Below are 72089 nucleotides of genomic sequence, written 5' to 3'. Positions count from 1 at the left end.
TTCAGTACCATTTTTCTAGATTCCATATATATGCATTAAAATACAATATTTCTTTTTCTCTTTCTGACTTAAATCACTCTGTATAATAGGTCCTAGGTTCACCCACCTCATTAGAACTGACTCAAATGCACTCCTTTTTATGGGTGAGTAATATTCCATTGTGTATATGTTCCTCAACTTCTTTATCCATTCATCTGTTGATGGATATCTAGGTTGCTTCCATGATCTTGCTATTGTAAATAGTGTTGCAATGAAAGATACGTCTTTTTCAATTTTGGTTTCCTCAAGGTATATGACTAGGATTGGGATTACTGGGTCATATGGTGGTTTTATACCTAGTGTTTAAAGGAATCTCCATACTGTCTTCCAGAGTGGCTGTATCAATTTACATTCCCACCAACAGTGCAAGAGCATTCCCTTTTCTCCACACCCTTTCCAGCATTTATTATTTGTAGACTTTAATCATGGCCATTCTGACCGGTGTGAGGTGACATCTCATTGTAGTTTTGATTTACATTTCTCTACTGGAGAAGGGAATGGTAAACCACTTCAGTATTCTTGCCTTGAGAACCCCATGAACAGTAGGAAAAAGCAAAATGATAGGGTGCTGAAAGAGAAACTCCTCAGGTCAGTAGGTGCCCAATATGCTACTGGAGATCAGTGGAGAAATAACTCCAGAAAGAATGAAGGAATGGAGCCAAAGCAAAAACAATACCCAGCTGTGCATGTGACTGGTGATAGAAGCAAGGTCCAATGCTGTAAAGAGCAATATTGCATAGGAACCTGGAATGTCAGGTCCATGAATCAAGGCAAATTGGAAGTGGTCAAACAAGAGATGGCAAGAGTGAATGTCGACATTCTAGGAATCAGTGAACTAAAATGGACTGGAATGGGTGAATTTAACTCAGATGACCATTATATCTACTACTGCGGGCAGGAATCCCTCAGATGAAATGGAGTAGCCATCATAGTCAACAAAAGAGTCCAAAATGGAGTACTTGGATGCAATCTCAAAAATGACAGAATGATCTCTGTTTGTTTCCAAGGCAAACCATTTAGTATCACAGTAATCCAAGTCTATGCCCCAACCAGTAATGCTGAAGAAGCTGAAGTTGAACGGTTCTATGAAGACCTACAAGACCTTGTAGAACTAACACCCACAAAAGATGTCCTTTTCATTATAGGGGACTGGAATGCAAAAGTAGGAAGTCAAGAAACACCTGGAGTAACAGGCAAATTTGGCCTTGGAATGCGGAATGAAGCAGGGCAAAGACTAATAGAGTTTTGCCAAAAAAATGCACTGGTCATAGCAAACACCCTCTTCCAACAACACAAGAGAAGACTCTACACATGGACATCACCAGATGGTCAACACCAAAATCAGATTGATTATATTCTTTGCAGCCAAAGATGGAGAAGCTCTATACAGTCAACAAAAACAAGACTGGGAGCTGACTGTGGCTCAGATCATGAACTCCTTATTGCCAAATTCAGACTCAAATTGAAGAAAGTAGGGAAAACTGCTGGACTATTCAGGTATGACCTAAATAAAATCCCTTATGATTATACAGTGGAAGTGAGAAATAGATTTAAGGGCCTAGATCTGATAGATAGAGTGCCTGATGAACTATGGAATGAGGTTCATGACATTGTACAGGAGACAGGGATCAAGACCATCCCCATGGAAAAGAAATGCAAAAAAGCAAAATGGCTGTCTGAGGAGGCCTTACAAATAGCTGTGAAAAGAAGAGAGGCGAAAAACAAAGGAGAGAAGGAAAGATATAAGCATCAGAATGCGGAGTTCCAAAGAATAGCAAGAAGAGATAAGAAAGCCTTCTTCAACCATCAATGCAAAGAAATAGAGGAAAACAACAGAATGGGAAAGACTAGATATCTCTTTAAGAAAATTAGAGATACCAAGGGAACATTTCATGCAAAGATGGGCTCAATAAAGGACAGAAATGGTATGGACCTAACAGAAGCAGATGATATTAAGAAGAGGTGGCAAGAATACACGGAAGAACTGTACAAAAAAGATCTTCATGACCCAGATAATCATGATGGTGTGATCACTCATCTAGAGCCAGACATCCTGGAATGTGAAGTCCTTAGAAAGCATCACTGGGAACAAAGCTAGTGGAGATGATGGGATTCCAGTTGAGCTATTTCAAATCCTGAAAGATGATGCTGTGAAAGTGCTGCACTCAATATGCCAGCAAATTTGGAAAACTCAGCAATGGCCACAGGAATGGAAAAGGTCGGTTTTCACTCCAATTCCAAAGAAAGGCAATGCCAAAGAATGCTCAAACTACCACACAATTGCACTCATCTCACATGCTAGTAAAATATTGCTCAAAATTCTCCAAGCCAGTCTTCAGCAATACATGAACCATGAACTTCTTGATGTTCAAGCTGGTTTTAGAAAAGGCAGAGGAACGAGAGACCAAATTGCCAACATCTGCTGGATCATCAAAAAAGCAAGAGAGTTCCAGAAAAACATCTATTTCTGCTTTATTGACTATGCTAAAGCCTTTGACTCTGTGGATCCCAATAAACTGTGGAAAAATTCTGAAAAAGATGGGAATACCAGACCACCTGACCTGCCTCTTGAGAAATCTGTATGCAGGTCAGGAAGCAACAGTTAGAACTGGACATGGAACAACAGACTGGTTCCAAATAGGAAAAGGAGTACGTCAAGGCTGTATATTGTCACCCTGCTTATTTAACTTCTATGCAGAGTATATCATGAGAAACGCTGGACTGGAAGAAACACAAGCTGGAATCAAGATTGCCGGGAGATATATCAATCACCTCAGATATGCAGATGATACCACCCTTATGGCAGAAAGTGAAGAGGAACTAAAAAGCCTCTTGAAGAAAGTGAAAGAGGAGAGTGAAAAAGTTGGCTTAAAGCTCAACATTCAGAAAATGAAGATCATGGCATCTGGTCCCATCACTTCATGGGAAATAGATGGGGAAACAGTAGAAACAGTGTCAGACTTTATTTTTGGGGGCTCCCAAATCTCTGCAGATGGTGACTGCAGCCATGAAATTAAGACACTTACTCCTTGGAAGAAAAGTTATGACCAACCTAGATAGCATATTCAAAAGCAGAGACATTACTTTGCCAACAAAGGTCCCTCTAGTCAAGGCTATGGTTTTTCCAGTAGTCATGTATGGATGTGAGAGTTGGACTGTGAAGAAGGCTGAGCACTGAAGAATTGATGCTTTTGAACTGTGGTGTTGGAGAAGACTCTTGAGAGTCCCTTGGACTGCAAGGAGATCCAACCAGTCCATTCTGAAGGAGATCAGCCCTGGGACTTCTTTGGAAGAAATGATGCTAAAGCTGAAACTCCAGTACTTTGGCCACCTCATGTGAAGAGTTGACTCATTGGAAAAGACTCTGATGCTGGGAGGGATTGGGGGCAGGAGGAGAAGGGGATGACAGAGGATGAGATGGCTGGATGGCATCACTGACTCGATGGACGTGAGTCTGAGTGAACTCCGGGAGTTGGTGATGGACAGGGAAGCCTGGCGTGCTGCGATTCATGGGGTCGCAAAGAGTCGGACACGACTGAGTGACTGAACTGAACTGAATAATGAGTGATGTTGAGCATCTTTTCATGTGTTTGATAGCCATCTGTATGTCTTCTTTGGAGAAATGTCTGTTTAGGTCTTTAACCCACTTTTTGATTGGGTTGTTTGTTTTTCTGGTATTGAGTTGTATGAGCTGCTTGTGTGTTTTGGAAATTTATCCTTTGTCAGTTGTTTCATTTACTACTATTTTCTCCCATTCTGAGGGTTGTCATTTCACCTTGCTTATAGTTTCCTTTGCTGTTCAAAAGCTTGCAAGTTTAATCAGGTCCCATTTGTTTACTTTTATTTTTATTTCCATTACTCTAGGAGGTGGGTCATAGAGGATCTTACTCTGATTTATGTCACTGAGTGTTCTGCCTATGTTTTCCTCTAAGAGTTTTATAGTTTCAGGTCTTACATTTCAGGTATTTAATTCATCTTGAGTTTATCTTTGTGTGGTGTTAGGAAGTGTTCTAATTTATACTTTTACATGTAGCTGTCCAGTTTTCCCAGCACCATTGTCAAAAATAAGATACCCATAGGTTCATGGGTTTATTTCTGGACTTTCTATCTTGTTCCATTGGTCTATATTTCTGTCTTTGTGCCAGTACCATACTGTCTTGATGCCTGTAGCTTGTGATATAGTCTGAAGTCAGGAAGGTTGATTCCTCCAACTCCATGGTTTCTCAAGACTGCTTTGGCCATTTGGGGTCTTTTGTGTTCCCATATGAATTGTGAAATTTTTTGTTTTAATTCAGTGAAAAATGCCATTACCAATTTGATAGAGATTGCATTGAATCTGTAGATTGCATTTGGTAGTATAGTCATTTTTACAAATTGATTCTTCCTACCCAGGAACATAGAATATCTCTCAATCTGTTTATGTCATCTTTGATTTCTTTCATTAGCATCTTATAATTTTCTATGTACAGTTCTTGTTTCTCCTTAGTTCAGTTCAGTTCAGTTGCTCAGTCGTGTCCGACTCTTTGCGACCCCATGAATCGCAGCACGCCAGGCCTCCCTGTCCATCACCAACTCCCAGAGTTCACTCAGACTCACGTCCATCGAGTCAGTGATGCCATCCAGCCATCTCATCCTCTGTCATCCCCTTCTCCTCCTGCCCCCAATCCCTCCCAGCATCAGAGTCTTTTCCAATGAGTCAACTCTTTGCACGAGGTGGCCAAAGTACTGGAGCTTCAGCTTTAGCATCATTTCTTCCAAAGAAATCCCAGGGCTGATCTCCTTCAGAATGGACTGGTTGCATCTCTTTGCAGACTTGCCAAGGGACTCTCAAAAGTCTTCTCCAACACCACAGTTCAAAAGCATCAATTCTTCAGCTCTCAGCCTTCTTCACAGTCCAACTCTCACATCCATACATGACCACTGGAGAAACCATAGCCTTGACTAGATGGACCTTTGTTGGCAAAGTAATGTCTCTGCTTTTGAATATACTATCTAGGTTGGTCATAACTTTTCTTCCAAGGAGTAAGTGTCTTTTAATTTCATGGCTGTGGTCACCATCTGCAGTGATTTTGGAGCCCCCCCCCCAAAATAAAGTCTGACACTGTTTCCACTGTTTCCCCATCTATTTGCCATGAAGTGATAGGACCAGATGCCATGATCTTAGTTTTCTGAATGCTGAGCTTTAAGCCAACTTTTTCACTCTCCTCTTTCACTTTCTTCAAGAGGCTTTTTAGTTCCTCTTCACTTTCTGTCATAAGAGTGGTGTCATCTGCATATCTGAGGTGATTGATATATCTCCTGGCAATCTTGATTCCAGCTTGTGTTTCTTCCAGTCCAGCGTTTCTCATGATGTACTCTGCATAGAAGTTAAATAAGCAGGGTGACAATATACAGCCTTGACGTACTCCGTTTCCTACTTGGAACCAGTCTGTTGTTCCATGTCCAGTTCTTTTTTTTAAATATAAATTTATTTATTTTAATTGGAGGATAATTACTTTACAATATTGTATTGGTTTTGCCATACATCAACATGAATCTGCCATGGGTGTACACATGTTCCCCATCCTGAAACCCCTCCCAACTCCCTCCCCATACCATCCTTCAGGGTCATCCCAGTGCGCCAGCCTAGAGCACCCTGTATCATGCATGGAACCTGGACTGGCAATTTATTTCACATATGATATTATACATGTTTCAATGCCATTATCCCAAATCACCCTACCCCCACCCTCTCCCACAGAGTCCAAAAGACTGTTCTACACATCTGTGTCTCTTTTGCTGTCTCACATACAGGGTTATCATTACCATCTTTCTAAATTCCATATATATGCGTTAGTATACTGTATTGGTGTTTTTCTTTCTGGCTTACTGCTCTGTATAATCGGCTCCAGTTTCATCCACCTCATTAGAACTGATTCAAATGTATTATTTTTAATGGCTGAATAATACTCCATTGTGTATATGTACCATGACTTTCTTATCCTTTCATCTGCTGATGGACATCTGGGTTGCTTCCATGTCCTGGCTATTATAAACAGTGCTGTGGTGAAGAATGGGGGTACACATGTCTCTTTCAATTCTGGTTTTCTCAGTGTGTATGCCCAGCAGTGGTGTTGCTGGATTGTATGGCAGTTCTATTTCCAGTTTTTTAAGGAATCTCCACACTGTTCTCCATAGTGGTTGTACTAGTTTGCATTCCCACCAACCGTGTAAGAGGGTTCCTTTTTCTCCACACCCTCTCCAGCATTTATTGCTTGTAGACTTTTGGATAGCAGCCATTCTGACAGGCATGAAATGGTACCTCATTGTGGTTTTGATTTGCATTTCTCTGATAATGAGTGTTATTGAGCATCTTTTCATGTGTTTGTTAGCCATCTGTATGTCTTCTTTGAAGAAATGTCTGTTTAGTTTTTTGGCCCATTTTTTGATTGGATCATTTATTTTTCTGGAATTGAGCTGTTGCTTGTATATTTTTGAGCTTAATTCTTTGTCAGTTTCTTCATTTGCTATTTTCTCCATTCTGAAGGCTGTCTTTTCACCTTGCTTAGAATTTCCTTTGTTGTGCAGAAGATTTTAATTTTAATTAGGTGCCATTTGATTATTTTTGCTTTTATTTCCAATATTCTGGGAGGTGGGTCATAGAGGATCCTGTTGTGATTTATGTCGGAGAGTGTTTTGCCTATGTTTTCCTCTAGGAGTTTTATAGTTTCTGGTCTTACGTTTAGATCTTTAATCCATTTTGAGTTTATTTTTGTGTATGGTGCTAGAAAGTGTTCTAGTTTCATTCTTTTAGTTGACCAGTTTCCCCAGCACCACTTGTTAAAGAGATTGTCTTTTCTCTATTGTATATTTTTGCCTCCTCTTTCAAAGATAAGGTATCCATAGGTGCGTGGGTTTATCTCTGGGCTTTCTATTTTGTTCCATTGATCTATATTTCTGTCTTTGTGCCAGTACCATACTGTCTTGATGACTGTGGCTTTGTAGTAGAGCCTGAAGTCAGGCAGGTTGATTCCTCCAGTTCCATTCTTCTTTCTCAAGATTGCTTTGGCTATTTGAGGTTTTTTGTATTTCTGTACAAATTGTGAAATTATTTGTTCTAGCTCTGTGAAAAACACCTTTAGTTGCTTGATATGGATTGGATTTAATCTATAGATTGCTTTGGGTAGTATACTCATTTTCACTATATTGATTCTTCTGACCCATGAACACGGGATATTTCTCCATCTCTCAGTGTCCTCTTTGATTTCTTTCACCAGTGTTTTATAGTTTTCTATATATAGTTCTTTAGTTCTTTAGGTAGATATATTCCTAAGTATTTTATTCTTTTCGTTGCAATGGTGAATGGAATTGTTTCCTTAATTTCTCTATTTTCTCATTATTAGTGTATAGGAATGCAAGGGATTTCTGAGTGTTGATTTTATATCCTGCAACTTTACTATATTCATTGATTAGCTCTAGTAATTTTCTGGGGGAGTCTTTAGGGTTTTCTATGTAGAGGATCATGTCATCTGCAAACAGTGAGAGTTTTACTTCTTCTTTTCCAATTTGGATTCCTTTTATTTCTTTTTCTGCTCTGATTGCTGTGGCCAAAACTTCCAAAACTATGTTGAATAGTAGTGGTGAGAGTGGGCACCCTTGTCTTGTTCCTGACTTTAGGGGAAATGCTTTCAGTTTTTCACCATTGAGGATAATGTTTGCTGTGGGCTTGTCATATATAGCTTTTATTATGTTGAGGTATGTTCCTTCTATTTCTGCTTTCTGGAGAGTTTTTATCATAAATGAATGTTGAATTTTGTCAAAGGCTTTCTCTGGATTTATTGAGATAATCATATGGCTTTTATTTTTCAATTTGTTAATGTGGCATATTACTTTGGTTGATTTGCAGATATTGAAGAATCCTTGCATCCCTGGGATAAAACCCACTTGGTCATTATGTATGATTTTTTTAATGTGTTGTTGGATTCTGATTGCTAGAATTTTGTTAAGGATTTTTGCATCTATGTTCATCAGTGATATTGGCCTACAGTTTTCTTTTTTTGTAGCATCTTTGTCAGGCCTTGGTATTAGGGTGATGGTGGCCTCTTAGAATGAGTTTGGAGTTTTACCTTCCTCTGCAATTTTCTGGAAGAGTTTGAGTAGGATAGGTGTTAGCTCTTCTTGAAATTTTTGGTAAAATTCAGCTGTGAAGCCGTCTGGACCTGGGCTTTTGTTTGCTCTGATTACAGTTTCAATTTCCTTGCTTGTGATGAATCTGTTAAGATTTTCTATTTCTTCCTGGTCAGTTTTGGAAAGTTGTACTTTTCTAAGAATGTGTCAATATCTTTCACATTGTCCATTTTATTGGCATATAATTGCTGATAGTAGTCTTTTATGATCCTTTGTATTTCTGTGTTGTCTGTTGAGATCTCTCCATTTTCATTTCTAATTTTATTGATTTGATTTTTCTCCCTTTGTTTCTTGATGAGTCTGGCTAATGGTTTGTCAATTTTATTTATCCTCTCAAAGAACCAGCTTTTGGCTTTGTTGATTTTTGCTATGGTCTCTTTTGTCTCTTTTGTATTTATTTCTGCCCTAATTTTTAAGATTTCTTTCCTTCTATTAACCCTGGGGTTCTTCATTTCTTCCTTTTCTAATTGCTTTAGATATAGAGTTAGGTTATTTATTTGACTTTTTTATTGTTTATTGAGGTATATCTGTATTGTTATGAACCTTCCCCTTAGCACTGCTTTTACAGTGTCCCATAGGTTTTGGGTTGTTGTGTTTTCATTTTCATTCATTTCTATGCATATTTTGATTTCTTTTTTGATTTCTTCTGTGATTTGTTGGTTATTCAACAGTGTGTTGCTCAGCGTCCATATGTTGGAATTTTTAACAGTTTTTCTACTGTAATTAAGATCAAATCTTACTGTATTGTGGTCAGAAAAGATGCTTGGAATGATCTCAATATTTTTTGAATTTACCAAGGCTAGATTTATGGCCCAGGATGTGATCTGTCCTGGAGAAGGTTCCATGTGCGCTTGAGAAAAACGTGAAATTCATTGTTTTAGGGTGAAATGTCCTATAGATATCAATTAGGTCTAACTGGCCTATTGCATCATTTAAAGTTTGTGTTTCCTTGTTAATTTTCTGTTTAGTTGATCTATCCATAGGTGTGAGTGGGGTATTAAAGTCTCCCACTATTATTGGGTTATTGTTAATCTCCCCTTTCATACTTGTTAGCATTTGTCTTACATATTGCAGAGCTCCTATTTTGGGTGCATATATTTATACTTTTTATATCTTCTTCTTGGATTGATCCTTTGATCATTATGTAGTATCCTTTGTCTCTTTTCACAGCCTTTGTTTTAAAGTCTATTTTATCTGATATGAGTATTGCTACTTCTGCTTTCTTTTGGTCTCTATTTGCATGGAATATCTTTTTACAGCCATTCACTTTTAGTCTGTATGTGTCCCTTGTTTTCAGGTGGGTCTCTTGTAGACAACATATATAGGGTTCTTGGTTTTGTATACATTCAGCCAGTCTTTGCCTTTTGGTTGGGGCATTCAACCCATTTACATTTAAGGTAATTATTGATAAGTATGATCCTGTTGCCATTTGCTTTATTGTTTTGGGTTCGAGTTTATACAACCTTTTTGTGTTTCCTGTCTAGAGAAGATCCTTTAGCATTTGTTGGAGAGCTGGTTTGGTGGTGCTGAATTCTCTCAGCTTTTGCTTGTCTGTAAAGCTTTTGATTTTTCCTTCATATTTGAATGAGATCCTTGCTGGGTACAGTAATCTGGGTTGTAGGTTATTTTCTTTCATCACTTTAAGTATGTCCTGCCATTCCCTCCTGGCCTGAAGAGTTTCTATTGAAAGATCAGCTGTTATCCTTATGGGAATCCCTTTGTGTGTTATTTGTTGTTTTTCCCTTGCTGCTTTTAATATTTGTTCTTTGTGTTTGATCTTTGTTAATTTGATTAATATGTGTCTTGGTGTATTTTGCCTTGGGTTTATCCTGTTTGGGACTCTCTGGGTTTCTTGGACTTGGGTGATTATTTTCTTCCCCATTTTAGGGAAGTTTTCAACTATTATCTCCTCAAGCATTTTCTCATGGTCTTTCTTTTTGTCTTCTTCTTCTGGGACTCCTATGATTCGAATGTTGGGGCGTTTAACATTGTCCCAGAGGTCTCTGAGATTGTCCTCATTTCTTTTAATTTGTTTTTCGTTTTTCCTCTCTGATTCATTTATTTCTACCATTCTATCTTCTACCTCACTTATCCTATCTTCTGCCTCCGTTATTCTACTGTTGATTCCCTCTAGAGTGTTTTTGATCTCATTTGTTGTATTATTCATTATATATTGACTCTTTTTTATTTCTTCTAGGTCCTTATTTTGCCTTTCTTGCATCTTCTCAATCCTTGTCTCCAGGCTATTTATCTATGATTCCATTTTGATTTCAAGATTTTGGATCATTTTCACTATCATTATTCGGAATTCTTTATCAGGTAGATTCTCTATCTCTTCCTCTTTTGTTTGGTTTGGTGGGCATTTATCCTGTTCCTTTACCTGCTGGGTATTCCTCTGTCTCTTCATCTTGTTTATATTGCTGTGTTTGGGGTGGCCTTTCTGTATTCTGGCAGTGTGTGGTGTTCTCTTTATTGTGGAGTTTCCTTGCTGAGGATGGGGTTGTACAGGTGGCTTGTCAAGGTTTCCTGGTTAGGGAAGCTTGTGTTGGTGTTCTGGTGGGTGGAGCTGGATTTCTTCTCTCTGGAGTGCAATGAAGTGTCCAGTAATGAGTTATGAGATGTCAGTGGGTTTGGAGTGACTTTTGTACATTGAAGCTTAGGGCTATGTTCCTGTGTTGCTGGAGAATTTGCGTGGTATGTCTTGCTCTGAAACTTGTTGGCCCTTGGATGGTGCTTGGTTTCAGTATAGGTTTGATGAGCTCCTGTCGATTAATGTTCCCTGGAGTCAGGAGTTCTCTGGTGTTCTCAGAATTTGGACTTAAGCCTCCTGCTTCTGGTTTTCAGTATTATTTTTACAGTACCCTCAAGACTTCTCCATCTATACAGCACCATTGATAAAACATCTAGGCTAAAGATGAAAAGTTTCTCCCAGAGAGGTTCACAGAGTTACATGGAGAAGAGAAGAGGGAGGAGGGAGATAGAGGTGACCAGGATGAGATGAGGTGGAATCATAAGAGAAGAGAGCAAGCTAGCCAGTAATCACTTCCTTATGGGCACTCCACAGTCTGGACCACTCAGAGATGTTCATGGGGTTATACAGAGAAGAGAAGAGGGAGGAAGGACAGAGATGGCCAGGAGGATAAAGGGGGGGAATCAAAAGGAGAGAGACAGATCCAGCCAGTAATCAGTTCCCTGTGTTCTTCACAGTCTGGAACACACAAAGAGATTCACAGAGTTGGGTAGAGAAGAGAAGGGGGAGGGAAGAGATAGAGGCGACCTGGTGGAGAAAAAGGAGAGTCCAAAGGGGGAGAAAGCAGGCAAGCCAGTAATCTCACTCCCAAATCAAAATGGCTACTGAAGATTGGGTTCTTAAAGGTACAAAATTGATAACAAATACCAAAAAGCAAAGATTAAAAATCTAGAGTAGAGGTCGAATTTTCAAAAATACAATATTAAAGAAAAAAAAAAAACAAAGTCACAAGAATTATAAAATATATATATATGAAGTTTGCTTTAAAAATAGGGTCTCTCTCTCTTTTTTTTTCAAAGTAATAGTAGGTTATAAAAATGAAAATTGAAGGAGTAATAGAGGACTTAAAATTTAAAAAATTAAAAATTAAAAAAATTAAAAATAGTAAAAATATATCTAAGACTTTCTCTGGTGTTATTGTGGGCAGTGTGGGGTCAGTTCATTTTTGGATAGTTCCTTGATCCAGCTTATATTTCTCAAGCTCTATAGCCCCCTTCTATGTATTCGGTACTAGCTACAGGGTTTTAATCTATTGCACCTGTCACTTCCAAAGAGGTTCCCTCTGTTTTAGCTTCTGTTTGCTGGTCTCTTCAGTGTCTAATTTTTGCCCTGACACAAGGGGGCGATGGTGGACACTTTTTTAGGCTTAATTGTTCAGTTGTGCTGTGGGGAGGGAGGGACGCTGCAAACAAATAACACTGGTGTGTGCTGGCAGTATCTCAGCCACACTGGGTTTTCCCCCACTCACGGCGTGTGTGCTTTCCCTGTCTACACTGCTTAGGCGCTAGGTTGTTCTGCCAGGAACTGTCTGAGGCCGGCCCTGGGTTGTATGCACTTCCCAAGTCTAAGCCGCTCAGGTTCAGGCACTCAGGTAGTCCTCAGAGGCGCAGATTCGGTTGGGCCTGCGTTTTGTGCCCTTCCCAGGTCTGAGCAGCTCAGGTGACCAGATGTTTGGCGAGCGTGGTCACTGCGACTTATTGGCTCCCCCGTCCCTGCTGCTTAGTTTCCTGGGTGTACAACTGGCGCACTTTCTCAGGAGGATGTTGACCGTCCAGAATCCCAAGAAGTCTTGGTTAGCAACAAAGCCTGCTTGTAGTTTGGTAGATAATGCCTCTCTGGGGCCGTGATTGCCCCCTTCCAGCTCTGGCTGCCCTTGCCTGCCTGTCATCAGGCAGGGGGATGGGCCTGGCTAGCTCTGCTCCATCCTTTGTTCTGTGAGCCGGTCTGACGGTGTCTTAGGTTAGGGCTTTTCGCATGGTAGCTATCCCACAGTCTGGTTTGCTATCCCAGGTTAGTTTCCTCAGATTGCCCTCGGGACATTCAGGCCCTGTCCTTACTCTAAGCAATGCAGCCCGTGCCTCCCTGCCCAGCCCCTGCTTGCTAGTGGCGGGTACAGGCGTCTGCACTGCTTCTCCACTGGGGGAGTTACCACTGGGCACGTAATCTGTAGGTTTTAATTATTTATTTACTTTTCCTCCCGGTTATGTTGCCCTCTGTGGTTCCAAGGCTCACCACAGACTCGGCAGTGAGAGTGTTTCCTGGTGTTTGGAAACCTCTCTTTTTTAAGACTCCCTTCCCTGGACGGAGCTCTGTCCCTATCTCTTTTGTCTCTCTTTTTATCTTTTACATTTTTTCCTACCTCCTTTTGAAGACAATGGGCTGCTTTTCTGGGTGCCCGATGTCCTCTGCTGGGATTCAGAAGTTGTTTTGTGGAATTTACTCAGCGTTCAAATGTTCTTTTAATGAATCTATCGGGGAGAAAGTGGTCTCCCCATCCTATTCCTCCGCCATCTTAGGACCACATCCCATGTCCAGTTCTAATTGTTGCTTCCTGACTGAAATTATCATATGGTTTTTATCTTTCAATTTGTTAATATGGTGCATCATATTGATTGACTTGCATATATTGAAGAATCCTTGCATCACTGGAATAAACCCAGCTTGATCATGGTGTATGAGCTTTTTGATGTGTTGCCAAATTCTGTTTGCTAAAATTTTGTTCAGGATTATTGCATTTATGTTCATCAGTGATATTGGTCTGTAGTTTACTTTTTTGTGCTCTTTTTTGTCTGGTTTTGGTATCAGGGTGATGGTGGCCTCATAGAATGAGTTTGGAAGTGTTCCTTCTTCTGCAAGTTTTTAGAAGGATTTATAGAAGGATGGGCATTAGCTCTTCTTTAAATGTTTGATAGAATTCTCCTGTGAAACCATCTGGTCCTGTTTTTGGGAGATTTTTGATCACAGCTTCAATTTTGGTGCTTCAAATTGGGTTGTTCATAATTTCTATTTCTTTCTGGTTCAATCTTGGAAAATTGAACTTTTCTAAGAATCTGTCCATTTCTTCCAGGTTATCCATTTTATTGCCATATGGTTGTTCATAATATTCTCTTATAATCCTTTGTATTTCTGCATTTTCTATTGTAACCTCTCCTTTTTCATTTCTAATTTTGTTGATTTGATTCCTATCTCATTTTTTCTTGATGAGTCTGGCTAAAGGTTTGTCAACATTGTTTATCTTCTCAAAGAACCAGTTTTCAGTTTTATTAATATTTGCTATTATTGCTTTCATTTCTTTTTCATTTATTTCTTCTCAGATCTTTATGATTTCTTTCCTTCTATTAATTTTGATTTTTAAAAAATTCTTTTTTTCCCCAGTTGTTTTAGGTGTAAAGTTAGGATGTCTATTTGATGTTTTTCTTGTTTATTGAGGTAGGATTGTATTGCTATAAGCTTCCCTCTTAGAACTGCTTTTGCTGCATCCATAGCTTTGAATTGTTGTGTTTTCATTGTCATTTATTTCTAGAAATTTTTTGATTTCCCTTTTGATTTCTTCAGTAGCCTGTTGGTTATTTAGAAACATGTTTAATCTCCAAGTGTTTGTGTTTCTTATAATTTTTTTTCTTGTAATTGATATCTAATCTCATAGCATAGTGGTCAGAGAAGATGCTTGATACAATTTCAGTTTTCTTAAATTTACTGAGGTTGATTTGTGCCCCAAGATGTGCTCTATCCTGGAGAATGTTCCATGTGCACTTGAAAAGAAGCTATATTCTTCTGCATTTGGATGGAATATCCTGAAGACATCAATGAGATCCATCTCATCTGATGTATCATTTAAGACTTGTGTTTCCTTATTAATTTTCTGTTTTGATGATCTGTCCATTGGTGTGAATGGGGTGTTAAAGTCTCCTACTATTATTGAGTTACTGTCAATTTCTCCTTTTATGTCTGTTAGTGTTTGTCTTATGTATTGAGGTGCTCCTATGCTGGGTGCCTAGATATTTACAATTGTTATGTCTTCCTCTTAGATTGATTCCTTGATCATTATGTAGTGTCCTTCCTTATCTCTTGTAATATTCTTTATTTTAAGGTCTATTTTGTCTGATATGAGGATTGGTACTCCAGCTTTCTTTTGCTTCCCATTTGCATGGAATATATTTTTCCATCCTCTTACTTTCAGTCTATATGTGTCTTGAGATCTGAAGTAGGTTTCTTGCAAACAGCAGTTTTGTTTTTGTATCCATTCAGCCAGTCTGTGTCTTTTGGTTGAAGCATTTAATCTATTTACATTTAAAGTAATTATTAATATATATGTTCCTATTGCCATTTTCTTAATTGTTTGGAGTTGATTTGGTAGATCTTTCTTCTTCTCTTGTATTTCTTGACTATATAAATTCCTTTAACATTTGTTGTAAAGCTGGTTTGGTGGTACTGAATTCTCTTAACTTTTGCTTGTCTGAAAAGCTTTTTATTTCTCCATCAATTTTGAATGAGATTCTTGCCAAGTACAATAATCTTGGTCGTAGATTTTCCCTTTTCAGTACTTTAAGTATATCCTGCCATTCTCTTCTGTCCCACAGAATTTCTGCTGAAAGATCAGCTGTTAAGTGTATGAGATTTCCCTTGTATGTTACTTGTTGCTTCTCCCTTGCTGCTTTTAATATTCTTTCTTTGTGTTTAGTCTTTGTTAGTTTGATTAGAATGTGTCTTGGTATGCATCTCCTTGGGGTTTATCCTGTATGGGACTCTTTGTGCCTCTTGGACTTGATTGACTATTTCCTTTTCCATGTTGAGTAAATTTTCAACTATATCTCTTCAAAATTTTTTTCATACCCTTTCTTTTTCTCTTTTTCTTTTGGGACCTCTATAATTTGAATGTTGGTGCATGTATATGGAGAAGGTAATGGCACCCCACTCCAGTACTCTTGCCTGGAAGATCCCATGGATGGAGGAGCCTGGTAGGCTGCAGTCCATGGGGTCGCTGAGGGTCAGACATGACTGAGCAACTTCACTTTGACTTTTTACTTTCATGCATTGGAGAAGGAAATGGCAACCCACTCCAGTGTTCTTGCCTGGAGAATCCCAGGGATGGGGGAGCCTGGTGGGCTGATGTCTATGGGGTCGCAGAGTTGGACACGACTAAAGTGACTTAGCAGCAGCAGCAGCAGCATTTGATATGGTCCCAGAGGTCTCTGAGACTATCCTCAGTTCTTTTCATTCTTTTTACTTTATTCTGCTCTTCAGAAGTTTTCTACCATTTTATCTTCCAACTCATTGATTTGTTCTTCTGCTTCAGATATTCTACTATAGATTCCTTCTAGAGAATTTTTAATGTCAATAATTGTGTTGTTTGTCTCTGTGTGTTTATCCTTTAACTCTTCTAGGTCTTTGTTAATTGATTCTTGCATTTTGTCCATTTTGTTTTCAAGGTTTTTGATCATCTTTATTATCATTATTCTGAATTCTTTTTCAGGTAGTTTGCCTATTTCCTCTTTATTTATTTGGACTTCTGTGTTTCTAGTTTATTCCTTCATTTGTGTAATATTTCCCTGTCTTTTCATTATTTTCTTTTTAACTTACTGTGTTTGAGGTCTCCTTTTCCCAGGCTTCAAGGAAAATTGAATTCTTTCCTTGAATAAGGTTGAATTCTTTCTTCGTTTTGGTTTTTGCCCTCTTAAGGTTGGTCCAGTGATTTGTGTAAGCTTTGTATAGGGTGAGATTTGTGCTGAGTTTTTGTTTGTTTGTTTGTTTTCCTCTGATGGGCAAAGTGAGGTGGTATTCCTGTCTGCTGATGACTGGGTTTGTATTTTTGTTTTGTTTGTTGTTTAGATGAGGCATTCTGCACAGGGTGCTACTGGTGGTTGGGTGATGCCGGGTCTTGTATTCAAGTGGTTTCCTTTGTGTGAGTTCTCACTATTTGATACTCCCTAGGGTTAGTTCAGATGGTGACTGCAGCCATGAAATTAAAAGACGCTACTCTTTGGAAGAAAAGTTATGACCAACCTAGATAGCATATTGAAAAGCAGAGACATTACTTTGCCAACAAAGGTCCCTCTAGTCAAGGCTGTGGTTTTTCCAGTGGTCATATATGGATGTGAGAGTTGGACTGTGAAGAAAGCTGAGCGCTGAAGAATTGATGCTTTTGAACTGTGGTGTTGGAGAAGATTCTTGAGAGTCCCTTGGACTGCAAGGAGATCCGACCAGTCCATTCTGAAGGAGATCAGCCCTGGGATTTCTTTGGAAGAAATGATGCTAAAGCTGAAACTCCAATACTTTGGCCACCTCATGAGAAGAGTTGATTCATTGGAAAAGACTCTGATGCTGGGAGGGATTGGGGGCAGGAGGAGAAGGGGATGACAGAGGATGAGATGGCTGGATGGCATCACTGACACAATGGACGTGAGTCTGAGTGAACTCTGGGAGTTGGTGATGGACAGGGAGGCCTGGCGTGCTGTGATTCATGGGGTCTCAAAGAGTTGGACACGACTGAGCGACTGAACTGAACTGAGGGTTAGTTCTGAACTGAGGGTCTTGGAATCAGTGCTGCCAGTCCAAAGGCTCAGGGCTTGATCTCTGGTCAGGTACAGAAATTCCACAGGTGGTTTGTTATGGCATCAAGTGAGATTAAAACAAATATCGAAGAACGAGAAACCAAAGATGAACCCCAGACAAATGGCAGTTACAAAATCAGTGAAATAATAATTAAAATAATGGAATATACACATATTCATATACACCCATGAGCAAAGTCAAAACAGCCCAACAAAAGCAAAGTACAGTAGATTGACCCTGTGAACAAAGGAAATAAAAAAGTTTAATTTACCAGTTAAGAACAAAATTAACTAAAGCACAAACTGGAAAATAAAACCAAAGCAATGTGTCAAGTGGGGAATAAAGCAATGAACACAAAACTAACAAATATGTTGAGAGGAAAAGAAAGAAAGAAAAGAAAGAAAGAATTGATATATGAAATTAATTAGAGGTGGTTGAAGATTTATATACCTTAAAGATTAACTGCAAGGGGAAAAAAGCAATAGGAAAGGCAAACAAAGGAATAAATGTAGAAAAAATATAATAGGTTTAAAAAATTAAAAATCAAAATTATAAGAAAGAGAAAAGAAAAAGTGGAATAAGAAAGAAAAAAGCAGGGAAAAAAGGAAAACTCCACAGAACTGCAAAAACCCAACATAGAGGCAGAGGTTCATAACAACAATAAAAAGTATGACTGAATATACACATATACATATATACCCATAAGCAAGATCAAAAAAGTCCAACAAAAATAAAGTACAGTAGACTGACCTGGTGAACAAAGGAAACCAAAAATTGTATCTACCAGAACAAAACTAACTAAAGCACAAACTGGAAAACAAAACTAAAAAAAGGTGCCAATTGGGGAATAAAGCAATGAAAATAAGACTAACAAATATGTTGAGAGGAAAGTAGAGAAGGAAAAGAAAGAAAGAATAGGTATGCAAAGTTAAATAGAGGTAGATAAAGAAGATTTATACCGTTAAAGATTAACTGCAAGGGGAAAAGAACAGTAGGAAAAGCAAATGAAGGAATAAATATAGAAAAAATAATAATAGGTTTAAAAAGTTAAAAAGTAAAACTAAAAAAACAGAGAGAGGAAAAAAAAGGAAAACTCCATAGAACCGCAAAAGCCCTACATTGAGGCAGATATTTATAACAACAATAAAAAATGTGACTGAGAAAAAAACAAGCTCAAAAGCTTAATTGGATTTCTAGTGCCAATAAAATTGACTACAACAGAGGGGGTAAAAACAGGAAAAAAAAATCCAAACGATTCTACAGAACAAGTCAAAAAATAAGAAGAATAAATGTTTTTCTTGAGTCACTGCTGTCAGGATCCTTTCCCTCGCTGGGAGTCACAATCCACCTCACCTCCCTAGGGTGCCCTCCAACACTGTGCTGATCTCTGGACCTACTTCGGGGGCAGCTCAGATTCTAATCTAGTACTATTCCTGTGTGTTCTTGCCTCCATTGTCCACAGCTATCAAAACTAGTGTGCTTTCTTTTCTGGGAACTCTCAATGAACTTTTATATATTTCATAGACACAGAGTCTGCCTAGTTGATCATGTGGATTTAATCTGCAGCTTGTACAGCTAGTGGAAAGGTTTTGGGTCCTCTTCCTTAGCCATACTGCCCCTGGGTTTCAACTGTGGTTTTATTTCCACCTCTACATGTGGGTCGTCCACTGGGGTTTGCTCCTGAGGCTGCCCTGGAGGACTTGGGTTTGCCCCTGTGAGGGCCAGGTGTGGAGGTAGTACAGCTGCTTGGGTCGCAGGGGTTCTGGCAGCAGCAGGTACAAAGGGGAGTTGGCAGCTGGGGCAGCAGGAAATATAGTGCTCTAGAAGGGTATGGCAACCAGTATTGGCCAATCTGCTCCAGTGTTCTTGCCTGGAGAACCCCCCTCCCTGACAGAGGAGATTTATTTTGATCCTGACAATTCACAACACATGAGTTGGGTACCCCTTTCCTGAGGTATACTCTCCTTTCACTCATATTGGTTAGGACATCTCAGTTGGTCCTAATTCACTCTCAGGCAGGACTAATAAAAACTTTTGTTCTTTCAGGGATAAGTGCTGGTAAGAGCCATATTTTACAAGTTTTAATCCTGCTTGTGCCAAGCTTTAATCTTCTTGGAATAAGAGGTACAGTAGGCAGGTCAGATTTGGGATTTTGAAATCCAGCTAAGCATGAGTACCCAAGAATAGAATTTACTGGGACAGAAGTCTTAATGCACTAATTAAGAGGGATTCTGTAAAAGAGGTGAGGGTTGGTTTCTGTCTTGGCATAGATGCCAAGGGTTCTTTCCAACCTGAAGATGCTTGTATGACTCTCAAATTTTAGAATCATTCAGTTTCTCTAAAGAGTGGAGATTAGGTGATTTCTTCTAAAGATTTTATGAGATAATGGTTAATAATTTGCTATTATTTCTAATAGGGAAACCAGGATCAGAATTGTTCTCTGACTAAAGTCTTAAAAGGTATTCTAATGAGCAAATATTTTTCAAACTGTTGTTTGAAGGATTCAGTGACAGGGTTACAGAGGGTCTACAGAGATGTGGAAAGTCTGATCCATATTTGGGTGAGGTTAAGGAATATGTGATCAATTTTCTGGTGTTTAATTGTTTAGGGTGAATAAATAAATGAAGGAATGCAAACAGATCCTAGCTTCAGAGAGCTCTCCCCAACCAGGGATGTAAATTTGCATTATGAACTTAGAGAGGGAGAATTTTGCTACTAGAGAGAAATGCATTTTAGGGATCTCAACATCATGACATGCCAATGATAGCACACCTTTTTTCTCAATGGATTAAGACAGTAAAGGTGTTTGTGTGTGTGTGTCTCCCTTGAGTTTTACAAGAGAAATCTTAGACCCTAGGAAACTTTTGGCCCAGAACGCCTTGACTCTTTGACTCATCTATGGGCGTAGATGAACTATGCAATCACTGTGTTTCACTTTGAAGGAATTATCTGCTCCACAATGGAGGGTTTTTTTTTTTTTTTCCTTTTGGACTTTTTATTTTGTACTGGGGTATAGCCGATTGATCTTCCCAGGTGGCACGGTGGTAAGAATCTGCCTGATGATGCAGGAGACGCAAGAGATGCAGGTTCAGTCTCTTGATCAGGAAGATCCCCTGGAGAAGGAAATGGCAACCCACTCCAGTATCCTTGCCTGACAAGTTCCATGGACAGAGGAGCCTGGCAGGCTAGAGTCCATAGAGTTACAAAGAGTGGGACACGACTGAGATATTGAGCACACATAGCCAATTAACAATTTTGTGGTAGTTTCAGATGAACAGTGAAGGGACTCAGCCATATATATACATGTATTCATTCTCCCCTAAACCCCTCTCCCACCCAGACTGCCACATAGCCTTGAGCAGTGTTTCATGAGTTATGCAATAGGTCCTTGCTGGTTATCCATTTAAAATATAGCAGTGTGTACATGATCATCCCAAACTCCCCCACCACCTGCTATAATGGGAAATTTTGTTTTATAAGTCTGAGTCTCCTTTTGTTTTGTAAGTTCATTGAAATTTTTTCCCCAAACTTATTTATTTTCAGTCAAAGGAAAATTGCTTCACAATATTGTGTTGGTCTCTGCTCTATATCAACGCAAGTCAACCATAGGTATACATGCGTCCCATCCCTCTTTAACCTCCCTCCCACCTCCTACATAATGGAGATTTTGTAACTAAAAAGAACCCAAAGCACACACAACCCAATGGTTCCTTTTCAGCATTTTATCACCTTCAGAAATAATGATGCTCCCAGTACAACTAGTGTTTCCATTGAAAGGACATGTTACTTGGGATGAGACCCTCTAAATCAGGGCTTTGCAAATTATGGCCTGTGGACCAAATCTGGTCAGCCCCTGCTTTGTACTGCTCTCAAGTTTAGAATGGATTTTACATTTTTAAATGATGACATTTTAAATTGTTAGACAAGTTAGTTTACATAATATCCTTAATTTTGCCTCTTGACCCATAAAACCTAAAATATTTACTGTCTGGCCCCTTACAGGAAAAGATGACCAACGACCCTTTCTCTGAAACGCTTGACTTTATTATTATTTTATTTTTAGTTTTTGCTGTCTATGATCATTTATATTCCATATGAATTTAAGACAGATTTATTTAGCTCACAGTTCTGCCAAATCCAATAGGAACAAACTTGTAGTTTTTATATTATATAATCATTTTTGGATGATTGACAATTTATCCTATTCTATCTTCCCATTCAGGAACATGGGCTTCCCTGGTGGCTTCCCTGGTAAAGAAGCTGCCTGCAATGTGGGAGACCTGGGTTCGATCCCTGGGTGGGGAAATCCCCTGGAGAAGGGAAAGGCTACCCACTCCAGTATTCTGGCCTGGAGAATTCCATGGACTATACACTCCATGAGGTCACAAATTGTCAGACATGACTGAGTGACTTTCACTTTCATTTTTCAGGAACATGATAGATTTTCCCTTTTATTCAGACCTTGTTTTATGGCCTTTAGATAAAATCGTATGGTTTTCTTCACATTGCCTGAACAATATTTCTTTTTTTAAACTTATTTTTTAATTGGAGGAAAATTGGTTTACAGTATTGTGTTGGTTTCTGCTGTACAACAATGTGAATCAGCCATAATTATACATATATCCCCTATCTCTTGAGCCTCCCTCCCCTACTCTATCCCACACCTCTAGATCATCACAGAGCACCAGGCGGGGCTCCCTGTGTTGTATAGCAGCTTCCTACCAGCTATCTACTTTACACATGGTAGTATATATATGTCAATGCTACTTCCTCCATTCACCACACTTTCTCCTTCCCCCACTCTGTGTCCTTAAGTTCCTTCTCTACATCTGCATCTCCATTCCTTCCCTGCAAATAGATTCGTCAGTACCATTTTTCTAGACTTCATATATATGAGTTAATATATGATACTGGTTTTTCTTTTTCTGGTTTCATTCTGTATAACAGGCTCTAGATTCATCTACCTCACTAGAACTGACTCAGACTCATTCTTTTTATGGCTGAGTAATTTTGCCATCTATATGTCTTCTTTGGAGAATGTCTGTTTCTGCCTATTTTTTGATTGGGCTGTTTGCTTTTCTGATATTGAGCTGTATGAGCTGCTTATATATAATTTGGAAATTAATTCTTTGTCAGTTGTTTCATTTGCAATTATTTTCTCCCATTTTGAGGGTTGTCTTTTAATCTTGTTTATTATTTCCTTTGCTGTGAAAAAGCTTTTAAGTTTAGTTATGAACAATATTTCTGATGGGATGTTTTCCTATTTTATAGACATCCCTATTATGAATTAAACATTTCCCCAATATCCATTTTTAGCTATTTAATACCAGTATATAAAAATAATTTTGGATTTTTTGTGTTTATTTTGTATATAGGCTCTTTACCAAATTCTTTGACTAAACGCTAATGATTTCTTCTCTTTTTCTGAAAGTGTCCTGAATTTTATACATGTGAATCACATCACCAGCAAGGAAAGAAAGTGTACCTTTACTCTTCTAACATTTATATGGATTCTAAAACTCCTGATTTTGATGGTTGTATCTGAAATAGGGATTAACAATAATGGCACACAAACATATATCTGTAATGGACATAAATGCTGTTAACTGTTTGTTTTAGATCATAGTTTACAAGGCAGAAGCCACAGTGGTTGTGTGTCTTTTGCCTTGAGAAGGTGTAGTGCAATTAGGCAGAGTAAGCCCCTCAAGGTAATCAGACAGTGCCAGGATGGCATGGTGAGAGCTCAGCTAGGGAAGCAGAAGCCCTGGGCTCTCATCTTCCTGCTCTGCTGCATGACATAGTAAGCCCCTTTACCCCTCTGAGCCTTGGACTGCTCACATTTTACACTTTGCCATTTTATTTGAAAAGATGATACTCTTCATATCCCAACCCCAACCCTCTCAATAAATATTGAGAGGCTTCCTTTCTTGCTCCACATCCTGCCCCAGGCCCTTAGTCCTGAAGATAAAAATTTGGGGATGTCCTCTTGGGATACACTTGATTAAATTTGAAAAAGAGATCATATCAGAGCAATATGCTATTTCACATCATTTTTCGTCATTTCTTGGAGCAGCTTCTGGGTTAAGGTTCCTGCCTCTTTTTCAGGCTAATGCATTATGGATGAGGTACAGCTGTGACCAATAAAGATCCTTCTTTCAGAGTGAAAACAGGTCCCCTTCGTGTGGCCTAAAGGCCTGGGTGAGACCGAGAAGGGGGCTGACACCTTCTGGCACATCTTTCTGATGAGCCTTCCAAAAATGTGCTCCTTTTTGTTTGCTTCTTGCTTTACTTTTTCTTGCATTCTGTTAGCCCTTAAATCCACCTTGAATACTGACACATTTAAAAGCAACATAAAAACATAAAACAATATCAATGTTTATTCCCACAAATGAATAGCCAGGAGGCACTGCAATACCCATCTACTGGCAGACTTTCTTCTGTATTCTAAAAGTTTAAAGTCATTGTACATGTGAAAGGGCTGAAGCTCTGAGGAAAGCTGCATTGCATGACTTCAGGCAATGATTTACTTTGTGGGCAAATAAAAGGTGCCCCAGGAATTGTGCAGTGCAGCTGGCCCCAAGTCCTGTATTGTTTGAGTTGATTGTAATTTTGCTCATTTGTGACAGAAAATTAAGAGGATGCATGCCATTTACTCAATCAATATGTATATGGAATTCCTACTATGAGGTGCTACAAGGGATGAGTAAGACAGTTCCTGACTCCAGGACATTTCAGGTGAAGGAGGAGATAAAATGTACAACAGAGTGTGCGGAAGCATGTGCCCAGCATAGGGGAGAGGACAAAGGAAAGACTCTTGGAGCTAAGGGTGTAAAGGCATTGGTTTTAGCAAGGAAGGCATGGTGATTTCACAGAGAAGATGGAGTTTGAGCTGAGCCCTGGGAGGTAGTGAGTGGAAGTTAGGAGAAGGGCAAGAGACAAGGCTTAGTAAGCAATGGGGAAATGCAGAGTGTTGGGGTGAGTAGCTCAATTTGTTTGAGGTGTGGCTTCCTATAGGAAATGATGGTTTAGTTGCTCAGTTGTATCCAGCTCATGACCTCATGGACTGTAGCCCTCCAGGCTCCTCTGTCCATTGGATTATCCAGGCCAAAGTACTGGAATGGGTTGCCATTCCCTTCTCTAGGGGATCTGTCCAACCCAGGGATCAAACTTGGGTCTCCTGCCCTACAGACAGTCTCCTTCATTTCAGGTGAATTCTTTACTGACTGAGCCAGCACAGAAGCCCACTATGAAAAGCACACCATATTTGGTTGAGGAAACTGCTTAAAGCACCATATTTGACCTTACCTGCATGGCCTTTAGCTCCAGAGTTATACTTTCTTTCTGATCATTAAAAAAAAAAAAAAAAAAAGGGAAAGGAAGCCTAGGTGATTGTCCCTGACACTTCATTTCAGAATGAAGGGCTGCAATCATCCAAGGAGTTGTCTCAGAAATGATAGATTTTCCATCCTCATTTGAATAGCACTAGTATCTCATTTTTGGATACAAAATAATCACACATATCCAGCAATCTCCTTTGCCATATTCCCATCCCAGCAGAAAACAATACACTCTACCCCGTCTTCCATCTAGAAATATCCACATGGTTAGTATTCTTCTAGTGCAATGCTATCGCCTGTCTGATTGTCACTTCACTTGAGATAACCCAGAAATTTCTTTTTCTCTCAGTAAGCAAAGACCTGATCAATTTAATCTGGCCAACATCAACCTGAAAAACATATGCTGCTTTATAGGAAAAACACATGTGTATGAAACTGCCTGATCCCTCACCTTCTTCATCATTCACAGCTCTCTTCCTGTAGGTGAGGCAGAGATTTTGCATGCCTCAGAAGTAGATTGAATATGTTATTCTACCCAGGGAAATTACTGCTCATCCAGAAAAAGGGCCTATTTATACTGATTGGGGTGGGGGGAAGCAAACACTGAGGCCATTTATTTGCTAACTGTGAACCCCTCGGGCAGAATGAACTTGAAGATTTAAAATTCTGTGTGGACTGCCTAGTCAACTTTCAAACTTGCACGATCAATTTCTACACTGATCTCTTATTGCTAATGCATAGCTTTCTTTAATGTTCTGCATCAAAATGCCATAGACCTACTCAGTGCTCCCTTGCAGAGTATAGGGTGCCATCAGATTGTTACCATGTTGTATTAATAAGCTTGGGCTGCCATAACAAAATACCAGAGACTGGGTGGCTTAAACAACACAAGTTTGTTTCTCACAGTTCTGGAAGCTTGTAAGTCCAGGGTCAGTAAGCTCACCAGTTCAGTTCTTCATGAAGCTTCCTTCCAGGCCTGTAGACAGCTGACTTCTTACTCTGTCCTCACATGGCATTTCCTTTTGCATGTGTCCAGGGAGAGAGTAAGAAAGATCTCTTTCTCTTCTTTTAAGGTCACTACTCCCATTGTGAGGGTCCCACTCTCATGACATAACCTAACCTAATTTATCTCCCAAAGACCCCATCTCCAAAGACCACTACAGTGGAGGTTAAGGCTTCAGCATGTGAATTATAGTTCAATTTAGTTCAGTTCAGTTGCTCGGTCGTGTCTGACTCTTTGCAACCCCATGGACTGCAACATGCCAGGCTTCCCTGTTCTTCACTAACTCCTGGAGCTTACTCAATCTCATGTCCATTGAGTTGGTGATGCCATCTGACCATCTCATCCTCTGGCAGCCCCTTTTTCTCCCACCTTCAATCATTCCCAGCATCAGGGTCTTGTCAAATGAGTCAGTTCTTTGCATCAGGTGGCCAAAGTATTGGAGTCTCAGCTTCAGCATCAGTCCTTCCAATAAATATTCAGGACTTATTTCCTTTAGGATGGACTGGTTGGATCTCCTTGCTGTCCAAGGGACTCTCAAGAGTCTTCTCCAACACCACAGTTCAAAAGCATCAATTCTTTGGTGCTCAGGTTTCTTTATAGTCCAACTCTCACATTCGTACATGAATACTGGAAAAACCAAAGCTTTGACTAGATGGACCTTTGTTGGCAAAACAATGTCTCTGCTTTTTAATATGCTTTCTAGGTTGGTCATAACTTTTCTTCCAAGGAGCAAGCAAAATGTGAATTTGGGGGGATCCAAACACTGAGTCCATAACACTTGCTATAGAGACAGTGACTTACTAAGAGGTAAGATGGGAGATGATATCAGGCAAGTCTTAGAATGCCTCATTAGGTCCTATGTCTTGTCATTAATGAGCACTATCATGAGTTGAAAAAATGAGGAAAGCATGTAAAAACTCAGTACCACAACAATGTGTTGACCCTTGCTCTAAATGATGATAAAAATAAAAATCATAAAGTTAATGCACGCTGAGCAGAGATTATGCCAACTACTGTGCTAAGCTTTTCCATATATGTCATTTTGATCCTTACAAGAAGATGGAAAAGTAATTTTTATCTCTTCTATCTTAAATAAGAAGGAACAGAGGTTTTGAGAGGTTAAGAAAATGGCCCAAGTTTACATATCTAAGAAGATGTGTTTGACATGAAATCTCATGCTCTTTTTTCTGTAGCCCTTAAACTAAGAGGAAAAATAGCATCCTCTCTGAAATCTACTTGTGAAATTTAATTGATAGACAAACATGGCTTTTGGGGGGAATATTGAATGAAAATTAATAGTTTTAGGTCAATAAAAACATCCAGAGTTTCCTTCTTATAACAAAAGTAGTTAAAAACTTAAATGCTGTAAAGGATTTTGAAAGCGGAATAAGGACAGTTGCAGAGTGTTTGCCAGAGAATCAGACTAAAGTAACACCAGTGTGACCCAGTGGAAGAAAGGCAGCACTAACACCAGACTGCCAGTACAGCGGGGCTGCTGGTGCACTGCCCAGTGCCAAGGGTTGCCACTGAGTGCTGTGTTCTCCACAAACGGTGCACAGTGGAGACGAGCAGTCCACAACCTGTGGGGATGTCTTCAGTGGTCCTGGCAAAGTCCTTCCTGAACTCTAGCTGAGGGTTGCCACTATAGTGGAATTAAGCTGGGCAACTCATTTCCCCTCCAATCTCAGTATTTCCATTGTAAAATAACTGAATATTGACCTTTAAAACTCTATTTTTAAACTTGTATTAGACAATAGTTTGGGGGTGGTGGTGGAGAAAAACATGGCCATTATTATCTTTTGTGGATTTATAGAACAATAGAAGACTAGATATTGCTTTTGAATTGGGAGATTTTTCATTTATAAATATAAAAGTATCTTTGTGTTGCATCTTTTTAAGCATTATCCATCTATGGCTTCCCAGGTGGTACTAATGGTAAAGGACCCACCTGCCAGTGCAGGAGATGCAAGAGATGTAGGTTTGATCCTTGGGTTAGGAAGATCCCCTGGAGGAGGAAATGGCAACCGACTCCAGTATTCTTGCCTGGAGAATTCCACAGACAGAGGAGCCTGGTGAGTTACAGTCTGTGGGGTCACGAAAGACTCGGATGCAACTGAGCACAAATCTATAATACAAAATAATATTTTTTCATGTTTGGTTGTTAGTATTTGACTTTTATTTTAGATATATAATAGAGCTGAAATGATTTCTTATGTTACATAAGGAGAATTTTCCTTGAATTAAGTTAGCAGCCATGGAGAAGCAGGATATGTGTAATTTATTCTTTGTTGCAGTACTGGGAACCACATATTTATTTTTAAAGGGTGAAATGATGGTGGTGGGAAAATTATTTTAGTCTCTAGGATAATTGTGTGATTAAAAAAATAAGACTTTTAAAAATCTAAAATGATGAGAATAGTTAGAGCCATTTCTTTTTTATTATATTTTTAGATAATATGAAGTAAGTATAGTAATGCAATTTAAAAACAGGTCTTAAAATATCTTTAAAGGTGTAAATAAACTATTCAGGCTATAAATTAAATGATCAATAATAACCATGAGGCAAGCTGCAATAAATATTTCTGTTTTCATAAATTATTTCTCTATCAGTAGAATAGCTTTCATGAAAAATAAAAAGGCATACAGCAAAACTAATTATGATATTTACATCTTAGTTTTGAAATTGACTCGATGGTTTTTTTTTTTATTATTTCTGTACAGCCTTTTTAAAGGGAGAAAAGATTTAATAATAATGTACTTTAGCATTATTTATGATCATCGATTAAATCCAGCACATTTGAGGTGGCTTTATTTTATAAAGTTCATGGCTGGAAGACAGGTTTTCACAGTTTTTCTGTAAATATTCCATTATTCTGAATCTTTTGACTTGGGGATTTTTGTCCTTGGAATTCTAGGTTATTAATTTAATTGATGTAATCCTTGGGGATACATTTATCTTATCTTTGTAATCAAATAACTGGGTTTTAAGCAGATGCTAAGCAGAAATCCAAAAGAGGGGGTCTAGCTCAGGAGGAGAACCCTTTGTCCTTGGTGACTATTCTCAGGGGCCTTCCTTCGCCCACTAGCTGCTCTGGGGCAAGGCATGCCAGCACCCTGTGCTAGAAGAGACCAGAATAATTTTTCACATTTTGATCTAAGCACATTTTCTATTTTCTGTGTTCTTTGAAGTGCTAATTAACCATAATAATCTAAGATGTCAGTGGTTGCTACGTGTGGGCAAAGGCAGAAAATGATTTATAGTCAGATTAAGCTGGCATCTTCATGGCAAAAACAGGAACTAGAAGTTGATGATGTAGCTAAATGAAAGTGAAGCATGCAAGGCCACAGTCTACTGAGGGTGCAATTTGAATTGAAGTCAAAAAAACCTCTAAAGAGGCTTTCTTCTACTTTATAACCTTTTCATATTGTGAGCAGTAAGGACATCCAACCTTGTCAGGTTTTAAGGAAGGCTCTTCAGCTTATACATGTAAGTAAGTTGCAGTGAGGTCAGAAAACATTGTAAGTCTAAAGTTTCCATAATGATGGGTAAATAGTACACTTTGAACAAGTTTCAAAGTGCATTTTCTGGAGGCTCTTGACAAAGGAAGTATCCAGTGGTAGATTTTGTTTTTCCAAGACAAGCTTAGGTAAAGGTCAGCAATCATTAATGATTTGGAGCCACTGTTAGTAGTTGGCTATTCTTCGTGATGGTTCAGTTCAGCCGCTCAGTCGTGTCCGACTCTTTGCGACCCCATGAATCGCAGCACACCAGACCTCCCTGTCCATCACCAACTCCCGGAGTTCACTCAGACTCATGTCCATCGAGTCCGTGATGCCATCCAGCCATCTCATCCTCTGTCATCCCCTTCTCCTCCTGCCCCCAATCCCTCCCAGCAAGAGACTTTTCCAATGAGTCAACTCTTCGCATGAGGTGGCCAAAGTACTGGAGTTTCAGCTTTAGCATCATTCCTTCCAAAGAAATCCCAGGGCTGATCTCCTTCAGAATGGTTAGAAACATTTAAAATGGCTCGTTTCAGAGTCTTTATCACAGTGTCTCATAAAGCTACTATCTTCAGAGTAGCTGCAAAATAATATTTTCTATGAATAACTGTAATTCAGCAATAAGTGGAAGCCCAATATGTAAAAAGAATGATATGCAAACACACATCACTATTGTCACCAACAGTTGAAGGCACATGCTGACTTGTCCCACCAGGTATGTGCCAGCATTTCCCACTGGAGAACTGATTTCTCAGTCAATATATTTTGTACCTTGGGGAAAGCTCAGAAATAATAACTATCTTAGGAATGTCTTTATTAAGGCCAAAGAAAACAAAGGGTTATATTGAGAGAATAATGCAAACATATTAAAAAACAAAAAGTGGATAGCAAATGTGACTGTGGGACTGCAGCCTGTGACAAGGCTGTGATGGGAGAGGCAGCTGCCTCACAATATGAAGCGGGCAGTTCTTTACCTGAACTGTATTATTTGACCTTCTTTCTTGCCTTCTCTCAATATTGTTCGTCTACTCATGAGACTCTCTTCAGTGAGAGAAATAGTCAAGAGAAAAATAAAACATGTCCTAATGACAACCGGTAAAGGAACCTATGCTGATTCCATGAAAAAACAACTGTGATTCATTAAAGAACACTATGTGGGGAAAGACCTTAGAGATTATCTATTCCAACTCCGTTTTTATAGATGAAACCGGCTTATTCACTCTTCATTCATTCATTCATTCATGCATTTGACAAATAGATATTGCTCTAGTTTAGGCACTGGGGAACAGAGGAATAATGTCTCAGACCTACTGAGTTTACATTCTAATGGGAGACAAGCAATGAAACACATAAGTTTAGATTATGATATGTACTGGGAAGAAAATATATCAGGATAAGAATGACTAAGGCTAACTCTAGGTTGGGTGGTCAGGGAAGGCTTCTCTGAGGTGGTGGCATTTGTGCTGAGACCAGAATGATGAGCAGGAGTCAGCCACAGGGCGTTTTAGTTCACAGAGCAGCTTACACAAAGCTTGAAGGTGGGCATGAGCTCAGCAAACCAAGGTAACAGAAAGAAGGAGCCTGGTGGGCAAGAGTGGGGGACGGAGTGTGGAGAAGATGAAATCAGAGTGGTTGGCCATAGTAAGATCACAAAGACCTTGTCAGCTGTGGTCACGTGTTTATATTAAGATAACCTAATCAGTCAATCCTAGAGGAAATCAGTCCTTGAATATTCACTGGAAGGACTGATGCTGAAACTGAAACTCCAATTATTTGGCCACTTGATGCGAAGAGTTGATTCATTTAAAAAGACCCTGATGCTGAGAAAGATTGAAGGCAGGAGGAGAAGGGGACGACAGAGGATGAGATGGTTGGATGGCATCACTGACTCAATGGACATGAGTTTGAGCAAACTCGAGGAGTTGGTGATAGACAGGAAAGCCTGGCATTCTGCAGTCCAGGGGGTCACAAAGAGTCAGACATAACTGAGTAACTGAGCTGAACTGAACTGAAACTAATCAGAGCTGAGGGTTTGAGTTTTAAGCAAAAGAGTAAGACTGTGACTTCCTTAAACAGAATCACGTGGTTAGAACATTTATTCAAGAAGCATTGAGGGTCTTTTTGATTCACAATGCAGTGCCACATGCCACATGCTGAGCAATTACAGAAAAAAAAAAATCTCTGACACTTTTCCTTCTTTTTAGAAGCTCTCAATTTGGAAAGAAACAATTGGTGTTGCACTTGTGTAATAAATCAAAACATGAAACACAATGTGAGCCAATGGGAAGGAGCGCTGAGTTAAGAATTGGAAGACCTGGTTGAATCTGTTTCTCAGAGTCTTGGTTTTGTCTTCTAAAGAAAGAGGAATGATAATGCCTGCCTTGCCTGTCTTATCAGAGCACTGTGGTAGTGCAAAAGAGATCATGTTTGCAGAAGTAGCTTTGGGAAGACGCTTTCAAAATCCTCAAATGTTATATTAATATGACGAGACTACATGGTATTGGGATTGGATCAGGGACCAGATTATGGAGAGTTTTAAATCTAGATTAAGAATTATTTTATTTTGAGGGCAAAAGAGATTTCATTAGGGGTTTTAGAAGAAGGGGACCCTGTGATGAATAATATTTTTATTCATTCATGAATACATGGAAAACTGAGTAGGGAGAAAGGAGAGAAGAAAAAGATTATTCTCAAGGTTTTGAATTCTAGTCCCTGGAAGAAGGATGGTCCTATTGCTGGAAATTCTCAAGCTGTGAAGAGGCCACTCTTCATGGGTAGATAGTGAGCCAAGTCTGAAAACACTGATAACCAGGAGATAGTGTGCTCCTCCTGTGGTTCTGGGCTGTAGGGAGTTGGGGATTTGGGGCAGGAAGCTCAGATTTAACTATCATTTCATATTGCGCGTGGTTAAACTATGAAGTAGGTTCTGTTGATGAGCAGATGTGGATAGAGAAAGCATTGAGGAATGAGGACTGAGTCTCTGTTTATACCTAAAATCAAAATGGAAAAGAGGTGGACAGATGACAGGTAGGGAAACAGGACTGGAGAAACACAGAAGTACTTTTTTCCAGAAAAGTGCTATCTTGCCTTTCCTTGCTTATGAACTCAACCTTGACCTTCTGAACCCAGCTCACCTTCTCCAGGACATTTTCTTTGTCTTTGGTTTGTTGGGTGAAAGGATACACTCAGTGAATCTTCTAATGACATACCGTGCCTATTTGTAGTTATGGGACTCTTTTCTGACTTCCCTATTCGATTAAAAATTTCTTGAAGGCAGAAATGGTGCTAACCCCAGTGCCTAGCACAGACTTGGGTTCATCAGTGGATGTCTGATGGATGACTACATTCATAAATGAGAGCAAAGGTGGCTTTGAGAAGGAAAGATGGTGGGAAAGAATAATACATCGTGTGGTATAAAATATTAAGCATTAATGGGAACATTTGATTAGATTAGAGGCTATGAGAGATCTTCAAGAGGCAGAATCATTAGAATAGGAATAGAGTGGCCTGACAAAGATCTAACTGTGTGTGGGTGGGGAGGGGTTGGAGAAGGGAATGGGTGGTAATAAAATAGAAGGGATCATTTGCACCCCAAATTTGGTGGGGAAATAAGGGAGATATGAAGGAGAGAGGGAGCAGAAGTTCTGTTCATTTTTTAATTTTTGTTTTTGAGATAAGGAAAACCAGGATCATGGATAAAACATGACTAAAACCCCCAAATATTAGTTAGCTGCTTTGCCTACTTGACACCAGACATTCAGATACTTTTGACATCATACCATTCACCTTTACCTGGAAAATTCCCCTCAGGCACAAATTAGAGCTGACTGTGGGAGAACCATATTCCATCATGAGCTATGACTAAATGCTCTGCCAATAGTTAAAGATTATTTTAACCTCGATGGCAACTGCAAGTTTTAATTTATTATTTATGAAACTTTACAGCTGTATTTCCACGAGAATGAATTGCTGGTTCATTTATCAGGTGTGAAGGAGTGGATGTTAACAGGTAGGCCTGAAAACTTGGGAGAAGGGATAGCCTATTTAAATCATTGTTGGTGAAGGTGTGGAGAGGTTCCTGACAGGACTGTGAGGTAAGGTGGAGGGAATGCCAAAAGTTGATTGATGTCCTTCCTTTGGATCAGAAAGTGTAAATTTCTCTCACAGAGATTTTGAGGTTGACAGCATTTGCACCTCCAAACCTTTATTGGCATGTAAGTTAAAATGCACATAGCCATCTCATTTCTTTCAATTAATATATGCCATTGCCTCAAGTATAGTTGTGCTCAGATTTTCAGACTGATAAACTCCTATCTACCTTTGAGGATCTAGCCATAAGGCCACCTCCTTTCCCCAGCTCTCCCGGTAGAGTAATTGCTTCCTTCTCTGTATTTCCTCAGCACTTTTCACTGTGTGTACTCTGTGGCATCACAATTTATCTTGGACACAATGTCTTTCCTGCTAGAGTGAACTTTTCTAGGCTGGGGTCCTGTTTTAATGTTTGCTGTATCCTTGGCACCCAGCACAAACCAGCCAGAGCAGGTTCCTAATAAAAGTCTGTTGAGTGGATGGATGAAATGGCAAGGAAAGGACCTTGTACACACTTGGATTCTTCTTAAACACACAGTTGATCAATTTTGTTTTTAAGACCTACTTGTGTTGAAAAACAAGTGGCAACTGTGAGGTGAGGATTAGGTGAGAAGAGATAACCCAAGCAATGATCCGCTGAGGAGTTTCAGGAAAAGAAGCCACCTGGAGTCTGGTGAGGGGGTGGGGTGAAGGAGGCAGAGGGGACTAGCCAGTGTTTCTCTGACTCCTGGGAGGCACCAGCATTATGAAATTTGCATGGAGCAGGGATAGTTTGACACATCCCCATAAGGCTGCCTCTGATGGAAGAAAATGAGCGATGCTGGGAAGCAAGAAGAAACTTGTTCCATTCAGGACAAAACTCTAATTTTCAGAAATCTGCAAAAATATACAAAGGAAATTTTTGAAAAGCAAAAGCTGCTTGTAGAGGTTTCTAGACAACTGAGGCTGATCAGACATACTTGCATGTGGTGATAGCTTCAACATTTTAAAAGTTGCTTTTTTCTGAGCTCTTTTGGTAAAAACTATGACCCTTCTTCTCTCCTATACTGGCAGACTCTATCCAGAAAATAGAATAACCTTCTGTTTTACTGACCTATAGTATTTCATTTATTCCCAAGAGTTTGCCTGCTTCTCAAAAATTCAAAAATATTAAAACTAGCTAAATTGTTTAAGGTTTGGCAATATAATGTTCCATTTATGTGAAAATATAATACATTTAAATGTAACTTCAACAAATCCATTCAATGATTTATTTGAGCTGTAATGAAACAATGATTTTATGAGGAAATCAAATTCAATTGATAATATTTCATGTTCCATAAACTAATCAGTAATTTCACATTTGTAAAGTTTTATAAAAACATTTTAAACCTTAAATATAAGGTTTGTCTATATTTTTTCTCTCCAGTTCATTACATTTCATCATTTCTTGATGAAAAATTTTCAGCATTTTGATTCCTAATTGGTATGAACTGAGAAAAGCTGATACAAAATTTGGGTACAGGTTGGTAAGAGAAAGCAGTAGGAATTTCCTGGCCTTGAAAAGGTAATAGGGTAGGATAATAAGATCAAGGGTTTGGAAGAAATCATGTGATTAGGATATTTTTTCTACAGTGGGTTCTCTGAAGGCTCAAGTGTGTTCTTTCATTTATGTGGTAGGTAGTAAGTGACTGTCCCAACCTCTTATGACTACTTGGAAGCCCCAAACCACCAGGGTAATAAAAAGAGCATTGGACTTGAGTCTCAGATTTGTCATAAATACCCTGGGTGACATCGACTTAATAATTTTTTTATGCTTTAATTTTCTCATTTCCAATGTGGAACAGCTAATATTTTCCCTACCTACTTATCAAGGACAAAGTCATAAACGTTACGGAATGCTACTGCTGAAAGTAGACATCTACTTCTACTGCAAACTCTACTTTCTGGATCAGGGCTTAAGTGACATTAGATTAAAGAAGGCAAAATAGGATGTCTTGGCACCTCCTCTAATGGAATGTTCATGGCATCTTGCTAAGGAGGCATCTAGGTACAATGTTTCCCAGAGTTTCTTTCTTCCTGGTCATTTTCTGGATCTACTGTTCCAGGGAACACATTTTGTGAAAAGCTGATGTAATACCATCATGAACAAAGTACACTGGGATTGTAGGGGGTTCCTGAAAATAATGGAGGAAACTTTGAGACAGATGAATTTCTGGAAAAAAAAGGCTAAGGATTAATTCAGTCATGACGTCTTTTATAATCACAAACCGATGAGGACTGGGCTCTCTGGATTACAAACCAGAATATTTTTAGTGTTTTAAAAAGAATTATGTAGCCATATCTGATGACAACTATCTCCTTAGAATTTTGCGGAAAATGGAAATACGATGGAAAGTGAAGAGCCTACTTGGCCATTTAGAATTTTAAACTGCCATGTAGCATTTTAAAGCTTTTAAAATGCCGTTTTTTAGGACTCGAATGCCACACTCATGGTTACTATTTCTTTTTCTATGATGGTGTGTCCTACTGCAGAGGGACATCTCTGCTCCTTGAACATTTACTGTCACCTGCTACCATTTGCAGACTTGGACTGGGAATGGTGGTGAGGATGACGACGTCTCTAAACACCAGATGGGGCAGCCACTTGACACTCATTGTTCTGAAAGGAATGAAAGAATACTTCAGTCCCTTATAGAAGTCTCTTTAAAATAAAGATGGTGGCAGTGTGTATCCTCATATCTAAGAAATATGGAAACTAGAACACCAGAGAAATTTTGAATTTGGAAAATTGACTTTACCTTTCACCATTTCAGTTAGATGGCCGAGTGGTGGTGGTTGAAGAACCATCCTTGGACCAGGGATGGGGCTCTCTATTTTATTCTCCAGAGCACTGTTCCCTAACTTTCATTTTTTTGAGTTGTATCCTCTTTCTATTCTATTGAAAGCTATGCACCTTCTCCATAGAAAAATGCATACAGTTGGTAAAATCTGGCATCTCATAAAATTACCTTTTCTTAGAAGATTACTCTGCTTAGAACTGGAGTTCCTTGTGTTTAGAAGTACTCTGTGTTTCAAAACTCACCTGACTCTTGTTTTATTTTCCCAAAAGGAAATTCAGAATTAGGAAAGGAAATTTTGCATTAGGAAGGTAAGTTGTGGGAATACTGGGATCCCTCCTTCAAAGTTATTTATGTTTATCATACATTAGGATTGACTACTTCATACTTTTTCTGGTTTGAATTGGACATTTGCTTTTGGGAAAAGATGACCTCTTTCCTTCTCATGAGAAAAAAGTTTTCCCATTGAAAGAAATGACTTTGAGAAACCTTTAGTTGAGGATTCATTTGATTTTGTATTTGAGATAATAACCTAATTTATTTCCAAGGAGAAGATTTTGATTCACCTGTCAGAACAAGGCTAGACTACTAAACAGTGACTATGTAGGTCTGAAATCATACCATTCAGTTTTTTTCTGAAAAAGTATATATTACAAGTCCTTTCAAAGTGTCTGCCAACAAATGGCAGGAGGAGCTATATTTTACAGGCCAGAAAATGTTTTAGAAATAATCAAAGCATCACAGACAGGGAGAAGAAATTTTAGAGATGTCTTTGAGCCAGCACAAACTTTTCTTTCCTGGGCAAGTTAGGATCTCAGAGCCACAAAAACATGTTAAACCTCATAGTTCCTAGCATACACCAGTGTTTGTGTGCTGTCTAAAAATGAGATCTACCTATAATGTAAAATGAAATTTGGGGGTAAATGTCTAGAGCTTGTTAATGGACATGGTTGTTTCATGTTCCACATATAATTAAGGGTGCATCAATATTTTGCAATATGTAATACCTACCCATACTTGGCAAATTTTAGGTATAAGAACATACCACAGCACAATTTGGGAAATCAGCCTAAGAACTCGGTATGCTAGGTATGAACTGAGGAACTTTATTTTAGTGCTTATTAAAATATTTGTGTGGTAGAGAGGCTAATGTAAACAAGACACATGAAAATGAACTTGGGAACTTGAAGTTAGGTCTACTCTCAGAAACCAAAGACACAGAGAAAACTATGGACACAGAAGAAAAATGCAGACCAAGTACTAATAATTTCCTTTAGCTTTACTTAATCCTAGGCGGAGTGAAATATTCTTGCAGAGGCCATTTGAAATTCTTTTCTGGCTTCTCAGTGAATGAGCTCCTTTCTGTTTGAAGAATTTCCCACCTTAAGAGTCTTAGTGGGAAGGAGAGACCATGTTCCGCTATGGGAGTGAAAAATGCCAGATGAGGACTCTGCCAACCTCCCTGAGACCCACAGGCGGGCAGGTGGCTTTGCTGACTTAGATCCAGAAGGTAGTGACATAGAAACAGGGATTGCTAGGACTTGTATGGGTTGTGGACAGGGTCCATTCAGTAAGACTCATTCACAGGGGCTAGGGCTCGATTCTGGGGTGGGTTTGGGGAGTGGATGGGCACAGCTACTGTGTCCTACAGCTTGCACTGGGGTTGCCAGCAGTTCAAGAGGCTGACGGCCAGCCAGGTCTGCGCCCAAGAGCAGCGGGATTCTCACAGGACAGGACTGAAGATTGTTTGGAGCCCTGCTATTCGTTTATAGCCTCAAGCCTGGTTCTTGGCTTCCTAGAGAGAAGTCTTTTAAGAATTCATTTTTGGCCTAAATTTAGAGTTGTTTTTGCTGCTACCAAGAACCCTGACAAATACCTACTCATGTTTAATGTTGTTGTATTTTAAGTTCCCCGCTGCGAAGCCATAAAACCAGATTTTTTTCAACATTCAATACCTAGCAAAATGGTCTATCATACAGAGAAGACATTGGAAAACAATGTAGACTTGATTGTGGTATTTAAGATAAGACATCTCTGACTTACAGTCTTGACATTGTCTCTTACTCATATTGTGTGCCAACATCACATTTCTCCTTTGAGGAGTGTCAAGCAAGAACAAAAGGTTATATTCACTTCCAAGAAAAAGATACACACCTACCAATCAGCAAAAGCAAGAACAAAGTACTCCAAGGTCTTTCCATATCAAAGTCCTCAACATTGGCTGCCCATTAGAATCTCCTGGGGCAGCTTTAAAACATCCTCCTGCCCGGCCCCACCCCAGATCAATTAAATCAAAGTCCCTGGTGTGGGGGTGTAGGCATCAGTATTTTAAAGTTCCTTAGATGATCATAATGTGCAGTGAGGATTGTGATCCACTCTAAACAGGACCTTCTTCCTTGCTCTGTGCTCTGGGTGTGGTTTCAGTATCATGCGTACTGAGAGGGACTATCGACTTGTCTGTAACATACATACCCTGAATAGCACTGACCTTCTTGACTTCCATATCATATTTCTCTGGTATCAGATTCAGTGAAATTGGGCACTAACCATGACCTGTCTCCTTTTACCTTTGCTGCTTTCTAGGTGTCTCTGGCCTGCTGAGTGGCTTACTATGGATGTTTCTCTGCATATAATAAAATTCAATTTATTCTTCAAACTGTATTCCATGCAGTCACTTACCATATACATTTGTCTGCCCTTCTATTTCAAATTGTTATCTTTAAACAGTTTAGATAATTGCATTTTATATGTGTGTGTTTTTTTAAGGCACGAGAATATATTACCATGTTTAATTTTGAACATCAATTCATTCTGTGTGCTAATAGGGTAGTCTTTAAAATGTGTCAGTCTCTAGCTTTTACAATGATTGGCTTTAGTTGGTTTTCCACTTCACACTTTGGGTTTGGATTAAAAATTAAATATGCTTTAACTCTTCTCATTATACCATTTTGCATACATCCAATTAAATTTTACTAATTAGCTTTCTACTGTCATTAATGTTTAAATGTTGTGTGTTTAGGCAAAATCACTGTTAACTTCCAACTATTCATATTGCCAATTATCTTACAATCAGGTTTTATTTCAGTATGAAATTTTTTCACTATTATATATATATATGATACTGGATTATCTCTATTATAACTGGAGTGTAACTTGAGGTTAAAAATATGTTTATTAGATTTACAATTCACTTAGAAATTTTACAGGGATAAAGATAATATGTTATAAACTTTAAGTAAGGAAAAATAGAAATCTATGCATAGCTACCTTTTAACAAAAATCAGAAACTCTGACTTAAGTGCCTCATTCTCCCCATATACATATACAACACTATAATCTCAAGAGAAATTTTACTCTTCACTTGTGCTAGAGTGTCACAAAATCCATCTAATATTTGTTTTATTCTGGATATGAAAAACCCAAGGAACCAAATTCTCCCACAAAGGATAACTCTACATGAGATTAATTTTTCCCACTTGCTGCTTAAATCTTTCACTAATTCTTAACTAAATAACTAGCACAACAGAGTTTAATCATGGAAGGAAGTCTTTAATAATAATTGAGATGCCAGAAATGAAAATAGAATTATATTTTACAGAAAAAAATGAGATATAAGAGAATACTTGGTATTGGTGTGTCTTTTTTTCATAGGAAAAGAAAAACCTTATAATTTTAGGCTTAGTTTTAGTTTCAGTACACACACGTGTGGTAAATAAACCCCATTCTTTGAGTAACTGATAGATGGCAATGCACATCTTCTTGAGGATTCAGACTATGTCTTCTCCTCTGCATATCCTCGACTATAAGACAAGAGGGTATGACACCATGACGGCGCATGTCTTGCTCATCTCCACAATCTGAATTCTTGGCCCTGCTCTCCAAAGCCTAGCACAAAATTGAACTATTTAAAATATAAATATACCAATGAGAATGATTTACTATATTTCACTGATTCAAAGATGGTCTTTTTGTTTCACTTTTACCATTTTTGAGATCAGAATGCATCTTATAATTGATGTTGTATTAAAGACGAATTGGCAGTGTGTTCCCTGTTGTTTTTGTCCCCTTCTTAGTCAGATACATACAAATGGTGTGTCTTACAATAAAGGGAGGCGTGTGTGTGTGTGTGTGTGTGTGTGTGTGTGTTTTAGTTGCTCAGTTGTGTCCAACTCTTTTGCAACACCATGGACTGCAGCCCGCCAGGCTCCTCTGTCCATGGAATTTCCCTGGCAAGAATACTGGAGTGGGTTGCCATTTCCTTCTCCAAAGGATCTTCTCAACCCAGGTATCAAACTCCTGCTTCCTGGATTGGCAGGTGGATTCTTTACCACTGAGTCACTTAGATTCAATGAAATAGGGAATTAATCCTACTTCTTTCCAAGAGAAATTTGAAGCAATTTATTAAAGTATATAAAATAAGGTAAAATAATAGATATAATATGAAAAAATAAAATAAACCCAAGGTAAGGTGAATTTAAAAATAAACATATTACAAGGTCTTGTCAATTTGAGTCTATGGACCCCAGTTTTGACTCTGTTTTTTCTTGCTGTCTGAGGCAAAATGAGAAATAAGAGTAATACTTTCTTCCTAGCAACGAGGTCTGTGTAAAATTCTTTAATACACAATAAATATGCTCTATACAAATGAGTTTCCCATATCAAGATTTTTCTAGGATTTTTAAGAACCTCCCTTCTCTCTTTCCCATGCCCTGGAAACATTTTTCTTCCCTTTTCTAAATTTCTTTTCCTAACTATACTATGTCTCCTTTCTCACTTGTTATTAATTTCAGCTTATCAAAAAACCAATATTTAGTGTTTTTCAGTGACGAGCCAGTCTTTGGAGCAAGTGCTGCAAGAGCAAACACATCCCTGACTTTATGTTTTTTCCCTCAACCTCAAATTGATAAGATTAGGATGATGCTATTTTAGACCTAGAACTCAAACAATTGGTTAATGTTTAGAAATACCTTGACGTGTTACATTTGTTGTAGAGGTTATCACAGCAGTAAGTCTGTCTAGAATTTGTGGTTATTTCAGCTTTTTTTTTTTTCCCCTGCCATCACAGAGTGTATTGATATATGTGCCTAGACTCTGGTGTTTATCATCACCTTGACACTGTCTATTAACAGTCTGTGGAAAAAAATATCCATCTGGATAAAAGTGACAGTGTCACAGGCTGGGTTGTGGGGCTCAGTTTTATGATGGACCAACTTGGCTGCTGCAGTATCACCTCAGTGAAGCAATCCTTTCTTTGTTTAGTTAAAAAATAAAATTTCAGTTTTCCATGCTAATTCTAATAGAACTCTAGTCTAATTTTATTATTTTGCCCACTGGATTTTTACTTGCATTGAAATATCTTTAAAACAACATTAAGTAATTTAAAATATTTATATACAACTTTTATCAGCATCATTATTCAGCTTTCTGTTTAGATTTTTCTTGACTATATCAGATTAGACATTTGATATATCTAAATGCACACAACCTTTTTTGTAATTATGCTAGTTACATATCATATATAAGTTAAAACTTCTTGCAAGGTTTTATGGGAATGCATGGGATGTTGGAGATGCTGAGTGGTATCTAATAAAACCCAGTATAAGATTATTAAAACATTTAAAAATCATATACTCCCATTTCCACAGGGCTTGTGGAGTGTTAGGAAACAATCTGACAGTAGAAAGCTGTTTAATTCATCTCAATAATAAAGAAATTGAAGATGTTTTTCCTACAGAACAATTAGTTCTTGAAACAGAAGCATGTGTCAGTTGAAGTGCATCTGTGATACAACCTCCGCTCCTGCTGAACATAAGGTTATCTCTGAGTTGTTTTAGCTGAACATGAAATGAGATGTCCATGACAATTCAAGGCCAGCGGTCCATGTGATTCTATAATTACTTTTGCCACTTTGCTTTTGTGGAGTCATTCATTATGAGGCTGGTCTTATCTTGTCATACCTCCATGTCATTAGCAATGTTTTAGTGTATTAGTGACCAAAGGCAGGTTTCAGTGTTGGTGATTAGAGTGGGCCAGCTGCCAGCAGTGAGTGAGACTTGAAACTCTGTAATCGTTCAGTGAATTTCTGTTACATTATAACAATAATATTGAAATTGTGATAGATGGACTTTTCCCTAACGAGTAAAATATATGAAACAAGATGTCTGTGCAAAAAAACAAAGCCAATAGCATGGTTAACAAATAATGTCATTCTACTTTCCAAGTTAAATTGACAATCTAACCTTATCCAGACTTACTGTAAAAAATTGCAAATCTGAAAAAGTCTCGAGTTTCAAAGGGGAACAGAAAGAAAAAAAGAACTTGAACCAAAACTCAACACTAAGGTGTGATGAGTTGATGTGAAATATCCTCTGTTCTGAGCTCAACTGTTTTGAATCAGTGGTTCATTTGTTTGAACTTTGTGATTTATCCTTGGTGGTTCAGACGGTAAAGAATCTGTGCAATGCAGAAGACCTGGGTTCGAGTCCTGGGTTGGGAAGATCTCATGGAGAAGGGCATGGCAACCCACTCCAGTATTCTTGCCTGGAGAATTCCATGGACAGAGGGGCCTGGCAGGTGACCACGTGACCGTGGAGTCACAAAGAGTCAGACACGACTGAGCCGCTAAGCATAGCGGCATAGCGTTTTATCCAGTGAATGCTCCCCAGCTCCCGCTACCCACGCTTTCCCCTCCACTGCTGCTTCCTCCCACCTCTGCTTCTGCTGCTGCTGCTGCTGCTAAGTAGCTTCAGTCATGTCCGACTCTGTGCGACCCCAGAGACGGCAGCCCACCAGGCTCCCCCGTCCCTGGGATTCTCCAGGCAAGAACACTGGAGTGGGTTGCCCTTTCCTTCTCCAATGCATGAAAGTGAAAAGTGAAAGTGAAGTCGCTCAGTCGTGTCCTAGAGACCCCATGGACTGCATCCTACCAGGCTCCTCCATCCATGGGATTTGCCTTATTTCTCATTTGGTCTAACTTTCCCTGGTGAAGGTCAGAGTGAAGGTGATACACTGGGGATAGGGTTGACTTTAAGTGATGTTCTCTTTTACAAAAAAAGGAGTTTCATTTCCTTTTGAAACACAATTTGTATTTTTCTGGATAACATTTTTAGTCACATAAAAATATCATTTATTTGGTAAGGGCTTTAAAAAACCCTGAAATTACGATGTCTCTGTTACCCAAGGTGGGGTCTGGCTACTCGCCACTCAAATGTCAATAGAGAAGCAAGGCTGGCGGAAAGAAAAGTTTGCTTTATTTGAGGGGCTGGCAAGGGGAGGGTAGAGGTGGATTCATGTCCAAAGGTGGACTCCTCCCACTGACTATCAGTGCTGCTGCTGCTGCTGCTAAGTCGCTTCGGTCGTGTCCGACTCTGTGCAACCCCATAGACCACAGCTCACCAGGCTCCTCTGTCCCTGGAATTCTCCAGGCAAGAATACTGGAGTGGGCTGCCATTTCCTTCTCCACGACTATCAATGGGCAAGAGCTTTTATAGGTGGAGGGAGGGGGCTACATGCAGAAACCTCACAGTCAGCTCTGACAGTCATCTTGAAATTCGTCATCAGTGGTTTGATCTGTGTCATCCTGACTGCTTCAAGTACAGCACTTCCGGGGTTGGTTTGTTTCTATTTCTTTGAGGCCAGTTCTCAGAAGTGTGGCAGCTTATGTCATGGCTACAGTCTGGACATCATGTAGTTAACTTCTTCCACCTGGTGGGGATTTCAGCATCTATAAGACAGTTCAAAGAATATGGCTGAAAATTTTATCTATAGCCCTTGAGGAGGAACTAAAAGTCCTTGACCTTGCTTAATGACTAAGCTAGTATTATTTTGTCTTGTTTGACAGTTTTCCTTTGCTTCGGTGTTTTCTCACTTCTTTGGTTAAACATTCTTTAACTACAGTTTTTTCTACAGACAAAAGGCAGGTTGAGAACATGGGGGGCAATTTCATCCCCTCACCTGAATTAAGCATCTTCAGACTCATTTGTTTTTAATGCTATGGATTGTTTTTGCTTAGTGTGTTGAACTAGAAAGTATATAAGCAGGTAATTTTATGGTAGCTTATTTCCAAACCCTTAAAAGAGTTATAAAAATGTGGGGCTTTTGGTTTCAAAATAACTTATAGGAGAAATAACCAAAATTTTAAGTTTAATCACAGGTAAGAAAATAAACTTAAGCATTCCATGGCAACATTAATAAGATGTCTAGATTATATTAGTATAAAATTTGGAACATTAAACATGGAAATGTTGACTTTACTAACCAGCTTAAACAAGATGAACAAATTGCCATTGCAATGAAAACCAATTCTTTGGTGTTCTAGGCTTTTTGTCTACATTGGCATCTATGAAATCAAATGTTTTCAGGTCACTGATAAAAAATGGAAGCATTAAATCAGGGGAAAAGAATTGAGTTAGTTCAAATTGAGTCTTGATTAACTTGAAAAGATATGTTAACCCTTTTAATCCATCTCCAACTGAGGATTGTGTGTCTTACAGCATGACTAGGGATTTGGAAAGCATTTTAAATTGATGAAGGCATTCCATTCCATGTGGGAGTATATATCTGACCACAAAAAGTCAGTTTATAATTCGATTTTATGAACTCTCTTTTTGGTAAGAGAAATAAAATACTTAAATCTTGTAGAAAAGAAGTAGACTCAAATAAGAAACGATATCTAAACCTTTTAACCAGAAATAATGGTTAGATTTTGTCTTTCTTTGTTGTGTCTCACAGATAACCGTGTGGTTCACGTAAGAATTTTGACACTAATGTAATCTAAAAGGGAAAATAATTGATTCAAACTAGTCTCCTGCTGAAAGCAAGTGGCCCTAGATAAAGGCCAAAATCTTGGGGATTTTTGTCTGTGTAAAATCTCCTAAAGAAAAATCATGTGTTGCATTAAATTAAATGTATGTTATTTTGATCATTTTTTTACACTGGTGAATTTACTGAAAGGTTTATCATTAAGTATAATAAATGCAATATATATTACATCATTTTTCAAAGAAGACATTTCAGAGAAAGTTGAGTCCAAATAGTGTAATAATAAATCAAAATGAAGAAAAAACACCAAATAAATCTTATATATATAATCTAGATTCAGACTGATGTGTAAAAAGAAAATTGTAGAGACAGTGCAATTGGACCATGTAAGTCATTTTTAAAGAATCAAGTTCACAGCTGGCTGTCTGGACTTGGGCCATACTTTATTATCTGAGAATGTTCTTTTCTGCTTTCATCAAATTTTGCAAATGTATTACAACATCTCATCTGTCAGTCCTAATACTGAAAGGCCAGCTAAGCCTTGAAATTACCTGTATTCTATCTCATAAGTAATATCATGTGAATGAGCCAAAGTGTCTGCTAGCAGGCCCCAAACTATGAATAAATGAGAGAGCAGCTCATTAATAAATAGTGGTTGATTCAAATTGTGGGGAGGTCATGTGTATTGAGGGAAATTATTTCATGTAGGAGACCCAGCTCTATTTGTTTTTAGATTTTGGTGGTACTTCTAAATGTATATACTTGAATTTAGGCATTATATAATATATTACCTAAAATTCTCTAGCTAGAAGACTGTTTTTATTACTGAAAAATGCACACATCTTCCTTTCCAAAGTAGGAGACAATTACTTTATCAGCTTTTGTACTGTCTCAAATGGCTTAAGATCTGAATTTGTCTATGGGGCTACTGTAGACACTGTTATGGACAGAATGCAATAAAAGGCAAATAAACAGCTATCTAGAATAACAAGTTAGCCAAATTAAAAAACAAAACAGCAGCATGCAATAACTGAACAAGATTGAAAAAAGGTAAAAAGATAAGGGAAAACTGTTTTTTAGCTAACAGCATCAAATGTAGTATTGAGAAAATTAAGTAGATGAGATTTTTATTTCTTTATCCAAAAAAGTTTATGAGAGAGTCATATGTGTATTACCAAAAACATGGAACAGTGAAAAAACAGATATTGAACTTTATTTATTATACCAAATTGGAAATTATAACCCAGGGATACAGTCTTGTTTTAAAATGTCTCATGAACAGCAACAATCTTGAGGTTATAACAGTTCTGGATTATAGTCAAACGTCTGTGTTTAACTTTGAGCAGTTTTTCCAAACCAAACCACACTTAAGCATGGTTATCTCTGTCATTGTTCTAACATTGTAACGTTCACAAGGGAAGAAAGCATACTTCATTATAAGGAAATTATACAGAGGAAGTTAGGGGTTTCCCTGATGGCTCAGATGGTAAAGAATCTGCTTGCAATACCAAAGACTTGGGTTCGATCCCTGGGTCAGGAAGATCCCCTGGCAAAGGGATTAAATCAAGAGAATTCCCTGGACAGAGGAGCCTGATGGGCTACAGTCCATAGCGTCGCAGTTCTTAGACTTTAGCATGTATCAGAATTGCCTGGAAGCTTTGTTAATAAATAAGACCTATCTTTGGAGTTTTTGATTCAGAAGGTCTAGGGTTGAAATGAGAATTGGCATTTTTAACAAGTTCCCTGCTGATGTTGATCTGGAGACCACTGATTTGTTCTGACTTCTTTTCCCTGTTCCAAAAAAAGAGGGATGTGCTTTTTGATTACTTTTTTTAAAATATAAATTTATTTAATTGGAGTCTAATTACTTTACTATATTGTATTGGTTTTGCCATACATCACCATGAATCCGCCACGGGTATACACGTGTTCCCTATCCTGAACCCCCCTCCCATCTCCCCCACATCCCCGGACCATCCCTCAGGGTCATCCCAGGGCACCAGCCCCGAGCATCCTGTCATGCACTGAACCTGAACTGGCAGTTCGTTTCACATATAATATTATACATGTTTCAATGCCATTTTCCCAAATCATCCCACCCTTGCCCTCTCCCACAGAGTCCAAAAGAATGTTCTATACATCTGTGTCTCTTTTGCTGTCTCGCATACAGGGTTATTGTTACCATCTTTCTAAATTCCATATATATGCATTAGTATACTGTATTGGTATTTTTCTTTCTGGCTTACTTCATTCTGTATAATAGGCTCCAGTTTTATCCACCTCATTAGAACTGATTCAAATGTATTCTCTTTAATGGCTGAGTAATACTCCATTGTGGATATGTACCACAGCTTTCTTATCCATTCATCGGCTGATGGGCATCTAGGTTGCTTCATTTTTTAAAAATATCAAATCATTATTGTTTGAACCTGATTCTCCTGAACTCAGGTCAAGGGTTGGGACCCAGACCGAGGACATCATTGGCATGATGATATATTGCTATAATCAGGCTTGGCCTGTGGGAAGAGCTCAGAATATGAATAACTTTATGGTAATCACATGTAGCTTTCCTAATTCCTGGGAAGAAAATTTCCTATGGGAGATTGCCTATTAAATTATTTCTTAGCATTAAATATTTTGTAATAATTCAGTTGATATTTATTGTGTTCACTGGATGCCTCCTGAGCTAAATATGTAAGTGTTGTTGGACCAACGTCACAAATGTAAATAAAGTAAGTATTGCACCTCGTATGAGTGAAATAACTTGTCTTTAGTAAATAGCAGGGTTGAAGATTCAAACCACTTTTTAAATTGTCTCCATTTTCTCATTCTATTTTGAGAGCTTCAGCAGGTGGGTCTTGGGAAGTCAGTGAAAATCAGTCAGGAAGACCTTGTATTGCAAGCAGTGTTTAGGTGCCTACTTTGACTTCTAACTCTCTTTGCTACGGTGCTGTGCTATGCTTAGTCGCTTAGTCATGTCTGACTCTTTGCAACCCCATGGACTGTAGCCTACCAGAATCCTCCGGGGATTCTCCAGGCAAGAATCCTGGAGTGAGTTGTCATGATCTCCTCCAGGGGTTCTTTCTAACCCAGGGACTGAACCCAGTTCCCTTCATTGCAGGTGGATTCTTCACCATCTGAACCACCAGGGAAGAGCAAAAATACTGGAGTGGTAGCCTATCCCTTCTCTAGATCTTCCCAACCCAGGATTCAAACCGGGGTCTCCTTTCTTGTAGCTGAACTACCAGGGAACCCCTTTTGCTAGAGTAGTAGTAGTATTCAAATTATGGACTTGCACTGGGTGAGTCAGATGAGTCATTAAGACGTACAAAATTGTAATAACATTTGTATCAGTGCATATAAAAATAAAATCAAACCATTAATTACCTAGGATAAAGAATGGCACTGTTGCTCTCAGTGCTTGCCCCACCCCCTATCTCCCCACACCCCCCACCCCCACCAGTGACAATCATGTGAGTCTTGGGGAATGGGCTGGAAGAAGGAAGGAAGGAAAGTCGCTCAGTCGTGTTCGACTCTGCGACCCCATGGACTATACAGTCCATGGAATTCTCCAGCCATAATACTGGAGGGGGTAGCCTGTCCCGTTTCCAGGGGATCTTCCCAACCCAGGGATCGAACCCAGGTCTCCCACATTGCAGGAGGATTCTTTACCAGCTGAGCCACAATTCTCTTGGCCAACTTTCAAATATACAATACAGTATTATTAATATTAATCATAGTAACCGTGCTATCATTACAGAATGTTTTTAACAAAATTTAAATTTATTATAATATATATTAGGGCATGTCAAAATGGAGATGGATACAGCAGAGTGACCTTCACCCCCATGTTGGTCTTTAGATATACGACTTTTTGTGTCAAGCATATTTATAAATGTTATCTTGCTAAACATAAAAAACAACTTATGAAATAGTTTCCTATAAAGGAATTGGTTTCCATCTAGTCTTAGTAAAGCAGAATAATTAACTCATCAGAAAACGGCAGAATGGTCCTTCTCTTTTCTTCCTGCCAGATGGATTCTTCTCCAGCCACTTTATACAATAAAATTAATGTTGAGCTAATCAAACTCTGACAAGTTCAGCCAAAATTATTCAAAATTATCAGGAAGACTGTTTGTTGTGTGAATATGTACCTAGGGTTTTAAAATCTTGAACCTCGCCCTAAGCTGCTAAGCAATGCATACTATAGAGTATACAATTTATTGAAGAAGGGAATGGCAACCCACTCCAGTATTCTTGTCTGGAGAACCCCATGGACAGAGAAGCCTGGTGGACTCCATGTCCATGGGGTCACAAAGAGTCGTAAATGACTGAAGCAACATAGCACATACAATTTATAAGTGAATATGTCTTTATTGTGGGTACATGCACAAGAATTTTTCTTTTTTTCTGAGAATAATATGCAATTTTTAAAAACCTGGAGATTGTTTATTGCAATAATGAATTTTTCAGCTGGTAAGGAAAGATTTTCAAATGTCTGACATTTCTGGATCTTTATTGATCTTGCTATCTGATAGACAAGTATATAGCTTTTTTGCCTGACTGAAGTTACTTACCTTAAGTTTGTTTCTCTATGTGTAAATCTCTTCTTCTGTAAAATGGAAATATGCATAGAGTTGTTATGAAGATTGAATACATTAATGTATGAAGCATGCTTAGCACAACACCAGTCTCATGATAAAAAGTTTCAAAGATTTGAGCTCCCCTGCCCCTGCTGTGATATCACTAGAAGAACACCTTACACCTGTGATATCACTAGAAGAACACCTTACACCGTTTGAGCAACAACTTGATAAACAAGTTAGAGGTTTCTGTGCTCAGGTTTCTTGGGTGCCACAGACAGGCTCTGGGAATGAACTTTTTAATGACCAATGGTGGTGTATGTTATCTTGATCATAGAATTAGCTGCCACTTCAATTCTCTTGTTTTTACTTATAAAAGAAACTTCTAAGCTGTTCAGCATATTGTAACATAGTATGAAAGAGAAAAATAGAATAGGAAAAACAACTCATTTAAAATTATACTATATTTTAAAAGAAATTGTTTCTAGGGGCTTTGAAAGATCTGAAGGGTTATGATTAAATTTCAAAATGGCTAGTACATTTCTATTATGGAAAGGCCTTTTGACACAAGTCTAATAGCTGTCCTTCTTTCAATCAATTTTAGAGTCGCATAATCAAACAAAGATCAGGTTCTTGCAAAGTAGGAGGGTTTGACATATTGCTGTTATATTTGCAGTAAACCTGATGCAAGATGTCTTTGCAGGTATCAGTGAGAACTTAGCTCTATCAATTTTATTGAGATATAATTGACATATAACATCTTGTAAGTTTGAGATGTAAAATATGATTTGATATATGCTTTGTTGTGAATGGTTTACCACAATAAGGTTACTTGAAACATCCTTCATCTCACATAATTATTATTTTGTTCCTGTTGTTATGGTGAGAACTTTTAAGTTCTACTCTCATAGCAGCTTTCAAGTGTAGTAGTATAGTATCATTAACTATAGCCATAAGGTGGTATGATTCTGGGAAGTTATTCTTCTCATAGCTGAAATTTTGTATCCTGTTACCAATATCTCCCCATTTCCCCCATCCTCCTGCTCCTGGTAACCATCAATTTACTCTCTGTTTCTGTGACTCTGACATCTTTAGATTCCATACATAAGTGAGATCATGCAGCATTTGTCTTTCTCTGTCTGTCTTACGTCTCTTAGCATAATGCCCTCAAGGTCATCCATATTGTCATAAGTGGGAGGATTTCCTTCTTTTTTGACTGAATAATATTCATATATATATGTATGTATGCATACATATACATACATACCACATTTTCTTTATCCATTCATCTGTCAGTGAACACTGAGGTTGTTGCACGTCTTGGCTATTGTGAATAATGTTACAATGAACATGGGAGTGCAGATATTTCTTCAAGACAGTGATTTTACTTTCTTTGTATATATACCCAGAATAGGGAGGTTGAATCAGATAGTAGTTCTATTTTTAATTTTTTGAGCAACTTCATACTGTTTTCTATAGGGGCTCCACAAATGCTGACTTCCTTGCGTGGTTTTGACAACTCTGTCAACACAATGCCATATTTCACCATAGTTTTTGGAATTTTTACATTTCAAAATTTCATTACTTTTACTTCTCACTTGAACAATGACTTTTCTTTTAACCAGAAAAGCTGTACTTTATTTACTGTTTAATCTCATACATGTATTATTATTCCTTGTCTTTTTAGATGTGCCTCCAAACAAACCAAAATATTTTGTCTCCAAACAACCTTAAGTATTTATAAACATAAGAACTATTGAGAAAATAACTTTGGCACATGTCACTCTTTGCCTTAAATGAGCTCTTCCTTTCTGTAATGGATCAAGTGCAGGCAGTTGTTAACATTTAACTTGGAATTGCACTTCAGTGAGTTTACATCTGAACAGCGGTGTAAACCATCTAAGTTGTGTTCAACCCTGCAACCGCACAGACTGCAGTCCATGTTCTTCACTATCTCCTGGAGTTTGCTCAAATTCATGTCCATTGAGTCAGTGATGCCATCCAATCATCTCATCCTCTGTTTGCCCCCTTCCCCTTTTTCCTTTAATCTTTCCCAGCATCAGGGTCTTTTCCAATGAATTGGCTCTTATATTCTACTTAATAATGTACTGCTGCTTTCTGACAATTCCTCAAATAGCCAATGCATAAAACTTCTATGCTGGGACTGATTTTTTTTTTTTTTTTAGTTCATTGTGAATAGCAAGATAAACAACCTGTGGACTAAATTCTGTGTAAGTGTGCATACTTTAAATAGGATTAAAGAACTCCTTAATGTTGCTATTTCTTTAGCTTGGCAGTAAAACGAAATCAATGCTAATTTAATAGGAGCTCACAAACCAAGTTTTGCTTTCATTGCCCTTTAAAAAAGAGTGAAGGGCTGTAGTTATAAACAGAATTAGTAATTGCTTGGTTGATATGCCTGTTGAATAGCAGATGATTTTTATTCAATCTACTTCTAAAATCCATTACCTTAATTTTAGATATATTACTTGATAACAAGACTGTTGATCAAAATTGTTGCATTAAACATGCTTATAATTTTGCAAAGTGATTTCTAATTGCCGCTAAACACCCTCCCTCCTGGCAGAGGGAAAAAATTGCTTGTGGGCTGTTCAAAGTTGGCTCTGCTTTTCTTAGATGCTCTTTAATTACACTTTAAAGCAGAATTTCTTTATGGGGAATTGAAATTCTGCTTGTTAGAAAATTACAGAGGGTATTTGGGGATCTGCTATTAGTCGCAGGAACAAATGGAGAGATTAGTAAGACAAATGATCAGTAGTCTAAAAAAATCACCTATGGGAGATCATTATTAGCCCAGGGAAGATATGGCTGTGGTCATGAAAGCTGCCTAAATTATGAGCTTATCAAACCTGTTTTAGAAACTGCCGAGGAGAGAATAAGAGATTTATATTAGCTGTTAGGAATCAGTAGAGGAATCATCTTGGAGATTAATTTACTGTGGCCTGATTTCATACCTCAGCTCAAACCAGCAGTGATCTAGGCTGGATTAGAGTTGAGGGAAGAAGTGGGGAGGTCCAGGATCATAGCAGAAACATGTACTGATGGAACCAGGACAAAGGGTTTATGATGGTATTTTGGAGAAGGGAAGGCAGAAGGTGCACAAAAGAGGACAAAATCGATGGGAATGTCTTTTCTCTTTTGGGGAATCCAAAGGTGATCAGAATTTGGGTAACCATCATGTCACGAAGTGATCTTTCTGAGAGTTCTCCTATATCATAGCAGTCTAAAACTGAGCGGATGGGAGAACCAGAGCTGCTAGGAGAAATGTGTTGGGTAGCAACTTTATTGAAACAATTTGAACATTTAACAAACAGATTCTTACTTTATGGAGATAGACATTTCCAAGGCGAAATGTAATATTAACCTCTGGGATATCTACCTAGAGCTGGAGAAAAAGGAACTGAGTGTGAGGTAAGGGAATGAAACCAGTGAGGAAGGGCAAGGAAATCTAGAGGAATTAAGTACACAGCTCAGTCTTATACTTGGCATTTTGATTTTTTATAAAGTTTCACTCTAGTACAGAAAGCACAAAGATAACCTGGAGACAGGTTTCAAGTCAGACAACCTATCCATCCCTATGTGTGCCAGTTTGAAAACTCTGTATCTTCATAAAAGGTCAGTACATAGTAGGTGTTCAATAAAAATGTGCTGACTCAATGAAATAACAATTTTATAGATTATTTTGTCAAAGATTAGTTTATTTACAAATGGGTTGATTTTGAGGAGTTAATTTTCTATCCACACTTATTTCTGTTTTTTCTTTAAAACTAAAAATGAATAAGCATCTTATTATACCAAAGATTTCTTCCTAAAAGTGAAGTCACTCAGTCGTATCTGACTCTTTGTGATCCCATGGACTGTAGCCTACCAGGCTTCTCCGTCCATGGGATTTTCCAGGTAAGAGTTCCGAGTGGGTTGCCATTCCTTTCCCCAGAGGATTCCCGACTCAGGGATTGAACCCAGGTCTCCTGCATTGCAGGCACACGCTTTACCCTCTGAGCCACCAGGGAAGCACACTTTATTTTTAGTCATTGTTTGGGTATTTTGGAAAACTCTGAATAGATCCAAGTCATTTTACCTGTTAAATGACTACTCTGTGTAAAGCACTCCTTAGACATGGGAAGATATAGAGTAAATAAAATTTATTTTGTGCCCTCAAAGAACTTTTTAAAAAAGCACTAATAATATTTGTACATTTATTTGTACTAATAATGTTGTAGGTTTAAATTGGAATCACAGAAAATTATAAAGCATAAAGTTGTGGTTAAGTATGGTGAAAGAGATACACATTGTACTCGCTATGGTCAGGTTGAATGAATCAATAATATTGATTGAAATAATGGCTGATGATGCTGTTTACAGCTTTTCCGTGAGTTCATTGCCATTCTTTTGGATGTTGTCTAAGCAGATTTGTCTTTCTAACAGAGGTCATAACCACACAGGTCATGGAAGTCTTGTTTTCTATGGGTCAAACAGCATCTGGCTCTGTGCCAAAAATTCATGAGGAATAAATGATAATTTAGGCTTTTTTTGCTATTTATGTGCCTGGCACTGTACTTTTATACATCTTTATAAGACACATCCTGTGTCTTATTTAGAGCACAGGACAATGGAATATTAGTATTTGTTGAATAAGCATGTGAAGGGCTATAGACAATATTTTCTACTTATAAAAAGTTTCTAACAGAGCATTTGCAGTAGTGAGAAAGCTTTTTAGGGTGGTCCCTTCCTATGTTTTAAAAATGCTTTGAAGGGCAGAGTGGTAATGCTAAGACCACATCTGAATGGTCCACATCAGTGTTCACATTTTCCCAGATCACAGACTGTCCTGGAACAGAGCTCTCATTGGTTTCATAGGTGAAATGAACAATTTTGCCCTTCTGAATTTTGAATAAAACGCAGTACTTGAATGAGGAGTTATGGCCTCTTGGTTAAACTGTAGTGTCAATATTCATAAACTTTTTTTTAAACAAAGAACTTGTGCCCTGAGGTTCACCATATCTGTCTTCTTCTTCTTTTTCCATTCCCTAATTAAGAAGACTTAAATCAGAGAGATGTTCAGTTCACTCATCATGCTCTCACATGTGCCTGTGTACAACACATACATACACACATACAATCACACCAATATGTGGAGAAGAGACAGAGCAAGTAATGTGGCATGTGAAGGGATGAGAAGCTGTTAAGCTTTTTAAGCAGTTTTCCCATGTCTGAGTCCATATTTGACCAAAGCCATAACGGTACTCTAGTCCTTAATCATCAGCTTCATCATTTCTGAATGATTGAACTTTTGAAATACTCAGTAACTGGTTAAATGGATAAGCAATTTCTGAAAGGGAAAAGTCTTAGAAGAATTATAATGTACAGCTTGAGCCTCAGGAACTTTAGTCTGAATTACTATGGGACATTTTCTTTTATGTTACTGTGCAGAAGAACAACACAATTTTAGCTTAAGTTGTAGTTGGAATAGTTCATTAAAAATCTGACAGGTATGCACTTACAAATAACCAAGTTTAAACGCCAATGAGATTCAGTTCTATTATCATTCACTCACTCCATGCTATAAAAAACTGGACAAATTTATTGGTAGCAAAATATTGAGTTGACAGTGGGCTGGAGACATGGAATTTCTGACTCTATGCGGTTATTTTATGAGACCCAGTAAAAGTTTGTAATTGCACAACATTCTATTCAGAGTAACCCAGAAATACTTTCTTAGTTTGGTAACTCAGTGATCTTCCAACATAGTCTCCAGATTGACCATTGGTATTCCCAAAGTTGGGTGGAACTTTAGAGCTTTGATGAGTCATTCAAAAATATTAGATCTCTCTCTCTCTGTGAGACCACTATGCAGTTAGTGTTTTCCTTTTTAAAAAAACATCTAAATAGAAATATACCATCTCCAAGAGGCTGTGAGAGTCTTTCTAACTAACTTAAATGGTAGTGGCAGAAAGAAAAACAAGATACTGTGTTTACCATTGGTGATTTCCAAATTGTTGTGTCTTCCAGATGGGTTAGAGGGGTTAAATTACGACAATGAATACAATTTTGAAAATGTTTCTTTTGGTATCAAATTAAAATCTTAATTTTGTGGAATTTTAACATAACCCACATTTGGGTAGTGGTGGGGGGAATATCATAAAGGCTTTCACTTATTGTTATCTTGAAACTCTGCAAAGTTAACTGACCACCAGTGTTGTTTTCTTGGGGAAGATAATGTTTTCCAGCTGCTGTTACCACCTCTTCTTTGTTTCTCTTGTTTGGAATACCAAATGTAACCAAACAGTTAAATCAGTGTTAACTATATCACTAGATAAGAAAGAACAGACTGAGTTTAGAATAGGGGTCCCCAACCTCTGAGATCTATGCCTGATGATCTGAGGTGAAGTTGATGTAGTAATAATAGAAATAAAATGCACAATATGTGTAATTCACCGGAATCATCCTGAAACCATCCCTCACACACTTGCCATCCATAGCAAAATTGTCTTCCACAACACTGCTCCCTGGATGCCAAAAAGGTTGGAATACAGAGCCTATCTATCAATTAAAAGTCAACTCTAAGCTTCAAGGTGAGTATTATCAAGGTCCAGAGGTATCTTACCTGGTATCTTACCAGTCATTTAGCAAATTGCAGAGAAGTAACAGTCCTTTCCTAAAATGTAAAAGGTCTCATACATTTAGTTTTAACTAGGCTAAGTTAATTATCTATTATTAACATAGAAAAGCTTTAATAGTACATGGACCAAGAAGTTCCAGATGTTCAAGCTGGATTTAGAAAAGGCAGAGGAATCAGAGATCAAATTGTCAACATCTGTTGGATCATAGAAAAAGCAAGGGAATTAAAAAAAAAAAATTCTACTTCTGCTTCATTGACTACACTAAAGCCTTTGACTGTATGGATCACAACAAACTGTGGAAAATTGTTCAAGAGATGGGAATACCAGACCACCTTACCTGCCTCCTGCGAAACCTGTATGCAGGTCAAGAAGCAACAGTTAAAACTGGACATGGAACAACGGACTGGGTCCAATTTGGGAAAGGAGTATGTCAAGGCAGTATATTGTCATTGCTTATTTAACTTCTATGCAGAGTACATCATGCAAAATGCTGACTGGATGAAGCACAAGCTGGAATCAAGATTGCTGGGAGAAATATCAATAACCTCAGATATGCAGATGATACCACCATTATGGCAAAAAGTGAAGGGGAACTAAAGAACCTCTTGATGAAAGTGAAAGAAGAGACTGAAAAAGCTAGCTTAAAATTCAACATTCAAAAAACTAAGATCTTGGCATCTGGTCCCATCACTTCATGACAAACAGATGGGGAAACAATGGAAACAGTGGAACACTTTATTTTCTTGGGCTCCAAAATCACTGCAAGTGGTGACTGCAGCCATGAAATCAAAAGACATTTGCTCCTTGGAAGAAAAGCTATGACCAACCTAGACAGGGTATTAAAAAGCAGAGACATTACCCAAAAAAGTCTGTTTAGTCAAAGCTATGGTTTTTCCAGTAGTCATGTATGGGTGAGAGAGTTGGACCATAAAGAAGGCTGAATGCTGAAGAATTGATGCTTTTACACTGTGGTGTTGGAGAAGACTCTTGAGAGTCCCTTGGACAGCAAGGAAATCAGACCAGTCAATCCTAAAGGAAATTAATCTTGAATATTCATTAGAAGAATTGATGCTGAAGCTGAAGCTCCAATACTTTAGCCACTCGGTGGGAAGAACTGACTCATTAGAAAAGACCGTGATGCTGGGAAAGATTGAGGGCAGGAGAAGGGGATGACAGAGGACAAGATGGTTGTATGGCATCACTGACTTAATGAACTTGAGTTTGAGCAAGCTCCAGGAGGTGGTGAAGGACAGGGAAGCCTGGCGTGCTGCTGTCTATGGGGTCACAAAGGGTTGGACATGACTGAGGGACTGACAAACAACAACAACATAGAAATGGAATTGTAGCAAATGCAGATGGGCACAAGATTCCAATATTGGCCTGTTTTATTCAGCTTAGAATCAGGAAAAGGGACAGTTGCCCATCTAATCCCCATATACAAGGGATCTTTTAATATGTCTTCCCAAGGGCAGCCCTCCCAATACTCCATATTGGTTTTTAAAATATGTCTTCTTAAGGCTCTCACAGATTTAATAAAACCGCCATCAAATTTTGGTGTTGCTGCAGCCCCAAACAATCAAATTGAAAGAACTTGTGAGGCCTCACCTGGATTTGCACGGCCCCAGAGCCAGATGGAGTTTTTATTAAACCTGATCTCACACTGTTGGAGATGTCTGTGGAGTCAAGTGAATGAACAACGGTGGGGCAGATCCAATCAGCAACCCTCCTTGCAGGCATCCCTTCAGCATTGCTTTCCTGTTGTATGTTTCAGTGTTTACATAGAGTTTTCACAGAAGGATTCATTTAGGATTAACCTAATTGAATAAACACAAAGCTGCATAATTTATGGACCAAAATAGTTTTTGCTGGTTGGGTTGCTGACTAGCATTTCCTTTCTCCCTAATGGAATACTGCAAAGTCCCATATTGTTATAATCAGAATTTCATCTTTGAGTCAATCCAGTTCATTTGCATGATATGATTTTATTATAAGCCAGATGTATAAATAATTGCTCATGAAGAGAGCCTTTTCTTCAAGCAAAGTAATGGAGTGTATATATATATATATATATATATATATATATTTTTTTTTTTTTCCCCCCTAATGGAAATGGCCAAGTCCAGTAGCAGAACCTATCATTATGGGAATCATACTGAATTCTTATTACTGTTTCCACCCAAAAGATAACTCAGAGAAATAATAAACATTGTAGCTTCGAGTTTGCTAATGAGAATAGGATAAATAAAAGAGTACATGCTGGGAAGATGGAGAAAGATCCTAGTAAACTAGCCTTCATAGTACTTCCCATTTAAAAACCCGCAATTCCTTCTTTCCTGTTACATCAAGTTTGGGCTTCTTGTGTTTCAAGAGCTTGCACAATCTGGCTCCATCCTAACTGCCCAGGCTGATTGACCCTGCTCATTACTCCTTGCCCTCCATCAGGGTTTGATAAGCAGTGATAATCACTCCCCATGGGCCCCACATCTCATTTGCTGAAAACACATGATGGCGTTTGCCCCTGATGATCCCTCCACATTGAATGCCCAACTTTTTGTGCCTCCCAGTTTAAATCTGAGCCATCTTTATATGTGCTGCTCAAGACCCATCATCTCAGGAATAAAAGAAGCAAACTCTGACTACTCCTTCCTCCGGTGAATTTTTGCTTTGTGGTCAGTTGAAAAAAATGGCCCTCCAAAGATAATATCTCTGTCCTAATTTCCAGAATCTGCAAATATAATGCAATTCATTTAAGGCTGTTGTGACAAGAAGATTATCCTGGATTATCTGAGTGGGAAGAAAGCCATCAGAATTGTCCTTATGAGAGAAAGGGAGAGGGAGACTTGAGACACACAGAAGAGAAGGAGGCAGCGTGAACATGGAGTTGAGGATTGGAGTGATGTGGCCACAAATCGAGGAACGCAGACAACCCAGAAGCTGAAAGAGGCAAAAAATGAACTCTCCCTAGAGTCTTGGTAGGCTGTGCCACCTGCTGACCCCTTGGCCTTGAACAATTGGTCTCTAGAACCTTGAAAGAATAAATTTCTGCTGTTTTGAGCCAGGAAGTTTGCAGTAATTTGTCACAGCACCCACAGGATATTAATACATCTTTGGAAAAGTACTGCACATTAACTGTTTGGGGCAGGTAAGCTCCAGATGGTTCCCTAATACTTCTTTTAAAGAACTTAGTGATATTCTAGGATCAATTCTATGTCAGTTATCTCTAAGAGCCTACCAGGAAGTTACAACCTATTTGGGAGGAGAACAGCCACATGGGAAGTATTAGGGAACCATCTGGAAATTACCTTCACCAAACAGTTAATGTGCAGAGAAGGGAATGGCAGCCACACCAGTACTCTTGCCTGGAGAATTCCCATGGACATAGGAGCCTGGTGAGCTACAGTCCATGGGGTCACAAAGAGTTGGACATGCCTAATGACTAACACTTTCACTTTCCATGGTTATTTTGAATATTCTCAGTGAGAAAAATGCTGGTTATATTTCAGTGATCTATTGGCAGTTTCCCGGGAGGAGGGCATGGCAACCCACTCAAGTATTCTTGCCTGGAGAATCCCATGAACAGAGGCGCTTGACTGGCTGTGGTCTAGAGGATTGCGAAGAGTTGGACTTGACTGAAGTGACTTAGCAGACATGCATGCACTAGAAATTGATGTTCTACTTTAGATAAACACTTCATCTCTAGAATGAGATTGTGGGTCTATTAAAATGTTTTCTCTTAAGCTGGCTGTTGCAAGAGTATAAGTGTAGGTCTTTGATATGCCTTTGCTATTTGGCTTGGTCTCCCCCTCATCTGTGAATCTTCTCTAAAGTGATATTCTGAGTCCAGAGTTGCTGACCCATGTACAGCCCATTCTCATCTGTTACAGAATGTCAGCACTGTGGCTTGCTCCTGCTCAGATTTCTCCTCTTCCCAGCAGAGAGGAACTAAAGGGCTTGGGAGGTTGACAGCATTGTATCTCAGACTAGTGTGCTGAGTTTATGCCATTTAAATAGGGTTAGCAAAATTAGCATGTTCTTGAATTCCAAAATCACTATGAATGGTGACTGCAGCCATGAAATTAAAAGATGCTGGAACCTTGGAAAAGAAGCCATGACAAACCTTCATTTTGCTAAGAAAGATCCATCTAGTCAAAGCTATGATTTTTCCCATAGTCATGTATAGATGTGAGAGCTGGACCATAAAAAACACTGAATGCCAAAGCATTGATTTTGAACTGTGGTGCTAGAGAAAATTCTTGAGAGTCCCTTTGACAGCAAGGAGATCAAACCAGTCAACCCTAAAGGAAATCAATCCTGAATATTCACTAGAAGGACTGATGCTGAAGCTGAAGCTCCAATACATTGGACACAGGATGTGAAGAGCTGACTCACTGGAAAAGCCCTGATGCTGGGAAAGTTGAAGGCAGTAGGAGAAGTGGGTGGCAGAGGATGAGATGGTTAGATAGCATCACTGACTCAATGGACATGAATTTGAGCAAACCCTGGGAGATAGTCAAGGACAGGAAAGCCTGGTATGCTGCAGTCCATGGGGTCTCAAGGAGTCAGACATGACTTAATGACTGAACAACAAAAACAGAAAACACACTGCCAGATCTCATGAGGTCAATACCTGAGCTCCCCTCTATGCCCAGAGCTCTCTGGAGCAGTGCCCACAGTGGCTCAACATTCTTCCAAGGAACATGGATGGATGGATAGGGAATGAGGTTCAACACCTGGACTGACAGTCTTCTGCCAACCCTTCAAAACAATTCCTTTATAATAAAGCTGAATTTTCAAGAATTAATTTCTTTAAGCTGAACATGTTGGCCTCGTTTTTCTTTGGCCACTCACTTCAACTTTTATTTCATCATCATAAATGTATCTCTACTGGTAGGTATAGGCTGGTTCTATCCTTTAGAACTTCTGAGGTACACATTTAGGAACCTGAATTGCAGATTCTAAAGATTCATCTACAGTAGATTTGAACTGAAAAGGTTGACTCACCACAAGACTGACCTCTCAAGACAGATGAAAATTTTCCATCAAATTAATCTACAGCTGTAATTTAAGAGTGTTAAATAGTAACCTATGGAGTTAGTCCGGAGAAGGCAATGGCACCCCACTCCAGTACTCTTGCCTGGAAAATCCCATGAACAGAGGAGCCTGGTGGGCTGCAGTCCATGGGGTCGCAAAGAGTCTGAGCGACTGAGCGACTTCACTTTCACTTTTCACTTTCGTGCATTGGAGAAGGAAATGGCAACCCACTCCAGTGTTCTTGCCTGGAGAATCCCAGGGATGGGGGAGCCTGGCGGGCTGCCGTCTATGGGGTTACACAGAGTCAGACACGACTGAAGCGACTTAGCAGTAGCAGCAGCAGCAGCAGCAGCAGCAGCATGGAGTTAGTCTAAAGGGAATCTTCAATAATGTCTCTAATCAATGTATCAAAATTACTAGTGGCTTCCCATCTGGCTGTAGGAGGAGGACAGTTTTGATATTATAAAGAATAATCACATCTCCTTATGGTGCTCTTTTTACTGTCCTCAGGTGGGTCCTCAGATGCTACCTGTTTGTAGGTTTTGTGTTTTTCCTAGCATGACTTCCATGAGAGCAACCATGTAAGAAAAATCCCCTTGATAATGAGATAATTTTTTTCCCCTGATTTACTGATACTGCAAACTTACATGTCTAGAACTAGTTGACCCTACTCAATGTAACTCTGTTAACTTCCCTTAAGTTGAAGAAAACCCTGGTGGAGGAGATTCTTAAGCTGTAAAACTATTTTAATGCCTTTCTGAGTGGTGGTCCAACTGGTTTAAATCTTGAGATACAGTTAAGCTGGAATGGACACAAGAGTCACCCTAATTTACCAAGAGCAATAATTCATGACAACCAATGTCATCCAGTTGGCTCCTGAGAAGTTCCTGAAAGCTCTAAATTAACTTTATTTCAATAAAATATAGGCCTGAGTTTCTCAATCTGTCATTCTGTAAGAGGAATTAGGTAGGCTATAGGCTTAATGTTTGGAGAAGGAAATGACAACCCACTTGAATATTCTTGCCTGGAGAATTCCATGGGCAGAGGAGCCTGACTGGCTACAGTCCATGGGGTCACAAAGAGTCAGACACGACTGAAGTGACTTAGCCAGCACAGGTTTAATTTTTAACCACTAATCAGGATCATATTCAGTCTAACTAAATTGAAAAAACTGAAGAATAATTTTAGACAGTTTGTAGCATGTATTGGCTTATCAATGGCCTTTGATGCACACACAGGAACTGTCAATTAGGCATGCCATCTGATCTTAATCTAGCCTTTTAAAGTTTCTTTAGAGCATTTGTCAACTCACCACATCAAAAATCACACCGGGCAAAGCAAATTCATTTTTTAAAGTAGCACAAGAAAGGGCTTCTGTTTATAGTCATTTCTGATGGTTTTCTGTGGTTCTAATATGAATTGGAGGACCACAACCAAATGCAGCACATACTTGACACTTTGTTGATTCCAGAATGTCACCTATGCTTAATAATGCCTTAGGGTTCAGGGATGACTTCACAAAAGGGGTGATTCTTGAAGAATGGCTCAGCCAAGCACATAAGGAGTCAAAGACCACTCTAGGGTGGGAGAAAGTCTGGCACCCTGGGGCACTTTATGTGGTGCATTATGGCCACAGCATATTGTAGTCATAAACTGTAGTCCCACACTCAGCCTTGGAAGATCTCAGGCTGTAGGTTTATCTCCTCAAACAGGGGAGGCAGTCCCTTGCTTTTTCAGAGAACTGCTTTGGTCTCTGCTGTTCATTTTATGTCTTATACTTGCTTTCACTTCTATGTGGGTTTCTTAAATTTTGTTCCTTTGCCTTCAAATAAGCTCCTTTTTCCTGGCCAGCCTTAGGGACAGTAACTTGCATGAAGATCTGCCAGGATTTGTATTAAAGCTTTCCCCCAAACAATCTCTGCTTTCATCAAATTCCCTTTGGGAGCAGCTTTCAGGTAACTGACATCAGATTGACTTTCCCAAGCTCTGTCCCAGACCTCATCCTTTGTCTGGCTGGGATGGGGATCTAGTGCCCTGGAGCAGTGGGAAAGGGCCACTTCCTTGTTAGGTTAAGGTATTTGGAGTCTATTCATAGAGATGGTAAGCAACTGGTTGATTTTAAGCAGTTAAAAGATCATTATCTATTTTAGATAGACAACCTTGATGCTTTGGTAGATAATGGACAAGGTAGGGAAAATAGTTAGGAAGATATTATATACAAATACTTACATTGTCACAGCTTTGAGTATTGATATAGCTTCCTAACTATTAGAGTAACAAAGGTAACAGAAGAGAGGATGGAAAGGGGAAAAGATTAAAGAGATTTTTAAAATATAATATTGATGAGACTTGTTGATTTGGATGTTAAAATTGAGAAATGGAAAAGAGAGGCTAAGGGTACTTGTTGGGTGATGGCACCATACTCCTTGTAACTATGAACCCAGGGGGATGACCAGGTTTAAGAGGAGTTAATGGGGTGATAGTGGACTAAAGTCGTGTACATCTTGAGTTGGAAGCTTTCATGAGGAATCCAGGTATAACAGGCCAGGAGGCAACTGAAAGTGTGAGAAGGCTAAAGCTATAGGTCTATGAGTTGTCATTGGCCCCCAGTGGCCAATGGTGGAATATTAGCCCTTAAATTGTAATTATTGTGACTATTGTTGCTATTAGCAACATTGGCAAAGCCCTTATGTTGGGAGGGATTGGGGGCAGGAGAAGGGGATGACAGAGGATGAGATGGCTGGATGGCATCACTGACTTGATGGACATGAGTTTGGATAAACTCCGAGAGTTGTTGATGGACAGGGAGGCCTGATGTGCTGTGATTCATGGGGTCGCAAAGAGTCGGACATGACTGAGCGACTGGACTGAACTGACTAGCAACATGGGTAGATGAAAAGATCAGGATACAAAATTATATCTACTTTGGATTTCAACTATGTAAAATTATGTTTTTATTCATTTGAAAATGAAAAAAGTGAGAAGGGGAAATGAAAAAAATAAACAGCAGATTTGTTAACATAGGGGGTTCTTTTTAAATTTAATTGTTTATCCAGCTTCTTTTCCTAAAGAATCTGTGATGTCATGGATTCTGTTAATTTTATAATAAATGACTTCTATTGTTATAATGTTATTTGTATAGTGCATTGAAAATTAATATGTCATATGAATAAAACCTTTTTAAACCTCCACATGAATGGATATTATAACAGGAACATTATTTTTTTGCCTATCATTAAAGAAGTGGTGCTTTTGTAATTAACCACTAGCACTTTCCTCTAAATATTTGTGTTATTTTATCAAATCTCTACATCCTTTTGAAGATCACAATGTGCCAGGGAATTTCCTGAAAACTCAGAATATGAATAAAGCACTAGTTTAAAAAAAGTGATAAATAAAATTTGCAATGCAGGTGACCTGGATTCAATCCCTGGGTGGGGAAGATCCCCTAGAGGAGGGCATGGGAACCCACTCCAGCGTTCTTTCCTGGAGAATCCCATGGACAGAGGAGCCTGGCAGGTTACATAGTCCATGCCATCACAGAGTCAGACTAAAGTGACTGAGCACACACGTGTGGATGTTGATGATACATAAAAAGAATAAAATATATTCCCCATCTTCAGGGCTCTTAGAGTTTGATCAGGAGATAAAGAGTAAATAGGCAATTATTCTACAGCATAATTAGTAGGATCGTGGTTCCTTATCATAACCCTAAGATAACACATCATAGGGATATTGGGGGCTTCCCAGAGAAGCTGGTGTCTGCAATGGGTGTTCAACTACTTATACAAGTTGGGTGAAGAGGTATGGGAGGTACTTTTCAAGAAAGGGAATGCATCACATGCAAACACTCCCAGTAAGAAAGCACAACAGCTCACTCTGACTTTTCAAAGAACTAGTGGAGAGGGAAAATGAGGCTGGACACAGAGCAGGTCCTGAGTGGTCTTTTTTTGCTATACTCCAGATTTTGAACTTGGACCTTTAAGAAATGAAGAGTCATTGGAAGACTTGCAAAGGGAGTAACATGGTTAGAAAAATGATTCTTGGTACAGTGTAGTGAGTGGGTCAGGAGGGATTGGGAGGAAAGGCCAAGAGACTTGTGGCGGTTGCTATGATGTAGGAAGAGAAGTTAGAGCCTGAATTAGATAACCAACCAAAGGACACGAAGATGAGAAACATTAATACAGAGCAATCAGCAATACTTGGTGATTGAGTATAGAAAGTGAGGGAAAGAGAAGAGTGAAGGATGACTCCTGGGTTTCCGCCTTAGGAAACGGGGTTTCCCTCTCCCCTGAGACAGGAAAAACAGGAGGTGCAGGTGTGCATGGAAAGATGGTAAATTCAATTTCAGTACACTAGTCAAGGCTATGGTTTTTCCAGTAGTCATGTATGGATGTGAGAGTTGGACTGTGAAGAAAGCTGAGCGCCGAAGAATTGATGCTTTTGATCTGTGGTGTTGGAGAAGACTCTTGAGAGTCCCATGGACTGCAAGGAGATCCAACCAGTCCATTCTGAAGGAGATCAGTCCTGGGATTTCTTTGGAAGGAATGATGCTAAAGCTGAAACTCCAGTACTTTGGCCACCTCATGCAAAGAGTTGACTCATTGGGAAAGACCCTGCTGCTGGGAGGGATTTGGGACAGGAGGAGAAGGGGACGACAGAGGATGAGATGGCTGGATGGCATCACCGACTCGATGGACATGAGTTTGAGTGAACTCCGGGAGTTGGTGATGGGCAGGGAAGCCTGGTGTACTGCGGTTCATGGGGTCGCAAAGAGTTGGACACGACTGAGTGACTGAACTGAACTGAACACTAAGTTAGAGGAATCTGTGGGAGAGCCATGTGATTGAAATGCCTTGTGGGTGGTGATATTTACTGGTTGGGAGCTTGGATGAGAGATTGGGGCTAAAATGAGAGGAGGCTAAAATTGCAGCTGACAGTTGAAAGACAAGTCAGTGCTGTTCTGTGTGTGGCACATATAAGATGCAGCTGGCAGTTAAGATGTATTGATGTATGAATTAAGGAATGAAGTCAATGGATTCTTTGGAACTGGAGAGAACTTTAGGGAATATCTGTTGTTGTTTAGTCGCTTCAGTGGTGTCCAGCTCTTTTGCAACCCCATGGACTGTAGCAACCAGGCTCCTCTGTCTGTGGGATTTCATGAGCAAGATTACTGGAGTGGCAAGCCATTTCCTTCTCCAGGGAATTTTTCTGACTCAGGAATCAAACACAGGTCTCCAAGTCCCCTGCATTGCATGCAGATTCTTTACAGCTGAGCCACCGGGGGGCCCAGGGACTATCTAGTGTATAAAATTACCAATGAGTAGGTGAGGATATCGAAGTTAAAGAAAAGAGATTTAACAATGACACATTAGATTCAGAAACCTAAACTTTATGAATGTATGCCCAATTCTCTTTCTGCTTTATATTGCTGCTGGAGTGGAGGTAGAGAAGAGAGCTGATAGAGGAAAAAACATGAAAGGCAATTTTTTAGCTAGAGCAAGAAGCAGGAGTCTTCCATTAGTAGTGGGAAATGAGACCACGATCCCTAACCCTCATACCCCTCTCCCCACCTTCCTCGAAGGCAGTCATTCAAATTTTCATGGATTGGCCACCATCTTGGAGCCCAGGTTTTCTTCCCTTTCTCTTAGATTGGGGGTTATTTTGCCTCTATGTGAAATTTACAAAGGTTTGCTTTGTTCTCGGAGAAAATCTGTCACCCGTATGAGTCAAAAGCCATGACTTCTGTTGCTCTGTGACCCAGGAAAAACTATGGACTTTCAAAAGGAAAGATGCAGTTTTGTAATAGCTTTTTCACTGCTGTGATGTTTCAGGGTGACCTAACTGTAATGTCATTTCCATGCTTCTAAATTGTTTTTATCGTAGATGAAATGAAATGAAGCTGTTAATGACAAGCTGAATGGGAAACGCATCTGGCAGCCCTGCAAGGTATGCATCAGGCTGCCCTCTACTCCGTGAGAGCGACACCTTGCTTTTATTTTGCCCAGCTCTTCAAAGTGAAATGGTAAATAGCATTAGCAGATCAGGTCAGGAGGACTTAACTCGGCTTTGTAGTGAACCTTGGTGTTTCTTCTCTGTTGGATGCATTTGTGTGCTAAGTGCCCCAGTCTGTTCAAATCTCAGATGAGGAATGTTTGGATTTGGATGGTAGTGACTCTCCCAGGTTGGTGGGCAGCTTGCAGGGTAGGTTGTGTGTTAAGGAAAATTAAGAAAACCATTTCTTCAGATTGGCCTCACTGAGGCTTGGGTAAAAGGTTAGGAGGACAGCTCTCGTTAGACTGGAAGGTGTTTTATATTATCAAAGCTAGACTTTCTCAAGGCAGTTTGTCCTTTTGCCAGGGGGAAGATGAGTTTTCTAAATGACTTAACTAACTTCTTTTCTGGCATACTTTTGCAATTGGTTCATTTCCAGGTACCAGAAAGAATGTAAATATGGAATGAATCAACTTTTTCCACATTTTTCCCTAGCAGTTCTTTTATGAAGAACAGATTTTCCATAGAGGAAATTAAAAAATACATAAAACTGAGAAACCATGGTGTTGTTGAGAACGGCCTCATTTTCCATGTCACTTTGTAACTGGCAGTGCACACTGCATTCAAATGGCATTAGTATAAAGCATAGAGTTTGTTTCAATTAGCTTCATTTTTCCTCAAGATGAGGAATTATCATAAATCCCTGAAATAACAGTTGACTCACAGAGATACTTGTGTCGTTGCATTAGGAATTTTTTTACAGCTTTTTTTCTAACTACATCTAATTATAAAAATGATGAAACTCCAATTCAATGCATTTGATATGGACCTTTTCCCTAAATTAAGAAGGAGGAGAGAGGGGCAGGCATATAACTCATTTCTCAAAGATGGACAAATCATTTTTTTTGCAACAAATTTGGGTAGAATGACTCCCCTCCCCAAATTTTAGACTATTTTTATACAAGAAACCCAAGTATTTTCATTAGCATTTGCTTCGGATTTTTTCTTGGATGCCATTCTTTTGAATGATTTGAGAATATTCTTCTGGTGCATCTGTAAACATCTGAAAATTCGGTATTTGGTAAAAGACAATTGATATGGACAGCTCAAAAAGCCAGAACTTTATGCAAAGCGGTATCTGGATTGCCATCTAAATGAAAACCTCATGTCAAACAGATGCCATAAATATGAATTCAGACAAATACCCATTGATAGTTTTTCCGTGGTGCATCTTAGATGGTTCAGCTAGTTACAGATCTTGTGAAGTATAGCCTGTTTGGTATGCTGAATGCAAGTTTAAGTTCCTTTCCTTTCTATTGTGACACTACAAGTCTAACCTTTATTGTCAGGGTCCCCGCTGAATTTTCTAACAGCAGATGAGTGGGAATTCATGGAAATAGCATGTGTTTCACCAGTTTCCTTTATTTCTCCCTCAGGACAAGCAGCTGTCAGGTCAGCCCCCCATTGCAGAGCTTGAAGCCATCAAGAGCAGGGATATATTTGCCTTGTTCTGAGGGCAAGCTTTCTGCCGACTCGGGAGATCACATAAATACCTTCAGGCCAGCATATCTGAGTCATCAGTGAGTGACCTCCCTGACAGGCTGAAACCACAAAATGCGACTTATGGAGCCCTCGAAGCAGGCTGCCCAGTGCCAGTTTCCGGTGAAGCAACAAAGAGAAAAGGATGAATTCATTCACATTCACACCTCCATTTTTCTACGTGGTAGGAAACCAATTCCAGAGAGTAATAGTAGTGCGAAAATGCAGTCACATAACTTTTATAACCCCGTTTCCTCAACTGCTTTACAGTGAAATCCAGAGTCTCTGATGGATCTCATTCTGATTCCTAAGTTTCTTAATGATTACAGCTTGACATAGTTTTAGAGAGAAAACTTTACTTTTTAAAATACAAATTTAGTGTCTTTTCATTAGCGGACCTGACCTGGATAAGGGGAGGAGGGCCACTTTTGCTGTAAATCTGCCTACTTCTCTGGGTCCAGGGAGGTGAGCTCCCTGAGATGAGGAGGCAGGAAAATGCTGACCCTTGTTTTCAGGTGGATGTCATTCTCCTGCAGAGACTGAAAACTTACCAACTTTGTGTCACTTAAGAACACTGTTTCTCCTGCGTTTCTTCTCAATAATAAGGTCTGATGTTTATTTATTGCTAGATCATTCACCTGGATCATTGCATTTACTTTTTCAAACAACCTTGTGCAATTTGTATTAATATTATTGGTCACATGGTAAAACCAAAGCTGATAAAGTAAAGTCAGAAATCATGCTCTTAAGGGGTAAATGACTTATTTGGATCCTGGCCAGCTAAACACAGAGCCTAAGTTTGGATTTTTTTCTTTGTTATTTTTGTTTCTCTCATTCACTTAGCAAGGCATGAAAAATGTGTGAATCAATAGAGAGGCTGTTGAATACATGTATTAAGTATATTAAATATATTCCTTAGCACGTTGTCATCCCCTTTTTACAGATAAGAGATGGATGTGTTATTTGGTTCAAAGATCACATAGCTAACAAGGGTCAGAGCTGGAGATGTAAAGCCAGGAAACATCCTGTTAGAGTTTGTTCTCTTGGCCACTGTACATAGTACAAAGGCAAGGCATTTGAACTTTATTCTGAGGTCGAGGAAGTGGTCTGGGAGGCAGAATAATCACCACCCAAACATGTCCATGTCCTAATTCCAGTTCAGTTCAGTTCAGTCACTCAGTTGTGTCCGACTCTTTGCGACCCCATGAATCGCAGCATGCCAGGCCTCCCTGTTCATCACCATCTCCCGGAGTTCACTCAGACTCATGTCCATCGAGTCCGTGATGCCATCCAGCCATCTCATCCTCTGTCGTCCCCTTCTCCTCCTGCCCCCAATCCCTCCCAGCATCAGAGTCTTTTCCAATGAGTCAACTCTTCTCATGAGGTGGCCAAAGTACTGGAGTTTCAGCTTTAGCATCATTCCTTCCAAAGAAATCCCAGGACTGATCTCCTTCAGAATGGACTGGTTGGATCTCCTTGCAGTCCATGGGACTCTCAAGAGTCTTCTCCAACACCACAGTTCAAAAGCATCAATTCTTCGGCACTCAGCCTTCTTCACAGTCCAACTCTCACATCCATACATGACCACAGGAAAAACCATAGCCTTGACTAGACGGACCTTAGTTGGTAAATAATGTCTCTGCTTTTGAATATGCTATCTAGGTATGGCACAGAAGAATTAATGCTTCAGAGGGAATTGAGGTTACTAATCAGCTGACTGTAAAATGGAGAGACTCCCTTGGATTGTCCAAGTGGGCTTAATGTAATCCTAAGGCTCCAGGAAAATGGCAGAGGGCAGCAGCAGAAGATGTCAGAGTGAGACAGAGAAGGACTCAACCTGCTGTCACTGAAAGCCAAGGAATGGAGATGACTTCTAAAAGGTGAAATGAAATAGCTTTGTTAACCACCATTGACCTTTGAGACATATTTTATTTGGCCCCTACTCTGGTACTGGCTGTTTTGGGGCAGCAACCCCATGCCAGGAAGAAGAGGGTGGGCACTATCAGATGGCCCATGCTGCTGCTCTCCCATGGGCTCAGTTATAAGCTGCAATTTAAGAGTAGAATGCTGAGAAAAGCAGGTTACCATAGGGCCAGAGTGGGAAGGCAGAAAGAGACATCCGAAGATAGCAGGGTACCATCCCCATGTTGAGCCGAGGAGTCTCCTCTAGGAGGACTCTCCCCACAGTCAGGGCAGTTACATTTGTCTGCCCTGGGGTCTGATCTCCAGTGAGGGTTTCTTCCCTAGCACCTCCATAAAGGAATACAACCTTGCTGACCTCTTGATTTTAGCCCAGTGAGACCTGTGTCAGATTTCTAACCTATATAACTGTAAGATTAGTATTGTTTATGCCAAGTAATTTGTGTTCACTTGTTAAAGCAGCAACCATAAACTCATGTAGGTGATATTGATGGATTTTCTTCAGGGTTTGGGCATGAGGTCCCTGTGTTGGCCATGTAGAGTCTGGATTATTTAAGGGGTAAGGCTGAAGGCAGAGGGATGAGGTAGGAAGCTTGCAGAGGTAAAGACAACAGAGGGTTGGAGTCCACCATACGACAGTGGATGTAGTTTTGTTTGTTTTTCAAAGCGTCTATGAAATAAATGTTGTAAAGTGAAGAGGAGACAGAACTGAGCACATTTTTAAAGTCTAGGGTAAAAAGTACATACCTGTGTGAAGCTAGGTGTCAGAGCTAGTAGGAGAAGGATGTTGTTGTCTTGCAGGTGTTGGTAGGGAGTGTCATACTCTTTCTGATGGTTTTGGGGAGCAAAATGGTGGTTGTGGTGATGGAAATGATAACAATGGTGGGGATGGTGATGTTTGGGCATAGGTAGAAGGAAATGCAGGCATCCTAGTCTAATGACTTCTCTCTTTCTCTGTGGAGAATGAGGGGGATTTCATCAACTGAAAAGCAAGTGAGGGATGTTTCAAAAGAGCCCTTGTGCAGAATTGTGGGGTGCGCAGCCTGGTGAGATTAAAACCTTACCCTTTTATGGCACCATGTTTGACAGTTATGCCGTATATGTCCTCCTGTCAACAGCTCAACAGTCCTGGAGTAGGAGCAGAGATGGCCACGTTAGGGGTGGAGATTTGGAAGACAGAAGGGAATGAGAGTTTTTACTCCCTATTTTAGTGGAGGAGTGATTATTATGGGGGGAAAAAGGAAAGATCTTCCTTTTGTTTGATATTTTGTTTGAGGCTGATTTCATGAATTCCAAACAAGTGCATCCATTCAAATATTCTCTACAAAAGAATTGCTAGACCTCTGAGGTAAATGGTTTCTCAGCTACCAATGCCCACCTTCCAGGTTCCCAAATGGAATGCCTGGGCCTGGATGGACACAAGGGCATGGTAAGACCCCCTCCCCCCATCCCATCCCACAGATCACATGGATGTTCTGTGCTCTGTTGAGTTTTGCTTATACACTTTGAGGTGTGTGCATTCAGTCCTATGGAAGGCAAAGGTGCAAAACCACAGAAGAGGTACAAGGAAGGCAGTCAGTCCCTC

This window comes from Oryx dammah, unplaced genomic scaffold (assembly GCF_014754425.2).
Source record: "Oryx dammah isolate SB20612 unplaced genomic scaffold, SCBI_Odam_1.1 HiC_scaffold_2, whole genome shotgun sequence".
Taxonomy (NCBI): domain Eukaryota; kingdom Metazoa; phylum Chordata; class Mammalia; order Artiodactyla; family Bovidae; genus Oryx; species Oryx dammah.
This window is presented reverse-complemented; position numbering follows the sequence as displayed.